We start from the raw sequence: 66,542 nt of genomic DNA on the forward strand, positions 1-66,542 counted from the left end.
AAGAAGAATGACAAATGAAGGGTTTGTGCAGACTTTACCAGTCTCAACAAAGCTTGCCCCAAAGACAGCTTTCCTCTGCCCAAAATCGACCAACTGGTCGACGCCACTTCAGGACATGAAAGGATGAGTTTTTTGGATGCATACAGAGGGTACCACCAGATTGCCATGTACCCTCCAGACGAGGAGAAAACCGCGTTCATCACCCCTAAAGGCCTGTACTGTTACAAGGTAATGCCTTTTGGGTTGAAAAACGCAGGAGCAACCTATCAGAGGTTAGTAACAAAGATGTTTAAGCACCTGATTGGCAAAACAGTAGAAGTCTACATCGACGATATGGTCGTAAAGACAAGGGAATCAAAGGGTCATCTTGCCGACCTAAAAGAGGTCTTTCACATACTCAAAAGATATCGGCTCCGACTCAACGCCTCAAAATACACCTTTGGAGTTGGATCAGGTAAATTTTTAGGATATCTGGTAACAAGAAAGGGCATTGAGGCCAGCCCAGACCAAATCAAGGCCATCCTGGACTTACAGAGCCCGACATCGGCAAAGCAAGTTCAAGTGCTTACTGGAAGGGCCGCAGCCCTAAACAGATTCATCAGCAGAAGCTCAGATAAGTGCAGACCCTTCTTCAACCTGGTGAAAAAAGCCACGGACTTCCTATGGACAGAGGAATGTGAAGCCGCTTTAACCGACCTAAAAAAGTACTTGACCACAACTCCGGTTCTTTCCAACCCAGTACCAGGGGAGGAACTGTTTTTGTACTTAGCAGTCTCAGAACACGCAGTCAGTGCAGTGCTAATCCGAGAGGAAAAAGGAGAACAAAAGGCTGTTTATTATGTAAGTAAAACTTTGGCCGACGCAGAAACAAGATACCTACCACTGGAAAAATTAATGCTAGCCTTAGTAATGGCTTCAAAGAAATTGAGCCATTACTTTCAGGCACACAAGATTGTGGTCCTAACAGAGCACCCACTGAAGTCCTTGTTGCAACAAGGAGACTTAACAGGAAGGATAGCAAAATGGGCAGTAACACTGGGCCAGTTTGACCTGGAGTTTAGGCCGAGAACAGCAATAAAGGGCCAAGTTTTGGCCAACTTCGTTGCAGAACTCACACCTGAAGCCATCACACATCGGGCTCCGTCGAGCCAAGATGAACATTGCCCCAACAAGCAAAAAGAATCCCAGCCAAAAACAAAAAAGCAAGAGAAAGAGAAGCTCAGACCCTGCAGCATCTACATCGGCGATTCATCCAGACTATTCGTCGATGGAAGTTCAAACCGCCAGGGAGCAGGGGCAGGAGTACTGCTGATATCTCCAGATGGAGAAATAGTAGAACAGTCCATCCGTCTGGGGTTCAAAGCCTCCAACAATGAAGCAGAATATGAAGCATTAATTGCAGGGCTAAAGCTAGCAGCAGCAGCAGAGGCAGACGAGGTAATTGTTTTTTGTGATTCACAACTCATTGTTAACCAGTCAACAGGAGAATTTGCAGCCAGAGACGAAAGAATGTCGGCATATGCAAAGGAAGTCATCCGACTGGCAGCCCTATTTCAGAACTGCAGATTACTCCAAGTTAGCCGAGATGACAACACCCACGCCGACGCGTTGGCTAACCTGGCCAGTTCAATTCAAACTGGAAGAACAAGGACAATTATGATCGATTACATGTTGGCCCCGAGCATAGATAAGCAGAGCACCGAACAAGAAGCAATGTGCGTAGACTTAGGACCAAGCTGGATGGATACAATCATTGCATTCCTAAAAGAGGGGAAGCTGCCAGAAAACCATAAGGAAGCACATAAAATCAGACTGAAGTCGGCCAGATTCAGCCTAACAGCAGAAGGCCATCTCTACAGAAGGTCCTTCACTGGACCGCTTTTAAGGTGCGTACACCCTTTGCAGGTTGAAGATTTTCTTTACGAAATCCATGAAGGAATTTGTGGAAGCCATGCTGGGGGTAGATCATTAGCCCACAGGGCCATTACCCAGGGGTATTGGTGGCCCTACATGCAAAAGGATGCCGAAGCCTATGTACAGAAGTGCGAACAATGTCAAAGGTTTGCACCTTTGATACATCAGCCAGCTGCTGACCTAAACCCAGTATCCAGCCCTTGGCCGTTTGCCCAATGGGGCATGGATCTGGTTGGACAACTGCCCCAGGCAACTGGACAGAGAAAATACTTGCTGGTAGCAACAGACTACTTTACAAAATGGATAGAGGCAGAACCTCTTGCCAAAATCCGAGATGTGGACGTCAAGAATTTTATATGGAAAAACATTATCACCAGATTTGGGATTCCAAGAGCAATAGTTGCCGACAACGGAACACAGTTTGACAGCAAACTCATCAAGAACTTTTGTGCAAAATTCAAGATCAAGAATTATTTCTCAACACCAAGTTTTTCCCAAAGCAATGGGCAAGCAGAGGCATCCAACAAAGTAATTCTGGATGGAATAAAGAAAAGGCTGCAGGCAGCAAAAGGAAAATGGGTAGAAGAATTGCCCAATGTACTTTGGGCATATCGGACTACGCCGAGAAGATCAACAGGAGAATCCCCCTTTACCATGGCTTATGGCATAGAAGCAGTCATCCCATTGGAGATCGGCATCCCAGGGATCAGAACCCAGGGAGTAGAGAATGGCACCAATGACGTACTCTTAGCCCGAGATCTGGATTTATTGGAAGAACGAAGAGAGAAAGCTTTCATTCAGCTTGCAGTATACCAGCAACAGCTTGCCAGAGCCTACAACAAGAAGGTCAATCCAAGAGATTTTCAAGTCGGCGACCTAGTCCTGAGAAAAGTCGTCGGAAACAAGAAGGACCCCAGGGAAGGCAAGCTTGGCCCAAACTGGGAAGGACCCTACAGAATTACTTCAATATTAGGCAATGGAGCATATCGGCTTGAGGACAATGAGGGCAAAGCACTGCCCAGACCTTGGAATACTTGTAATTTGAAATTTTTCTATCATTAGATGTACATCATATTTTGGCCGATATCATCAATAAAGTCCTTTCAGAATTCTTTCAACACACATGATTAAGAAAGTTATGCATTGATATTTATTGAAGACATAATTAATGTGAACCCAAGTCAAACTCAGGTTCACATTGGGGGCAAAGAAAAAGCCGAGATTATTCCTTAATTCACTTGTTGAAATTTGTAGCAATTTACAAGTTGGAATTAAGCTGATTCCTTATCTTCGTTTGTTGAAATTTGTAGCAATTTACAAGTTGAAGTTAAGCCGAGATTATTCCTTAATTCACTTGTTGAAATTTGTAACAATTTACAAGTTGGAATTAAGCTGATTCCTTATCTTTACTTATTGAAATTTGTAGCAATTTACAAGTTGAAGTTAAGCCGAGGTTATTCCTTAATTCACTTGTTGAAATTTGTAGCAATTTACAAGTTGGAATTAAGCTGATTCCTTATCTTCGCTTGTTGAAATTTGTAGCAATTTACAAGTTGAAGTTAAGCCGAGGTTATTCCTTAATTCACTTGTTGAAATTTGTAGCAATTTACAAGTTGGAATTAAGTTGATTCCTTATCTTCATTTGTTGAAATTTGTAGCAATTTACAAGTTGAAGTTAAGCCGAGGTTATTCCTTAATTCACTTGTTGAAATTTGTAGCAATTTACAAATTGGAATTAAGCTAATTCCTTATCTTCACTTGTTGAAATTTGTAACAATTTACAAGTTGAAGTTAAGCCGCGGTTATTGCTTAAGTTCTCATAGCAATATGTGGGTTGTTTAAACCCTAAGGAAGATGCTTAACACTTGTTGAAATTTTAGCAATTTACAAGTTTATGTTAAGCCGACATATGGTCACCAGCCGAGGTATACAGAAACTTACAAGTTGAAGTAAATGCTAAGTATATTGTTTAAACACTTGTTGAAATTTATTTAACACTTAGAAAAGTCTACAGTATATGTTAACACTTGTTGAAATTTGTAGCAATTTACAAGATTACAGGTCAGTATTTTGCCGAAGTAAAAGTTTTGTAGTTATACCCGAGGTATGTAACCCCGACAAGATTGCATAAAGGATGCAACATGAAGAAGCATACAAAAATTTCTAAGTATAGAACTATGCAGAAGCAATCAACAGAACATCACAAGATTAAAAAACATCTACAGAAAGAGCAATTGCAGTTACATATTGAAAAGGCTACGTCGGCCATAAGAAGGAGTTTTTCATTGTCTAGAAATTAAAGAAAGTACAAAATACAAAGTGCAGAAAAAGAAGAAAAAAGTACAAAAGACGTTATCAAGACTCTTCAGTGCTAGCAGCTGCAGGGCTTGGGACCTCGGACAACTCTAGAAGAACCTCCTCGGCCACTTTTTCCGCTTGTATCTCGGCATCAATCTCTGCTAATGTTTTCTCAACACTTCTTTCTACCAAAAGAAGATCGGACGATAGCTGCTCAACAACAATTTCATTGGCTGCCTCCTCAACCTCATCACCCTCCTCATCCAAGGTTAAGTCCGTAACTTGCTCGGGTGGAGGAGGGGACTTGGCTTCGACGGCATCCTTAGGTTTTCTAACCAAGGCTTCTTCATTGGTTTCCTTATCTTCATCATCGGCATCAGCCTCAGACTCTGATTCGCCTACAGGTGGAGGTGGGGGAAATGGTAAAGGAATAGCGTCGGCCTGGCGCAATGGCGAATCAGCAGGAAGATCAAGCTTCTTTATCAGGGACATCCAACCAAGGGAAAATCCCCTGTTGCATGCCTACCTAACTTGAAGTTTGTAGTCCTCTGCGACGTCGGCCATGCCCTGGGCATAGGCCTTTTCGTCGGCCTCTTTGACTTCGGCCTCTTTGGTGGGCAGAGCTTGTTGAAGTTCTTTCTTCGCTTGGGCCTTCATAGCCTCAGCATCTCTTTTCTCGGCCTCAGTAACTTTTTTCACGGCCTCAGCGAATTCGGCCTTCTCAAGAGCTAAAGTTTGGGCCTTAGTAGCCGCCTCGGCCTGATCTTCCAATTTTTTCATCCTTGATTCAAGAGATCTGATCTCCTTCTTCATGGAAGATGCTTCCCTCTTCATATCAACCAATCTTTGCCGGTTTTCAAAAGATTGCATTGAAAATGAATGGGCATGCTGAATGGCCTAAGGAAAAACAGAAGTGTTAGAAAATATTCTCAGTAGGAAACAGAAGGAAAAATCGCAAGTGCAAACAGGAACACTTACTTGAACGGAGTGTTGGAGCATGAGAGCGTAATTCTCATACTCGCTAAGCTTAGCATTTCGCTCCAAATCATTTGGAAGGAGAAGAGCAGTGCTGAGGGCGACACCAACGTTAATATCGTCGGCACTTTCACTGGCCATGATAGGCCTATCCTCCAGAGTTAGTTCAGGAGCCCATGGACGATGACCTTGGCCTCTTAGATTGTGTAGACCCTGAGGGTTGGCCCTCAGCAGACCTCTTGGTGGTAGCAGAGGTTGATTTTTTGCTTTCTGCCAGTTTAGAAATAGGCAAAGCATCCTCAGCCTCGGCATCTGTAGCCTTGGCCTTGGCCTGAGCCTTTTTAACCCTCTTTGGCTTTGGTGGGAGCATTGAATGCGTTGGTATAGCTTCGGCGTCAGTTGGAAGGTCGGCAAGAAGATCTTGAACGACAGGCCTTGGACGAACCATCTCGGCAGTCTTTACAAGTCTTCGTCGACGTTTACGTTCTGGAATTGGTATTAAGTAGGGGGCCGAAGTTGATGGAAGATCGGCTGGGTCAGAGGTGGATCCTTGATCTGTTCGGGATGAAGAAGCGGTTACAGTTGTAGCAGTAGGTGGAGAGAGACTATTTTTCTTCTTTTTTGGGATGTCGGGTAAAGTGGATTTATATGTAGGGATGAAGTTTAGTAACAGTGGGGCTTTTCGTTTGTGGACTGGAAGGTCAAGGAGTTTTTTCAGATCTGTTCCTGGGAAGAAGGATTGGCGGAAGTTTTTCGGTGGCTGATGAAGATCTGCAGGAAAAAAAAAAAAAAAAATAGACGTCAGAAACAGAAAGTATTAAAGACTTAAATAAAAACAACTAAGTGTTGGCTCAGGGCTCTTACCCTTGCCCTCTGAAATTGTTCGAGGAAGAGGGTTGAGGTGGACATCTTCGTCTGGGCTAAATTCCCAATTTCCCGACGCAATAACAAAGTCATCTCCAGCCCCCTTGTTGGAGTCTGGAAGGTCGGCTACAATTTTAAACTGGGTGGATCTCGGCTTAAGGTAATAAACGAAGCCCCTATCCTTCAGGTTGAGGGGACACATGGTATAGCAGTACTGAAGGTCGGCTAGGGTGATTCTAAGATTCTCCTGCCTAGCTAAAGCTATAATACCGTTAATCACCCTATATGAGTTGATAGTAAGTTGCATGGGGTTCAACCTGTAGAAATAAAGAACTTCACGAAAAAGGGGGTGAAGTGGAAGCCGAAGTCCACATTCGGTAAAAGCTATTATAGGAAAAGGCATTGTATGATCTGTGGACATGATGGTATCATTATCCCCAGCTAGCTTAAGGTGAACATCGGCTGGGATAGAGAATTCCTGCCTAAAGTATTCAAGTTTTGTTGGGGTATTTACCCTATGCCTCCACATACCCATTATGCCAGCTTAAAATATGTTTCAGAAGATGGGCGTTTTTAAGAAGGGTTACAAGAACCTCGGCAAAGACCTAGGAAAGGGCTGATAAGGCTTGTTTCAGTTTTTCCTAAATTTGAAGGTTCTACGCACAAATCCCAAACCTAAGAACTATAAAGATCAAGATCGAAGGCACAGATCTGGGACAGATACAAAAAGGAGAAAACAAAGACGAAGTTTCAGATTCAAGAACAAAGATGGACTATCAGAAACACGAAGAATACAAAGGGATAAAGGTCAAGAATTATGGCAAGAAAAATATTGAAACAGTACAAATGTTCAAAATATGGGAGAAATCGAGCAACAAAGCAGTAATAATAAAAGCGCATAAAGAGAATTAAGAATGAAAGGAAAGGATCTTACCAGAACAAATGAAGCCGGGGCAATGTTCGCCGAGCTCAGAAATCGGTTGCAACAGCAAAGAAAGCTTCACAAGAATGGGAGATTAAGGACAGTTCCAGAAGAGAGATCGAAGCAATGGCAGATTCGAAGAAGAAAGAGCTTTCAGAGAGAGAAAGAGCAAGAAATCAGAATGAAAAAGTGAAGGAAAAATAGAGGCAAAAAAGAGTTTTGTCAAAAATTTGAAACGGCGGCAAAATTAGGGCAATTATTACGCCTGGAGCAACGCAGGCGTCAGACGGCGCAGACAAATGACAGACAGCTTTCAGGCGCGTCACAGACACGCTCCAATGAAAACAAAACACGTGAAAAGGAACGGTTAGATATGCATGACAGCTCATGCGCGTGGGAAAGTACGTTCGAAACCTTGTTCTCCGAAGAAAACACGTCGGCTGAAAGAGGATTATCTCGGCCAAACAGTTTTTGAGCCATTACTCATAAAAGAAATGTTGAAATGTCGGTATATGTTCCATCACCTCAGAATGCCGAGGTAATAGAACCTAGGGGGCAGTTGTGGGGATATATTTTCTGAATACCAACACGTGGCATGGTGACGCCGACGTGTCAGCCGAGGTGCCATGTGTCGTGGTAGTTAAGCCGAGATGATCTCGAAGTTGCCGAGGTTATCTCCGAAGATATCGGAATCCGAGATAAGCAGATAAGGGACAAGAGTCCTAGGACAAAGAGGGGACTTAACCTAGATAAAATTCTTAAGGGAGTTTATCTTTATCTCTTAAAGAGTCCAGAATAAGCAGTAAATTGGAGTTCATAGAAGTCATACTTCTAGTAGGACTTGGATTGAGTATATTATAAAAGAGAGGCACCCCCGTGGGTCTAAGGTATGCAATTTATGTTTTAAGTGTTAAGTTTTGCACTTGATTATCTTTGAGAAATATACTGACTTGATCGTCGGAGTGCCCCCGGGTGGAAGAACCACCGCCGGAGCCTTTTCTTTCTGTTTCAGGTTGCTAAAGCCATGTATTCTGCCTGTGCTCTCCAGTTGATCACTAAGCAAGCAGTGTGGTCAGATTTTTACCCACACAGTTTCATATTGATGTCAAATGTTAATTCCATCAACTAAAATAATTTAATTTTTAAAATAATAAAATAATAGATTTGACACATCGGATAGAGAGTTTTTATGTCAAATTGATATATGTCAATTTACTACCCAAGCTTTCAAAAAAATTTAGCACACAATTTTAAAAGTTTGGGTAAAGATATTCTTATGCATTAAGGATCATGTTAATTACAGTTTATTGTGTTGTCCATAAAACACATAAAATCAAAATTTAACATAATTTTTATACAATTCTTTTAAACATATTTTATACGTCAGTAATGTTAGGTAGCTCAAAATTTTGTGGTTTAAATGGCTCAAATCACTCAAAACGACGTCGTTTTGACAGATTTTGAGTGTAAAATGACGTCATTTTGACATATTTGAGCCATTTAAACTATAAAATTTTGAGCTACTAAACATTTTCCTTTATACGTTTATCAGCATTAATGACAGTTTAAAAAGGCTGTCATTAGCACCTTTCATATTTAGGCCCCGTTTGGGAACAGGCTAATTTAGTAACTTTTTGGCTATTTGGCTAAAATATGAGCTAAAAAAACTAGTATGTTTGGGATGATCTTTTGACTTTTTACGAAAAGATGTGCAAAAAGTAGAGAGAAAAGAGAATCTTTAACTTTTTGGTATGAGTTGTTGGCTTTTTGACTAATTTAGTAACTTTTTGACTTTTTAGCTAAAATAGAAGGTTCCTAAACGAGTCCTTAATAATGGTTTCTTGTAATTAGTTAAACAGGTATACACCAGTAAATTGGAAGCGTTTAGAAATAAGATGGGCTTGGATTTTGACAAGTCGAAGATTGTGCTTTTTTATTTTTATTTTTTTTATTGAAAAGCTTACATGGAGCACCATGAAATCTTATTTAAATATATATATATATATATATATTTTCTAAAGGTGGGAGGAATCGAGCCAATAACTTTTTACTAAGATACACAATACATTTTTTTCTACTTATGAGTAAATTCATGTACTGTAACAAAAAATGGCTTAAAGAAAGTTTGAATACTAAAATTAGTTTTAAATTTTGATGGTGTATTGTTGTGACTTTATGAAATGAGGAAGACCAAAGTTCAAAATGTGATATGTGTGTCGTTACTTTTTATATTTTATTTGAATTTTAAATTTATATTTATAGAGAAAATAGAAAAATAAAAGAAAAAATTGAAGTATAAATTAATTAATTATTTATTCTTTCAAAAATCAGTCTGCAAAAGTGAAGTTAATTTTTTTCCCTTGTTCTTCACAAATTCAACATTTAAACACAAACATCAAATTTATTTAATAATTAAAAAATAAAAAATTAACAAGGGTTATTTTTTGATAAATTCTCTTTCTAAATGTTCTATTCCATCTAACCCATATTGTTTTTAAGTATTCCATTAAGTTATGTTTAATATAATATGACCAAATCATCATTTCTAATTTTTGATACATGTTTCTATTTGGAAACTAATACATAGCAATAATATCTCATTCTATGGAGAAAATCCCTCTCTCATTCTAAAGAGAAAATTTCTCCCACATTCCATAGAGAAAATCTCAAATTATAAATTTTGAACATTTTTATAATTTGAAAATTTTAAAAAGGGCGAATTACACTACCAGTCCCTATAGTTTGGGACTCATGTCACTTTGATCCCTGACTTTTGAATTGTGATACATTTGATCCTACATTTTGAATCTTGTTTCGAATAAGGATAATTGTAGATACTATTACTTAATTTCAAGGGTAAAATCATCAATTTGATAAAATATAAACTAATTTGACAAAAATAAATGTTAAAAAAATATTTTTAAACTTTTAAAAATTATTTCTACTTACCAAAGATAAAATTATATAAAATTGAGAAATCTTTTAGACATTTATTTATTTATTTATTTTACCAAATTAATTTTTATTGTGTGTTTGGATGATGATTATGTAATGCGTGATTGCTAAGATTTTAATGTGTAATCGATATATTTAATGTGTGAAATGTTTTTAGTTTTGGATTTTTTGATTTAACAGATTGGTTTAATAATGATTTCAAAATTATCGCCATATTTGATTTTTGAAAAAATAGAAACTAATTTAATGAGAATAAAAACAACCATCTATTACATGATCACCATTCAAACACATAATAAAAATTAATTTTGTAAAAAAATAAAAATAAATAAATGTCTAAAAGATTTATCAATTTTAGATAATTTTATCTTTAGTAGGTAGAAATAATTTTTAAAAATTTAAAAATATTTTTTTGACACTTATTTTTGTCAAATTAGTTTATATTTTTATCAAATTAGGTAATGGTGTCTTTAAGTGTCCTTATTTGGAATAAGATTCAAAATTTCGGGTCAAATGTGTTACAATTGAAAAGTCAGAGACCAAAGCGACACAAGTCCCGAATTATAAGGACTGTTAGTATAATTTGCTCTTTTAAAAATAATGCATCAAAGCATCTTAATAAAAATCAAAATACAATGTGAATATTCACAGTAAACAACAAATATATAACTAATTTTTGAAAAAACAAAACACATATTAAAGTACAATGTAAATGTTCACAACAAATAACAAACATATAATTAACTTTCAAAAAAATAAAATTCATACCAAAATACAATGTGAATGTTTATAATTTATAATTAACATACAACTATTCTTAAAAAAAAAATTCATATCAATGTAAACATTTACACTACAACGTGAAAATATAAAACAAAATTGAAAAAAATAAAAATTGACTATTTCAATTGTTCAATGGTAACAAAAATAATTATTCAACTAACAAATATAGTAATAAAAACAACAAACATACAATTAAATTTTGAAAAAATAAAACTTATACAAAAATATAATGTGAATGCTCACAATTTACAATTAGTATACATCTATTTTTTTTTATATAAATAAACTCATATCAATGTGAACATTCACGCTGCAATGTGAAAATATAAAATAAAATTGAAAAAATAAAAATTGACTATTTCGATTGTTCAAATGATAACAAAAATGATTGTTCAACTAACACACATAGTTAAAAAAAAAAATACAATTAACTTTCGAAAAAACTTCAAAAAAAAAAAAAAACTCATATCAAAATACAATGTGAATATTCACAATTTACAATTAACATACAACTAACCATAGAAAAACTAAATTCATACAAATGTGAACATTCACATTACAACATGAAATATAATTGAAAGAAAACAAAATTATTTCAATTGTTTAGTGGTAACGAAAAATGATTGTTAAAAAACAAGTATAATAACAAATAACCAATAATCGACTTTCACAAACAACTATATGTGAACATTCACATCTTGCAAGATATATATTTCACAAACAAGTACACTGTGAACATTCACATATACTTGTTCACAAACAAGTATATGTGAACATTCACATCTTGCAAAATATATAATTACGTTCACATCTTGTAAAATATATAATTATATTCATATCTATATTTCAACACTTATTTCTCAGACTTTCAGACAATGTGAAATGTGAATAGTTACATTGATTGACAAAAAATAGAAACAATAAGAACAATATAATTAGAAATCCAAAAAAAAAAAAAAAAAACTCAATCACTCAAAAAAAAAATATCACCCACATTTTCATCTTCATCATCATCTTTATCATTATCACTATCATTAATAATCTATGCAATTTCACTATTCCACCAATCCAAATCAAACCAAACCCACATTTGAAGAATATATTTGTAACAAAATTAACTGGACATAAACAGAGTTTCGACTTATAACAATGAAGAAACATAGAGTTTTGAACACAAAGCAACAATGAACAAACACAGAATTTCAAATACAAAGTGACAATGGAGGAACACAAAATTTCACCGTAATAATGGAGGAACATAATATTATTTCATCACCATGTGTAAACTTGAGTTTTTAAACCCTAGCATAATGAAACAATACCACAAATGTGAATGAAACTGATTAAAAATAAAAACATGAATAATAGTAATTACCAAAATAAAGGTAGTAACAAAAAAGAAATGTGTATATTCTTTTTTATGTAATACATATCAATAATAGATATAACAGTATAATAGTCCAACAAACAATAGAAATTAGGAAAAAAGACCTCATAGAATAAAAATATAAATACATGAGACTAATTAGTTTATAATTTTTATTAGTGGACTTATTGAGTTAGAATACTTCTAAATGAAATTTATCAATAAAAAATCCAAAACTAATTATGCCAGTTGATTATGCCGTGGTTTAAGGTAACATAAATGCTACTTGTTTTGAATTATTTTATATAGCTTGAAGATTGTACTTATTTTCTTGCTGATGGCTCATATAGTAAGTCTTATGAACATAAATGTAAACAAATATTTTTGGTGTTGATAAATGAATTCAAATTTCAAATTAAATGAATATGTTCATGATCTAATATAACTATGACAATAAGTACAGTACATTACATGCACGAATACACCAAAGGATCCGAAGGTTGGCCAGTTTTTTTTTTCCTTAAAAGCATTCAAAATTTAATGATGTAGGACTGTGTAGGGGCCATAGATGGAACACATATTGCTGCTGTGGCACAAGAAGCTGACCAAATGCCAGATCGAGGTAGAAAAGTGAATACTACTCAAAATGTGATGGCTGCATGCTCATTTAACATGAAATTTACATTCGTATACATTGGTTGGGAAGGTAGTGCACATGATTTGGGATTTTTTTTAGAAACACTTACCACAACTACCACTGACTTTTCACATCTGACACCTAGTAAGTGTAGTTTTTTTTTTTTTTTTTTTTTTGCGAACACCAAATATGCCATGATTTGTTCTTATTGAAAGTGCTTTACTATAGATAAGTATTATCTTATTGACGCCGGATATATAAATAGGACTGGGTACGTAGCCCCATATCATGCGCAAAAATATCATTTGTAGGAGTTTAATAGGCAGCGTCGCTATCATGGTCTAAAGGAGTTGTTTAACCATAGACATTGTTCTTTGAGGAATGTAATAGAAAGAACTTTTGGAGTGTTGAAGTAACGGTTTCCATTATTGAAACACATGCCACGGTATGATATGGTACGGCAAGGGCCAATTGTTATGGCATGTTGTGTTCTCCACAACTGGATCCGTACGATGCAAGAGCATGATGAATTTTTAGATGCAGAAGAATCAAGTGAAGAAAATGAGGATGAAGACGAAGGTGAAGGTGAAGGTGAAGGTGAAGGTGAAGGGGAAGGTGAAGGTGCAGGTGAAGTTTAGGGTGAAGGTGAACTTGAAAATGTACATGGAAATGAAGATGGAGTACCAGCTATGTAACAACACAACCACGTCAATATGTCACATGAACAACTACTGCTGATAAGACAATGGCGAGATGAGCTTGCAATATCTATGTGGGAAGCATACAATAATAGGTAGATTACAACCGGGTAAATGCTTTTTGGTAATTGAAAAAAATGGACTACATAAGCAAAGTAAGTTAATCAATGTGGTTGTACAGTAAATACTTTTTATGTATTTAAACTTCACATTATAAATTGTTTCATTTTAGATACTTGAAAATGGGATTGCTCATTTGACTAATATGAAGATGAAGGTGACACTAAATTATTCATGTGCCGCTGGTTTAATGTTGGTGATTATGGCTCGCACTGAAGCAAACAATGGTTGTTACTTTTTCCATTGTCCTAATTGGGATAATCGTAGGCACTCTTTCTTCTGGGTAGCATCTCTGACCTGCTCAAGTGCCTCGTACTGGCAGGAAGTGGTTGTTTTGGGCTTGTTGTGGATGCAATGCTTTTCTTTATTTTACTATTATGATCCTTTTCACTACTACAAAAACATATAAAGATCACACTTTTTTTTGTGTGATGTATGCTGTTTAATTACACTTTTTAAGTTTTATTAAAGTGTGATCTTTGGGAGTGTGATTAAAAGGGGTCATTTTTAATCACACCTTTTAAGTGTGATTAATAACATTTAGATCACACATTTTAAGTGTAATTAAAAATATTTAGATCACACTTTTTAAGTGTAATTAATAATATTTAGATCACACATTTTAAGTGTAATTAAAAATATTTAGATCACACTTTTTAAGTGTGATTAATAACATTTAGATTACACATTTTAAGTGTGATTAAAAATATTTAGATCACACATTTTAAGTGTGATTAATAACATTTAGATGTGGGAAAAAAAAATATTACACTCACTAGCTTCTTATTTGCTCTTGTGGAGATTCAAACCATCAACCCTCTCACACCATAAACCTTATACAACAAATTCTATAATACCATATGATTATATATGCAACATATATTATTTATATAGTACATAGACCCGTATTAATATAAAAGTATATATATAAAGATAATTATTTTTTATTAAACATAATTTATGTAAAAATAAATTATTTACTAGAAAAAAAAAGAGACCACTTTTGGCGACTAAACATAATTTTTGTCGCCAATTCTATACTTTTGGCTACTAATTATTTTTTAGTCGTTAAAAAATTTAATTCCCGAGCTAAAATGACTACTTTTGGCAACTAAACTTCTTTTTAGTCGCCAAAAAGCCTCACTTTTGGCTACTAAACATCTTTTTAGTCTCCTAATGCCTCAGTTTTGGCTACTAAAATTTTTTTAGTTGGTAAAAGCCTCACTTTTGGCGACCAAACATCTTTTTAGTCACCTAATACCTCACTTTTGGCTACTAATTTTTTTTTAGTCACCAAAAAGCCTTATTTTTGGCTACTAAATTTTTTTTAATCGGTAAAAGCCATATATGGCAACCAAATAGATTTTTAGTCGCCAAAACCTATACTTTTGGCTACTAATTTTTTTTGCCACACTTTTGGCTACTAATGCTTTTTTAGTCGCCAAAACCTATACTTTCAGTGATCAAATGTGCTTTTTTAGTCGCCAAAGATGCTTTTTCTTGTAGTGGAGTGTGATTAAATATATATATATATATATAATTACACTTATTTAAAAAGTATGATTAAAAAGTAGTAATGTATATACAATCACACCTTAATTAGAAGGTGTGATTAAAAAAATATATAAATAATCACACTTTAATTAGAATGTGTGATTAAAAAATATATATATAATCACACTTATTTAAAAAGTGTGATTAAAAAGTAGTAGTGTATATATAATCACACTTTAATTAGAATGTATGATTAAAAAATATATATCTAATCATACTTATTTAAAAAAGTGTGATTAAAAAATAGTAGTGTATATATAATCACACTTTAATTAGAATGTGTGATTAAAAAAAATATATATAATCACACTTTATTGAAAAGTGACATAAAAAATAAATATTATCACACTCAATCAAATTAAGTGTGATTAAAATATCAATCTAATTTTTTTTATCACACTTCAATAAAAGTGAGATATTTTTTTTTGTCAAAGTGTGATCTTTAACTATTTTTGTAGTAGTGTTTGTTAGTACTTTTCATTGTCGTTGTACTTAAGTAAAATGTCAGTAACTGTGACAACCCCCACCACTGCTTACTGATAACACTACTGATTAGTGTTAATCTATGATTAAACATGTTAATTGACTGACTGACTGAATTATTAAACTGATTAATTGATTGTGCTAGTTTGAATGCAATTCTATCTGTTGACTGTTAAACTATCTGTTCATGTTTTATGCTTTAAATTGCAAATTGAAGGCCTTATCGGTGGCCGAATCTGAAATTGATTGATATTTTGTGCTAATTAAGATTTACATGATTTTATGATATATTTAATTGAAACGTGATTTGGTGATTAAATTAGATTAAATATTGATAAATTACAAGAGTTGGCCTTATTTACAACCTTGCCACTTCGTGGCCTACTCCATATCATATTTTGAGGCTTAGAATCAACACTTCTTCAGCCATTTGCTTGCACCAAACCGACTAGAGAGAGAGAGAGCTAGGAGAAAAACTTGGTTTCATCTTGATTTGCTTGGAGGCTTAGGGATTTTGGAAGATAATTGGCAAATTGAGCTTCTAGACTTGTAATTGAGAACCCAATGTAGGATTTTCAACCTCTCATTAATGTATTCAAGTTAGTTCTTGCATGGTTCTTGATTTATGGAAGAATTGAGTCTTGATTTAGTCTAATAATGTTGAATTGGAGCTTAATCCATGCATGCATGTGCATGGTCTTGCATTTTGAGGTTGTTCTTCATGAAATTCCACATGCATGTTCATATCTTGAGCTTAGTCCATGAATTCATCTTGTTTTTGAGGCAATTGAGCTCATTTGAGCTAGTAATTGAAGCTTTGAATTTGATTGAACACATGCATGTTACATTTGACGTATGTTCTTGAAGTTTGGTTTGAAATTGGGTTTAATTAACTCACCTTTGGGTCTTGATTTTACAAATTGAGCTTTGAATCATGTTATACTATGAGTTTTAAAGTGTTTTCCAGAAAATTAGCCCAAAAGGATCGAATTTGGTATATTGAAACTTGATTTTGAGCTTAAGGTTCAAATCTGGAAATTCCAGATTTTGGACTCTCGCTCGAGCGGGAAATTCGCGTATCCAGCACTTTTGTTGTGTTTACAGTTCACTCGAGCGGGGTTTTGAACGCTCAAGCGAGGACTTGTGTCACACGCTCGAGCGGGTGTCGAGCGCCCATCGAGCGTGATTTTCACACATCCAGTACTTTTGCGGTCCGCTTGAGTGAGAAAGTTTATGTGACAACTCAGATTTTTAATTATTCTGTAGAATTTATACTAATATTATTTAATCTCAGTTCGGAAAATATATAATTTATTATATATTATTATGTGTAATTTTATAAAATAGTATAATTATTAAAAGTTTATGAGTCAAAATATAAATAATAATAATAATAATGGACATAATAATAAAATAAATAATTAATTTTCTGTTAGTATGTGATAATGTGTAATTTAATTAAGAATTAATTAATTTATATAATTATATTAAAATATTAAGTCAAAAAGTAATTATCTTAAATATTTATTTAGGATAAGATTAAACCTATATATATTTATGACAAATCTGGAGGGAGAGAGATGCTCGGCCACGTATTGGCGAAGGAGTGGCGTCACCTCCCTATAAATAGGGAGAGTGATCAACCTGGAAGAGAGAAAGAAAAGAAAAGGGAAGAAAAGAAATAAGGAAATAAAGAAAAGAAAGAGGAAAGGAAGGAAAAAATAATAGAAGCTAAAAGGGTCTTTGATAGTGGAAAAAAAGAATAAGGTATTAAAGTTAAGGTGAGTTATATTATACCTTGAGTCACCAAAATGTATTTTACGTATGTTTTAACTTACCAAAATCTGTTTTATACAAATTATGTTTTTAATGAAAGTTATGTTTTATAAAAATTTCAGTTGTGTGGTTTATCTTCTGAATCCTATTTCCTTAAAAGGAAACCCATGGATATATCTGTTTATATTTTAAAGAATATTTGGCTATGACCTTATATAAAATTATGTTTTGTAAGTACCACCACGGGAGTCCCATTTCTTGGGGGACTTAAATAACCACTGGCCTCTGTTTGGTTACTTTGTGGCCCTCTAATCCATTGACCTCTGTTCTGTGCGAACCAAAGTGCTGTGCGGAGCTAAGTGCTACACTATTGTGGGAGCCACCTCTAGAATCCACACGAGCCACCTCTTGAATCCGTACCACTGTCCCGTGCGGACCAAAGTGCTGTGCGGAGCTAAGTGCTACACTATTGTGGGAGCCACCTCTAAAATCCGTACGAGCCACCTCTTGAATCCGTACCTCTGTTCTGACTGTCACTTTTGTAACCTCTGCTCTGTTTTGTACCGTGGTTATGGTTATATATTTATATAATATCTGTATTTCAGTTTCTGCTACTTAAATAATTTGTTTATGTAAATGTTTTGGCCTAACTAACGATCCATGGTTATTTCGTGTCCCTTATACTCTTGGTATAATATTTCTCACTCTGCCATGTGCTTATAGTTGTTTACCAATTTTCAGGAAACAATACAATTCAGAAATAGTTTATGGAAAGTCTTAGACGCGAGACTGCGGAATAGACACACACACAGCACCTTTATGATATTTTTATATGTAAATATTAGCCTTTTTGGTCAATAAATTTTGTAATAAAAATCGAAGCTCTGACGATTATTTTCGTACCCTTATTTAAATATTATTTCCGCTTGCGTTTATTGCTTTGTTTAAGAATTGGCCGTAGGTAACTTCAGTTACTGGCCATCACGATGCTTAATCCTTGGGTACGGGGAGCGGGTCGTGACAGTTTAAGCTCGAGCGGAGCCTTTTGTTTGCATGTCTGCTCGAGCGGGGACACTCACGCTCAAGCGAGACCTCTGTTTTCTGAAAATTCTGAAAATATTTTTTTTAAAGTGCATTTTTGCATCCTCATTTCATTATAGGCATTCTTAGGCCTAGTTTAAGGCATCTTAATGAGGATATTGATGTAGAACCACACCGAGTCAAGATATGGATTAAGTTATTATTTCCCAACTGTGTAGCTTAGTATGTGTTCACTCTGTAACGATGTAGGGTTGGCATCCGAGGACGTGTACTAGCTTATCTGTAGCCTAGAACTCTGTGAGTAACAATGTTGTAAAGATATGTCCAATTGAGATTATTTTCTGAACAAATGACTGTATTGCTTTATGAAATGACACTGTTTACTGAATGAATGTTTGTCCTATTTGTGAACTGTGTTCATGGCATCCATAGCAATATACTGTTACTGAACTGTTACTGCTACTGTTACAGAGATCTCTGTCGATTCCCATGTTTGGAACCACTACTGTTTACTGATATGATGGCCATCATTAACTGTTCGGTCTGTTAAGACCTACTGTACTGTTTTGCTATTGGGTGTACCATATATGACTATTATAGTTTCTGAATGACTGTTATGACATGAATTATGAGGCACAAACTGAATGACTGATATACTGACAAATGACTGTTTTCAATACTGAAGGGACATTCATTCTTAATCTCTTTACGCATATGTTATTCACTGGGTTTTAGCTCACTGGTTATATATATATGTAGGTGTTCAGGCACCGGACCGTTGCTAAAGCGTCAGGCTGAGTCCTTGTTTTGTTAAGCCAACCTTTGTGTCTCACTTCGAGGTTCCAGATCTGTTCAAGCTAGGACTTTTTGGGGTGTTTTAGCTTTCCCCCTTTGTATCTGGTTTTGTAACACTGTACAGATTGTTACTGTACTGTTATGGTAGGGACTCAGTCCCTAATCTGAATGCCTGTAAATAATGTATGTATGTACTGCTTTTGTATCCCATGTGAATATGTTATGAAAAGTCTTTTGCATACAGATTGTCACAGCTCATTGAACATCTTTTAATTACTGTTTTGGCTTCCGTCAGCCCTTGTACTCTGTATTTTTGTTTGACTGTTAAGCAGGCCTTCGGTAATCTCGGATTACTGGCCGATTACGGTGCTAAACCCATAGGGGCGGGTTTGGGTCGTGACAGTAACCGTGGTTGCACACAATGGTTGTACTTGAATTTTTATTTTGCTAGTTTATGTATCGGTACTAATTATGTTGTAATTTTTGTTTTGAATTTTTTTTTTTAAAACCATGTGGTAGTTTTTTTGATGTTTGTTAGTCAATGTATGTTTTTTTAATGTATGGTTCATGTATCAGTACTAGATTTTTTTTTAATGTTTGTTAGTTCATGTATGGTTTTTTTTAAACCATGTGGTAGTTTTTTTAAATCCTGATATGTTAATTACATATAAAATATGCTTATGACAAATATGAATATGACAATTATGTTTAAAAAAAAAAAAGCAATTACGTATAGAAATGGCAACAAATGTTGAGTACATATAAAATATGAAAATGGAAATATGAAAAAAATGAAAATAGAAATATAAAATTGGAATCTATTGTATACATTTTTCTTTGCATTTTTGCAGTTTTTTTTTATTTGCAAAATTTAATTATGTTAAAATCCTAGTATGTGTAAAAATGGAAATATTCAAGTATGTATAAAAATGGAAAATTCAAGTATTTTTTTTGCAGAATTTGTTTTTTGCATTTTTGCAACTTTTTTTTTTTGTTTGCATTTTTACAAAATTTAATTACGAAAAAAATCTGAGTACATATAAAAATGGAAATTTCAAATTATGTATGAAATTGAAATTTATTTTATGTCATTTTTTACATTCTTGCAGATTTTTTTTTAATTGAGGGTGTTTGTATTTTTTTTTCTCAAAAAAACCAACCAAACAGAATTCTAAGAATTTTTTTTGAAAATGTGTTTGGAAACATGTTTCAAAAGTGATCCTAGAAAAAGTTAACCAAACACATTTTTGAGAATTTTTTTAGAAAAATCTATTTGATTATTCCCAAAAATATATTTGTAAAGCATATTTCAATTTTTTTTTTTTTTTTTTCTCAAACACAAACAGACAAGGCTAAAATCTGATGATTGCAAGTAGGGTTGCAAACGAACCGAGCCGAGTTTTGCTAAGCTCGAACTCGGCTTGTTTACTTATCGAGCTCGTTTATTGAGTTCGAGCTCGGCTCGACTCGTTAATATTAATAAAACTTAAGCTCGGCTCAGCTCGATAAATTTTTTTAATATTATTTATATCATTTAAATATAAATATTTAAATAAAAAATATTATTTATATTATTTAATATATAACAAATGTATTTATATTATTATTGACATATTATTTAATATATAAATAATATATTTATTATATAATTTAAATAAAGATAAACGAGTCAAGCTTGACCAATCGAGTTTATACGAGCTCGAGTTCGACTCATTTATTAAACGAGCTTAGTATTTAAGCTCGAGCTCGACTTATTTACAAAACGAACTGAGCCCTTAACGAGTTGAGCCGATGTTATTTATGAACAGCTCAATCCATTTGCAATTCTATTTGCAATTCTAATTGCAAGCTAGCTGGAACATATGGCGAAAAATAGAAAAAAAAAAAAGAAAAAAAAGAACTTCTGGATATGTTTGGAAATAACTTCCAAATTAGGAATTGTTTTGTAATGTTATAAATCCATCCCAACAAACAAACGACGCCGTTGCAAAAAATAACAACCAATACATAGAGAGGCAAATGGATAACAGAGATTAATATCCTGAAAGTGGAAGGTGTCATGATCTCATTGGCCAAGTAGAGTTCTTTTGTAAGCAATCACTCCGTAACATCTCAGCAAAGCAATCAGCCAGTAAAAATTCTCTCATCCCGAGAAAGTCGTCAACAATCACTTTCTCTCTCCATCTTTCTATGGGCACCCCAATAGAATTGGGTCACGACTGTACTTTTGACATAATAATAATTGTTGTGTTTTATTTTAAAATATATTATGTATTTATTTTTATGATTTGAACCGTTGATTTTATAAGATTTATTAAGTATTTTACACCTGTCAAAATTTATATTAATCAGATATCAATAACTATATGATCGAATTGCATATTTTTATACTATTTTTCAAAAGAAAAACTTCTTGTTTCTTTTTTTGATTATCAATCATATAGTTATTGATATCTGATTAATATGATTTTTGATAGGCATGAAGTACTGAACAAACCCTACAATATGAATGGTTACAATATGAACGGTTCAGATTATAAAAATAAATTTATAATGCATTATAAAATGAAGCACAACAGCAGACTCTCCTGTTACCACTCCAACAACTATTTTTCTCTCTTCATTGCCTCACACTGGCGGTGGCTCGAAACGCTCAATTTCAATTCTCTCTCTCCTCAGAAACCCCAATTTCAAGACCAAGAGCACTTCATCATCATCATCATCGCCGCTCATGGCCACACCACTACAAGTCTACGCGTCCTCTACCATCGGTCTCTTTCTCTCTCTTCATACACATTGCATATGTATTGTTTCGATTCATGTAATTGTGAATGCATATACTTCTTGCTTGCATTGTGCGATTCTCAACTGAATTATTGATCTGTGTTTGTTTCTCGTGAAAATTTGAGTAATGATACGTTTTGTTTTGATTTGGATATTTGGATGATGAAGATGCACCAAACGATGCAATGGATGCTTCGTCCCCTGGTTTGGTCGGAGCCAATGATTTGCTGATAGTGGGGCCGGGTGTTCTCGGCCGGTTAGTTGCTCAAAAATGGCGGGAGGTATGACTCAACCCATTATACTGTATGAATTCTTTGTTTATTTAAAAATTAAAAAAAAAATTATCTATTTGTCTGAGTACGATATGATCATGAATTGAAGGGTTGGCCCAACCGTAAAGATTTGAGGATTAGATCGTATGGAAAGTTTGTTCGGTTGTTAATTTCAATGTATTGAGATTAGTTGAGGTGCTCAGAAATTGGCCGGACACCCATTTATCAAAAAAATTATATCACACATTGGGGAGACAGCTAGAATTATAACATGTCAGGACCCAAACTCGGTGTCCAGAGATTCGGCATCGCAACAAAATAATAACTGAAATCCTAACAATTAATAGTGCAGCGGAGCTGAATAAAATAAAAGGGTATATAAATCTTAATTATAACATATACATTGTCGCTTCTATTTATTTACATTGTCAGAGGTGAACTATAATTATAAAGTGCCTTATGCCTATGCTATGCATTGGTCTTAACATGTCTTCTGAAAGTGGTTAACAACTATAAGTTATAGCGATCCCGGTTTTTCCTTCCTTTGTATACTGTATTCTAGACTTGGTTTCGTGGATTTGTTTTGTATCATTATCACTTCTAGCCTTTACTCTTTGTATTTGAGTCTTGGGTTGTGATGGGCAAGTTTAAAACAGGTTGGTTACACTTTGAAACCAAAAGGTGATGCCCAGGTTTTTGCCTTCACGCTCTAGCGGAAGTTTTAACGCTCGAGCGGGCTTTTCGTTGTTGCTTCTCCGCTTGAGCGGGAGTTTTTACGCTCGAGCGTGGTTCTCCATCTCCTAGTACTTTACTCTGCAGTTCGTCCGCTCGAGCGATATTTTTTTTACGCTCGAGCATGATCTCTTGATTTTGTCCCTCCGCTCGAGCGGAGAGTTTTACGCTCGAGCGGATACCATCGCCTGCAAAACTTCTGGAAGGGTGCAATCGACGCTCGAGCGGCTCTTTTCATGCTCGAGCGTGAGTCTGTGTCTTACGCTCGAGCGGGGTTTTTCACGCTCGAGCGGGGTTTTTCACGCTCGAGCGTAGAGTCGACTACATCAGTCCGTGATTTCACTTTTTGGATCACTTTTTGACCTACTTTTTCTTTCTTAACTTTTAAAAACCGCCATTTAAGAGTTTCTCTCTCTACTCTCACCTTCTCTCTAAGATTTGATCTATTCCTTGGGGTCTTCTACCCTAGTTCCTTTGAAAGAAAGGTAGAGTTTCGCGAGAGCTTTCTTTTAATCTGAAAAAGAGAGGATTTGGAGCACTTTGGAATTTGAGTCTTCATCTCCGTCTTCTCCATTCGGGTTATTTTCTTCAAGGTAGGGATTTCCTACTCCATCTTATAAGTTTTGTTCTAAGTTTTGGTATTTTGATATGTTGGGAATACTTTGGTAATTTTGGGGAAAAACCCTAGTTGTAATAATGAATTAATTTGTATAATTAATTTCAGGAAATTGGGGAATTTGGTTAAATTCATGAAATTGAGAAATTCATTGATTAAATGGTGTAGTTGTATAATTTAAATCACTCATCTATTGAATTGTTGATGTATTTATTTCCAGTCTAGAAATAACTGTTTGGGCTATCGGTGGAGGATAGTCGTGTTTGTTGTAGACATTATATGTGGATTAGGAAAAATTGAAACTAATCAAATTGTTTAAGTCATAAATTTAGACTATTGAATTAATACAGAATATACATGTATTGATTGAGCATTGCATATGCATATTGTTTGGGAGGAGATATGGGATGTACTCCACGGTTTAGGGGAAGATAGGGGATGGACCTCTAAACCGGAATTTTGTTTGGGAGGAGATAGGGGATGGACTCCATTAGCATCACTATTATGTGTGCTTATTATATTGAAGTGTTTTACATGTTATTGATACAGCACTAAAATGTGTATCAAACGGGAAGTATGAAGTGTTTTAATATGAGCCTGATTCTCATTAATGTTGTTGATATTGGAAGTAATGTGAAGGTGATATATAGTTCATTGTTGTAAGTTTGGCCAGGTTCTGAGCCATATTGATAATAAAGGGGAATTGAAAAATGTCATAGACATTAGTGTCTTGAGACGATATTAAGTCACAATTGATTATCTTGGTTAACCATCTATTGAATGCTATAGCTTTATTCAATGCTTATTTTTGGTTTAGTATTTTTCTACTGGGCTGTGGCTCACCCTTATGGGAACATCATTTTCAGGTTCAGGTGATAAGCTACCTCCAAGGACTTAGCTTGGAAGGAATTGGAGTTGAAGACTCTGTTTAGTTTAGTTGTTATTTATTTATTTGATATTACATGTAAACATTCAAGCCTAGGGCTTTATTTGTATTTGAGTTAGAACTCATATTTTGTGTCCAAGTGTTGGCTTGGAAAGATGTTAGCCCGTAAGGCAATTAATTTGATGTTACATGTAATGTTTTACAATAAGAATACTCTGATGAATAGAATAACGGTTGGTTTTCTTTTATTAATGCATGTCAATGTTATGTATATTATGGGTTTATTTTGGGGGCGTTACAACTTGGTATCAGAGCGTACCGGGTTTGAATACTTTGGGTACATGGGAAGTGATTAGTATGACAATGGGTTCGTCTCGTTTGACAGAGACTTAGTGTAATGTTATATGCTTACATGATAACATGTTTATGTGGCTATGTGGGTATGGAATGTAGTTCCTTGGATGTTGATTGGACCCTTGAGTTTCTAGTAGTCTTGTTGGAAAGGCACTTGATCAATGCTGCTTCCAACCGGAACTATAGTAACGCTTCGGGACTATCATCACCCAGGAATGAAATTCGTAGGTGCTTATGTGATTATGTGCTTACATGGAATGAATTATTGTTGTCCAATGCATTAGAACGCGAGTGTTTAGCCTCGGCACATTTATTAATGTGCTAACATTTTTGTTTCCTTTATTAGGATGTCAGGACGAGGACGAGGACGTGGTAGGCGTGGTAGGCCGGGTAGGCAGGAGGTGCCTGTGCCAGAGGAGATTCCGGCAGTTCAGGAGGGAATTGGCCAGGCCAATGTGGCCGAGCCAGTAGGCCAGCAAGCTATGGGCGCTCTGGCTCGAGAGATAGCAGGGGCATTCAGGGAGTCAGTAGGCATTCTCAGAGCTGAGAATCAAGCTCGGGTTGTTGTTGCGGATGCAGGACCTTCCTTTCTGAAGAGGGAGTTCTTTCGGTCTAACCCGGATGAATTTGTGGGTGATCCTAAAGAGCCGCTTAAGGCAGATGAATGGCTCGAGAAGACAACGAAGACGTTTGAGATGCTTGGCATCGAAGACGAGGGGTTGAAAGTGACCTTGGCATCTTTCCAGCTGAAGGGGGATGCAGGTCAGTGGTGGAAGTTCACTAAGGGTCGGATAGGAGGTACATGGGAGGCTTTTGTGAATGCTTTCCAGGAGAGGTTCTTATCTCCAGCAGTTAGGGAGAGGCTGAGAGACCAGTTCTGCCAGCTTAAGCAGTCGAGTTCTTCAGTGGCCGAGTTTGAGGCTGCATTTACTAGCTTGTCCAGGTTTGCACCTGAGTTGGTGGCGTCAGAAGAACGCCGTTGTATCGAATTTGAGAAGAAGTTGAGGCGTGGTCTCAAGCTGCGAGTTGGGGGAACTATGATTCGGGATTATGGGCGTCTGGTTGATGCTGCAGCCCACATGGAAATCATGATGCAGGAGGAGGAGGAAGGACAGAAGGGCTCCAAGATGAGTCAGGATGGTCAGAGTGATGGTAAGAGACAGAAGGGTTTTAATCCCCAGCAGTCTCAGAGTAGCTTTTTTAGATCGACTTTTCCTGTGCCGAGTGCTAGTTCGGGGAAAGGCAGTCAGGGAGACATTACCTGTTTCAAGTGTGGCCAGCTGGGTCACAAGTCTCCAGTTTGTCCTCAGAGGGGAGGAGTGCAGAGAGCAGCATCATCTTCGGCTCGATCTCAGAGCCAGAGTCAGGGTAGAGGCCAGCCACTCTCGTGTTATCAGTGTGGTCAGCCAGGGCATATGAAGAGGTATTGCCCTCAGTTGGGTGGCACACCTGGTGCATCTGGTTTGAGACAGATTCAGGGTCAGCAGCCAGCTCAGTCAGTTCAGGCCTCAAGGGCCAATCAGGGGGCTTCATCGTCCCAGTCAGTGCAGCAGTCTTATGCTCCTAGGGGTGAGCAGGTTGATTAGAGGTCGTCTGGGCGCGTGTATGCTGTCACCGCGCAGGATCTTGTATCGGCTCCATCAGTTGTGAGAGGTACTTTCTTGTTTTGCAACTCGGTTGCTAATGTTTTGATTGATACGGGTGCATCTCATTCCTTTGTGTCTGCTGCATTTGCATCTGTTTTGGAGTTGGAGTTAGCACAGTTAGCATCTCCTATTTGTGTAGTGTCACCTCTTGGGGGTGAATTGATTTTGAAACAAGGTGTTAGGGGTTGTGATATAGAGGTTGATTATCATAGAATCCCATTTTCCTTTGTAGTTATGCCTATGAGGGGCTTCGATGTTATTTTGGGTATGGACTGGTTATCGTCATACTGGGCCGTTATTGATTGCTACCGCCAGAGGGTCACTTGTTGTACCGTGAGCGGAGAGTGTTTTCATTTTCTGGGGGACCGGGTTGGTAGTGTGTTGCCACCGGGGTATGTTCCGCGAGGACGGAGTGAGCTTAGTAGTCTACTTGCTAACCTTTCGATTAGTGAGGATGATGAGACTCAGATTGTGTTGCCAAGGGTGGTTTGTAAGTACTCGGACGTCTTTCCTGAGGATCTTGTTGGTTTGCCACCGCATCGGGAGATTGAATTCTCTATTGACCTAGTGCCCGGCACAGCGCCGATTTCTATGGCACCTTATCGTTTCGCCCCAGCCGAGTTAGTTGAGTTGAAGATCCAACTCCAGGAGTTGCTAGATAAGGGCTATATACGTCCTAGTGTGTCGCCATGGGGAGCACCGGCCCTCTTTGTTAAAAAGAAAGGTGGTGCTTTGAGACTTTGTATAGATTATCGGAAATTGAATCGGGCTACGGTTAAAAATAAGTATCCTATGCCTCGTATAGATGATCTGTTCGATCAGTTAAAGGGTTCCCGTTGTTTCTCGAAGATAGACTTGAGATCGGGTTATCATCAGTTAAGAGTTAGGGAGGAGGATATTCCGAAGACGGCATTCCGTACGCGGTATGGCCACTATGAGTTTCTGGTGATGCCATTTGGGCTCACCAATGCACCAGTAGTGTTTATGGATTTGATGAACCGAATTTTCCGAGAATTCTTAGATCGTTTTGTAGTCGTCTTCGTGGACGACATCCTTATCTATTCACCTTCTGAGGAGAAGCACAAGGAACATTTGAGAGTGGTGCTTGAGTTACTTAGAGCCCATAAGCTTTATGTGAAGTTTGGAAAGTGTGAGTTCTGGCTAGAAGAGGTCAAGTTCTTAGGCCATGTAGTTTCTGGGGAAGGGGTGTCTGTTGATACATCCAAGACTGAGGCAGTGCAAGATTGGGCACAGTCTAAGAGTGTGTTTGAGATCCGCAGTTTTCTGGGGTTAGCTGGGTATTATCGTCGGTTTGTGAAGGATTTCTCCTGGTTAGCTTCACCTTTGACTAGATTGACTCGGAAGGGAGTCAAATTTGTATGGAGTGAGATTTGTGAAAAGTCGTTCCAGGAGTTGAAAGTTAGACTGACCACTGCCCCGGTCTTGATTATTCCGGAGAGAGGGTTAGGTTATGCAGTCTATTGCGACGCCTCACGAGAGGGTCTGGGTTGTGTGTTAATGCAAGAAGGGAAAGTAGTTGCCTATGGCTCACGACAGTTGAAAATTCACGAGCAGAATTACCCTACGCATGATCTAGAGTTAGCAGCTGTGATATTTGCCTTGAAGATTTGGAGGCATTACCTTTATGGTAAGAGATTTGAGGTATTCTCGGATCATAAGAGTCTGAAATATTTGTTTACACAGAAAGACTTGAACTTGAAGCAGAGGAAGTGGATGGAATTCATTGAGGATTATGACTTTGAGTTACATTATCATCCGGGAAAGGCCAATGTAGTGGCCGACGCCCTTAGCAGGAAACCTGTTGTTGACATAGCTAGTATAGCCATCCGAGAATGGGAGATGTTGGGTGCACTTGGGGAGTTTGATTTACTTCTGGGCGAATCCGTTGAGGCTACGGCCTTGTTTTCTGTTGTTGTACAGCCTACACTCGTGACTCGAGTGTTAGAGGCTCAGAGGGGTGACCTTGAGGTAGAAACCCTCCGTGAGAAAATTTCCGGTGGGAAGGTTGAGAAGGGTTTGACGGTGTATTCCGACCTGAGTGTGAGATACCGAGACCGTCTGTTTGTGCCGGAGTCTTGCCAAGAGGAGGTACTCCGAGAGTTTCATCATTCGCGCTTTGCAGTGCATCCGGGAGGCACTAAGATGTATCGGGATTTGGGTCGCCAGTTTTGGTGGCGGGGTATGAAGAGAGATGTGGCAACTTTCGTGTCTAAGTGCCTTACTTGTCAGCAAGTGAAGGCCGAGCATCAGAGGCCAGCGGGTTTGCTGCAACCCTTGCCTATTGTCGAGTGGAAATGGGAGCATGTCACTATGGACTTTGTTGTAGGTCTTCCGAGGACTCAGCGGGGTAGTGACGCTATTTGGGTGGTTGTAGACCGGTTGACTAAGTCGGCGCACTTCATTCCTATACGTGTTAGAGATTTAGTCGATCATCTGGCCGATTTATATATTCGGGACATAGTGAGGTTGCACGGGGTCCCGGTGACGATTGTCTCAGATAGAGATCCTCGTTTTACTGCCAGGTTGTGGCAGAGTTTGCAGAATGCCTTAGGCACTAAGTTGACCTTTAGCACGGCTTATCATCCTCAGACTGACGGGCCGTCCGAGCGTACTATTTAGATCCTTGAGGATATGCTCCGGGGTTGTGTTCTAGACTTTAGTGGGTCGTGGGAGAGGCACTTGCCGTTGGTGGAATTTGCCTACAACAACAGTTTCCAGTCTAGTATCGGTATGGCACCGTTTGAGGCCTTGTACGGCCGACCGTGTAGATCTCCTGTTTGTTGGGCCGAGGTGGGTGATGCACCTCTGTTGGGTCCGGAGTTGGTTAGGGAAACGACGGAGAAGGTTGAGCTTATCCGTAAGAGGCTTGTTACAGCACAGAGTCGTCAGAAATCTTATGCAGACCGTAGGAGGAGACCTTTGATGTTTGAGGTGGGTGATCATGTCTTTCTGAAGATATCACCTAGGCGGGGTTTGATGAGGTTTGGGAAGAGCGGGAAGTTGTCCCCTCGGTTCATTGGCCCTTTTGAGATCCTTGAGAGGATTGGCGAGGCTGCTTATCGTTTAGCTTTGCCGCCGCAGTTATCTGGAGTACATAACGTGTTTCACGTGAGTATACTCCGGAAGTATGAGCCGGATCCATCGCATGTATTGGATTGGACCGACTTAGAGGTAGATGAGGATGTCTCGTATGAGGAGAGACCGGCTCGGGTCTTGGATAGACGGGATCAAGTTTTGCGAGGTAAGACCATCCCTTTGGTAAAGGTTTTGTGGAAACATCACGGGGTGGAGGAAGCCACTTGGGAACGCGAGTTGGAGGTCCGAGAGAAATATCCGGATCTATTCGTAGATGCTTGAGCATATGTTGCTTATTTTATTGTAATATTGCACCTTAAGTGTATTGAATATTACTTAAGTTGTGAAACATAGTGTATGTTTTGATTAATGAATGTATTTTGAAACTCGCCTCATAATGGAAGTTAGTGTAACACTGCATATGTTGAATGTGTTGTAGAATTGGAGTTATATCATGAGATTGAATATGATATGGAAATGGAAATTATAGATATTGAAAACTGTGGAATTTGAAAGGAAAATGCATGTTGATAATGCAAATTGTTATATATAATGTGAAATGCCTCTTGAAAAGAGATGGGATTGATTGGTAATGGTCAAGTTGTTAATAGAATGTTGGCATATTGTGAGAAGTAGAGAAAACTCTTTAAAAAAAAAAAAAAAAAAAAATTTCTGGTACCTAATTTCGGGGACGAAATTCTTTAGGGGGGGGAGGTTATAGCGATCCCGGTTTTTCCTTCCTTTGTATACTGTATTCTAGGCTTGGTTTTGTGGATTTGTTTTGTATCATTATCACTTCTAGCCTTTACTCTTTGTATTTGAGTCTTGGGTTGTGATGGGCAAGTTTAAAACAGGTTGGTTGCACTTTGAAACCAAAAGGTGATGCCCAGGTTTTTGCCTTCACGCTCGAGCGGAAGTTTTAACGCTCGAGCGGGCTTTTCGTTGTTGCTTCTCCGCTCGAGCGGGAGTTTTTACGCTCGAGCGTGGTTCTCCATCTCCCAGTACTTTACTCTGCAGTTCGTCCGCTCGAGCGATATTTTTTTTACGCTCGAGCGTGATCTCTTGATTTTGTCCCTCCGCTCGAGCGGAGAGTTTTACGCTCGAGCGGATACCATCGCCTGCAAAACTTCTGGAAGGGTGCAATCGACGCTCGAGCGGCTCTTTTCACGCTCGAGCGTGAGTTTGTGTCTTACGCTCGAGCGGGGTTTTTCACGCTCGAGCGTAGAGTCGACTACATCAGTCCGTGATTTCACTTTTTGGATCACTTTTTGACCTACTTTTTCTTTCTTAACTTTTAAAAACCGCCATTTGAGAGTTTCTCTCTCTACTCTCACCTTCTCTCTAAGATTTGATCTATTCCTTGGGGTCTTCTACACTAGTTCCTTTGAAAGAAAGGTAGAGCTTCGCGAGAGCTTTCTTTTAATCTGAAAAAAAGAGGATTTGGAGCACTTTGGAATTTGAGTCTTCATCTCCGTCTTCTCCATTCGGGTTATTTTCTTCAAGGTAGGGATTTCCTACTCCATCTTATAAGTTTTGTTCTAAGTTTTGGTATTTTGATATGTTGGGAATACTTTGGTAATTTTGGAGAAAAACCCTAGTTGTAATAATGAATTAATTTGTATAATTAATTTCAGGAAATTGGGGAATTTGGTTAAATTCATGAAATTGAGAAATTCATTGATTAAATGGTGTAGTTGTATAATTTAAATCACTCACCTATTGAATTGTTGATGTATTTATTTCCAGTCTAGAAATAACTGTTTGGGCTATCGGTGGAGGATAGTCGTGTTTGTTGTAGACATTGTATGTGGATTAGGGAAAATTGAAACTAATCAAATTGTTTAAGTCATAAATTTAGACTATTGAATTAATACAGAATATACATGTATTGATTGAGCATTGCATATGCATATTGTTTGGGAGGAGATATGGGATGTACTCCACGGTTTAGGGGAAGATAGGGGGTGGACCTCTAAACCGGAATTTTGTTTGGGAGGAGATAGGGGATGGACTCCATTAGCATCACTATTATGTGTGCTTATTATATTGAAGTGTTTTACATGTTATTGATACAGCACTAAAATGTGTATCAAACGGGAAGTATGAAGTGTTTTAATATGAGCCTGATTCTCATTAATGTTGTTGATATTGGAAGTAATGTGAAGGTGATATATAGTTCATTGTTGTAAGTTTGGCCAGGTTCTGAGCCATATTGATAATAAAGGGGAATTGAAAAATGTCATAGACATTAGTGTCTTGAGACGATATTAAGTCACAATTGATTATCTTGGTTAACCATCTATTGAATGCTATAGCTTTATTCAATGCTTATTTTTGGTTTAGTATTTTTCTACTGGGCTGTGGCTCACCCTTATGGGAACATCATTTTCAGGTTCAGGTGATAAGCTACCTCCAAGGACTTAGCTTGGAAGGAATTGGAGTTGAAGACTCTGTTTAGTTTAGTTGTTATTTATTTATTTGATATTACATGTAAACATTCAAACCTAGGGCTTTATTTGTATTTGAGTTAGAACTCATATTTTGTGTCCAAGTGTTGGCTTGGAAAGATGTTAGCCCGTAAGACATTTAATTTGATGTTACATGTAATGTTTTACAATAAGAATACTCTGATGAATAGAATAACGGTTGGTTTTCTTTTATTAATGCATGTCAATGTTATGTATATTATGGGTTTATTTTGGGGGCGTTACAAAGCATATGATAGAGTGAGAAATATTATATTGAGAACATAAGGACATAAAATTCATCATGGATAATTATTTGGTTAAACAGAGATTTGTTTGGTAACAAAAATACATAAATCATTTTAAATAACAGAAGCATAACGTAGAAATCATGTAAGCAAATAATCATAATCACGGTACAGAACATAACAGATTATATGTATGGATTCAAGAGGTGGCTTGTACGAATTTTAAAAGTGACTTTCAGAATAGTGTAGCACTTAGCTCCGCACAACACTTTGCCCTACACTAGAAATCAGAGGGTAAATGGATCTATGACAGCAGAGAGTCACATAAAGTGACAATTCAGAGAGCCAATGGTTATTTAAGTCCCCAAGCATGGGACCTCCATGGATAATTATTTGGTTAAACAGAGATTTGTTTGGAAATAGAAATACATAAATCATTTTAAATAACAGAAGCATAACGTAAAAATCATATAAGCAAATAATCATAACTACGGTACAAAACAGAGTAGATCATATGTATGGATTCAAGAGGTGACTCGTACGAATTCTAGAAGTGGCTTCCACAATAATGTAGCACTTAGCTCCGTACAACATTTTGCTCTACACTAGAAATCAAAGGGTTGATGAACCCATGACAGCAGATGGCTACATAAAGTGACATCAAAACATAGGGTCACATAAAGTGACAATTTAGAGAGCCAATCATTATTTAAGTCCCCAAGCATGAGACTTCCGTAATGGTATTTACAAAATAATTGTCAAAAACACATTTAATAAACAGTTATATCCATTTGTTTCGTTTTTTAAGCAAATAGGGTTCAGTTAACAAATAATATACTTTAAAAAACTAAAATGATTGGCAAAACAGATTTTACATAAAACAACTTGTGGAAACTCAAAATATAATATAATTCACCTTAAACTTGATCATTTACTCTCACTTCTGACTCACCTCTCATATACCCCTCGTTTGTTATTCTTGTGATTTCATTACCATGCAACTCACCTAATTATAGGTAAGAAGACCCTTACTATGTAGCACACCATGTGATACCACATGACACCACGCTTCTCAAGAGGTTTCTTGAAATCTATGCACAAGTTCCCTATATTCTTCTATGGCCCATAAAATGTTATAATTACATTTTTTTTTTCAAAAATTAAGTACATATATTTTGGGGGTGTCACATAACACATATACACAAAAACTACATGTTTCAATGTCTTTGCGTTGTAGACTAAAATTGTGTGCTTGCTATAGTAATTCTCTGCCCTTTTTGCTCAATGTGCAAAATGAATTTCTCACAACGATGTAAACAGTGAAAGAGTGAATTGTTTGTGTGGAATGCTGGGTTTTGTGGGCATACAGATTGAATGTAGTGTGAGAAAATCATATAGAGAGAGTTGTTTGCATAGTTGTCAAATCGGGATTCGTATCGTGAATCGAAATGGCCTTGTATCGAATCGCGAATCGAATCGAATTGTGAATCGTAAAGATTCGGTCACTTTTTTAAATTACTTAAAAACATATATCTACACATTTAGATGATAAATATATTTTATGAATATGAAATAATTAGACTTAAATCAATGAAAATGTTATTTTGAATGATAATCGCGTAGTTTAATAGGTAAGAAGTTAACAAAAGTTCCTATATAAAATCACTATCTTACCTTTTTTCTTTTTTAGATATTTCTTATCAACCATTCTTAATAAAGATAATAACCAAATTGACAAATTATCAATTTTCAAGGTAACAATAATTAACAATGATATTGATATTTGGATAATAAGTATACATACTTTTCTAAGTAATAGCAAGCAAATAATAAGAAAGAATTATTTAAAATCTTTTATCTTAAAGCCTAAAACATTTTAAAAGGTATAATTGACCTCACACATTCAATATTCAATTTAATAAATAGAAATGGATAATTCATAGTGTAATTTTAATCTTAAATATCTTTAGAAGATATATTACGTTTTTTAGGGGGGAAAAAATGAGAAGAAAGGTTATAAATATGTTAGATTTGACTGAATCTAATTGGATTCTATTAAAAATTCCATAATCATTAAAATAATAATAAATCATGTATATGTGTTGGTTATCTTGCTATTAAATGCTATTAGAAGTTATATTATGTCATTTTCACTAAAAAGATGGAGAAAAAGTCAAAAATATGTCGGACACAATAATTTAAAAAATTGCATGAATCGTAAATGGTGAATCGAATCGTGAATCGATTGTGAATCGTGCGATTCACTAGAGATTCATCTCCAAAATAGATTCACCTATAAATTCGTATCGATTTTGCAAAAATTACGAATCGAATCGTGAATCGAATCGCGAATAGTAAGATTCTGATAACAGAGGTTGTTTGTATGAAAATTAGAGAGAAGGATAGTGAGGTATTTAAAAGGGGAAGGGAAGCTTCTGCCTTTTCAATAAGTGGGGGGCTGGGGTTGCCAGTATGTTGAATTGAATAGGCTAGTTATATATGTGACACTAAATATGCAGGGGTAAGTCAAAAGTTAGGGGGTGCCATGGCACCCCACCATTCAACATAGTTCTGCCCTGGATATGAGCCTAGCGTAATTTTTTTTGTATGTCTGGCCTTTTGCATGTCCTACGGCCAGATTACATGATCCATCTATGACATCCATGCTTACCAAAATTTAGGTTAATTCGAGATCAGACCTATCCCATTCATATAGCCCCAAATTTAAAGGTATACTATATTTCAAAATGCAAGTACCTGGATGACATAGTTATCAATCTCTAATTAACCTGAAATTTGGCAAGCATAAAAGGGATAAGATGAGCATGTCATACAAATGTGGGTTTTGTGAAAGGTGAGATGCAATAAAGGTTATGAATTTTAGCACGTGTCTCTCCCCGTATTGTTTCTAAACAAGTTGTACTGGGTGTGTTAAGGTATGCATATTTTGCGAGAAAAATACTGGAATTTGTAGGTTATTTAACTTATTCTTGTGAGCAGGAGCACCCAGGGTGTCAAATTTTTGGGCAGACAGTGACTACAGATCACCATGATGAGTTGATTAAAATTGGGATCAATCCTTCGTTGAAGGAAACAAAGGCAACTCATAAGTTTCCGTATGTGGTTTTTTGTGCTCCTCCATCCCGAACTCCAGATTATCCTGGTGATGTTAGGTATGCATGAGGATTATGAACTTCCAAATCACAATTGAACATAGTTATGTGTTAATGCACTATTATGATAATTTGGGCTTACTAGGCATTTGTGCAGTATATTTGACCATCCTTGCTGGCAGAATTGTGCAGGAAGGTGGTTGTACGTGGGATTTTTTTTGAATCGTAATTGATATGCATGTTTGCATCCATTTATGAGATTACTCTGGTTTTGATCTGTTGTAAAATTTTCTAGATGATCATGAAATGATTTCTATAATCATGTATGGTGCCTATACATTGAAAATTTCCTGTTATTAGATGTGTCATGTCTTCAATTCATTGTGATCAATTGAAAATGAATGAGAATGTTGGGAATTCAGGAATTGGATCAATTAGGGTATAGATGCAGTATGAATTGCTAAGTAATAATAGGTCATGGAAAGCTAAGATTGAATTTGTTTTAGATGGTTAGGCTGACAATATTTTAACAATCAGGAAAAAAGTATAGGGTGTCAATGTGTCCTATTTTATCTTGCATTTTTTATGTTCATTTGCAGTAACTTGTTTTCAAATTCAGTTTTTGTTTCAATTTTTGAAGGCAGATGATTTCTGCACTTACATTATTGGTTTGTAATGACTAGGGAAGCTGTGTCAAGCTGGAGTGGGGAAGGTTCTTTTCTATTACTTCAAGCTCTGCACCCTATGATTGCAATGACAATGGATCATGTGATGAGGTGTTACATCTAACATGTTATTCTGCTTGGAACAGTTTTGTGTTCTTAGATCATAAAAGTCTTTCCCTGCATAGTTCGAGATACAGGCACATCATCTGAATTTATTCTGACAATTTGCTTGAATTAGATTCCAAATGCATTTAATTTGTTGCTTGTTATATGTTGTGAGCTTTTGTAATTCTCTTGTTTTGGAAAGGATGGTGAATCCTGGTTAAAAAGTGCGAGGAACAAAAATTTCCCTATATGCTTTTTTTAGTAAAATTTCCCTCTGTGATTTGGTTGGTGTAGAATCAATTTCACCAGAAAGAGGGGCAATTCATTCAAATTCACTATAAGCATCCGCTTATTTAAGAGTTTATCTGACATCAGCTATATATTGGGAAACAATATTAAAAATGCTCTGTTATATAGTTTTTGCTTGTTAATTCGGAAAAAAAGGACCTATAATTTGCTGGACATTTTGAACTGCTGAATTTACTGTTTTTTGTCAGGTCACTAAATTTTGACTTACATTCTTTTGCATGGCTATACAGGACAGTCCAGTAGTTCCAATTGGGAGGAGCCCTAGGACAGATGTCCTTTTAAAGGCAGAAAAAGCAGTCTTGGAGTCTGGCGGTAGTGTTGTAAGATTAGCAGGACTTTACATATCCTTTATGAAAATGCAAGTTATGAGATTTACATATGTCTACTGGTGCAACTTTTGGGATTTATGGTATGAATCAGTTTGTTATATACATGCATACCAACATATGTGAGCACGCACACCCCACCTTAACTCTCAATACAAAGCAGATAAAGGTGCACATGTTTATTGGTTGGAGAAAGGTACTGTTGACACTCGTCCAGATCACATCCTCAATCTTATACACTACGAGGTGAGTGTTTATCTTTGTGTGTTTTTTTATTTTCTTCTATGAATTAGTGTCCTTGCGATTCTATCTGAGTTACCTTCCCCCTCTTTCTCATTAAATTATAAATATAATTACACAATACCTTTTCTTGCTCCATGAGAATACAGGGGGAGAGAAAAAGAACAAAAAACAGTGATGGGTTTATTCTATTTAATCTCGTTACTTGAGCAGTCACTTTGATATGCTTTTCTTTTTTTTCTTCTCTCTCTCTCTCTCCCTCTTTTTGTGGGTCAATTTTTTATGCTTTTTAATTACAAGGTAAATTACAAATACACCCTTGAGGTTTGCTTAAAATATGAATTGCTTCCTGTGGTTTGAAAAATTACAAATGCTTCTCTGTCAGAATTTTTTATTTAACAGAATTAATTAAAAAAGTAAAATTTCTAATTGTTCACCTATACAATAATAAAATTATTTGAATTAATAATTGAAATAAAATTTTAACATTATTAAAAACTGTTAATTAACTTAATGATTTATTAATAAAAGAACCTATTTGTTATGAAATTAGAAATCTTAGGAGACATAATGTAATTTCTAGAACTATAGGGGATAATTTGTAATTTAAGTAAACTTCAAGGGTGTGCTTGTAATTTACCCTTAATTATATTTAGATACAATTGGAATCTGAGCTCATATTATGCTTTAGGTCAGATCTTATTTCATCATCTTCAGTCTTTCATATATTTCCTGAATTCCTAAACTGAATCTATGTGTAACCATTTGTGTTTGCGATGTCGACAACATTTAATTTGGTGTGCCTTGCATATTTCCACAAAAGGATGCAGCTTCCCTCTCAATAGCAATCTTGAAGATTAAACTTCGGGGCCGAATTTTTCTAGGCTGTGATAATCATCCTTTATCCAGGTTTTTTTTCTTTTAATTTCTGATTTGAATGTTGGGACTTTAATGACTCCTCTCTACCAAAGCTTTCCATGCAAACAAGTACAACTACCTGCAACTGCAATTTACATTATTTTTCAACAGACTGATGAAGTTTTCTTACCTTGTAAATTTGCTTTGCAGGCAGCAAATAATGGACCTGGTCAATAAAAGTGGGAAATTTAGCAAGAAGTTTGAGAGTTTTACAGGTTAGATCCTTACAACGTATAGAAACAAATATATGAGTGTTGTTGGACCAGAATTGGACTTGACCAGCTGCTCAGATTGGTGAACTGGAACCAGTGGCTTAATGCACCCGTATGAATTGACTTTGGCTCAGTTCTTCTGATAACTACTCATGGGACACCTATAGGCTATATGTAGAGACTAATGTTGTGTTAAATATATAACCGATCCCACTGATCATGCTCAATGTAATAGAAATCTGCGTCAGTATAACCACTTATTTATTTTGCAGGCACTAGTGATCCTCTTGGGAAGAAACTAAACAACATGAAAACTCGCGAGGAATTAAGATGGGAGCCAAAATACCCGAGCTTTGCTCAGTTCCTTGGAGTATCATTATAATTGCCGATTCGGTTTAGTGGAATTTAATTGCATTCAGGTGGAAGGGTAAAGATTTACAGACAGATGAAGTTGGTCACTGTAGATTTGTCTCTTTGTTGATTTTTTGATGGGCATTTGGTGCAGTACAAAATCTCAGCACTTACACAAGTGAATTGATCATAAGTAGATAATAACAAAAATAATACCTTGGTGCACATTTGATTCATTTTAAATTATGTTTACTGATTGGAACATGTAAACAGCGTGTTGGACATTTGATTCATTTTAAATTATGTTTACTGATTGGAACATGTAAACAGTGTGTTGGACGGGATAAGATGGAGGGGACGATTCTAGTAATCAACTGGGGCACAGCCTGTTTGGACTTGGGAGATGCAAAATTGTTTGTAATAAATTATGGTCTTATGCACTGTGGTTGTATATCTTGACTTTGGAGATGAAAAATGATGGAAATTGCTTTTGTTTAAGTGGGTTGTAGGAGATGATGCAAGTCTAGTTTTAGCTTTTGTTTGGTTTATGGTGGGGAATAAACCCTGTGGAATGCAAATTATAGCTCCAATGTAGTATCAAATCTATTAGACCCAAAAATGGATGGATCTGTGATATGCATTACTGGTTTCTATCACCAGACCAGATTCTTTGTCATCATCTTTCTTATCTCAATATCTTAAATTACCTGTCTACCATATGACCAAATCTAGAGAGACGCATTTCATAGTAGAGGTGCTTTTTTTGTTATCCCAAAGTATCTCTTTATCATACGGTCATTGCTAGACAGACTCGATGTGTAGCATACAATAGGGTTAGAGAAACTTATTTTATAGCTGGTGTGTGTAGTATAGAGGTTCTTGGGTCGTTGGCTCAAATTACCTCTTTATCATATGGTAAGAGCTAGAGAGGGTCATTGGGTAGAATAGAGGTTGGCTTAAGACAAGGGAATAAGAATCCTATGTGCTCTACAACCCCTAAAATTTATCAATATTAGAATTGAAATCAACTTGTTAGACCATTTCAAAGTTTTGCGCATGCACCTAGATGAGGAAGTCACCTACCCACATCTTACACAGAGAAAGCCTATATAATTTTGTGCAATACGAAGCTTTACTTAAATTTACTAGTTCATAACCAGTGAAGGGAAACCTTATGATGTTAGGGTTTGACTTTTTATTCATTTATTTAGTTTACCTTCTGCATTGTTACTATCAATAGCATCACCCACTGTTTCCATCATGCCATCATCATAAGTGACATAAATCAAATATTCAAAGAAACTAAATGCAAATCCAATGTACGCTCCCAACTCAGGCACTAAATAATTAACAAGTCAACTTGGTAGTCAACCACAACTTCACATTTTATTTTGGGTAGAGTACAAGAACAAGCAAAAGCATCAAATCTAGAAAGAATACAAAAATAGAATAAAAATATACTTCAAATCCAAATTCAATGAATAAAAAAAATAATAAAAAAAATTATACTCAATTCTCTTAATTATCAGATCCACACTATCCCCAACTACCTCCTAAACTTCCTTTATATGTCATTCTGTTACTCACAGTTTACAGAGAAACAAACAGAAGAAGAAGAAAGCTTGAGCAAGAAGTGTTGATCATGGCAGACGGTGAAGACGAAGCTTCAGATATCAAGTCAACTCTCATGTTGATTGTACTCATACTCATCCTGGTGATTATGTGCATGCCACCTCCAAGGCAACGAGCTGTGTTCGTATACCGTTGCTGTTGAGAGATTTATCTCTGCAACTCATGTTTTTCATTTTCTCTCTCTTTAGTTTACTATGGTATGTTCACATAGCTTGTTATGCAATAACATGTCATAGAATAACGCTTTGTTGGTTTTGGCGAAAAACATTTTCTGTATGAAACAGTTTTCTATATTTGGTTTCCCGTATTGCGTTGCAAACAGCCAAAGAAGCAAAGAATGAATGAATCACAGTAATGAAAGTCATTTTAGAAGTCAAAAAAAAGAAAAAAAAAACCCAGTAACGAAAGTCATTTTCTTCTCTTATTGGAAACTCTGTAATTGGAGTGCTAGATAAGTGCTTTCAATTTCACGTCCGTGCCTTGACTGATCTACAATTGTTGAAGCAACTACCTAGGTAAGAGCTAGCCCATAAATGCACGAAGCTGGAGCGAGACTGGGGTGAAGAGCGAGGCATCTATAAGAGTTTCTGCTACTAAGAGCTAGCCTAATTACCCAAAAATGTGGACAAGTATATCCTTACGAGAAAACTATCTTTAATCCTAATGGCATGGCATTCCAATGGTAATGATGATTAGGAAGAAGATGAAACATTTTGGTCCATTAAGAGGATAAATAACCTGAAACTATAAACTGGATAAAAATAAAATTAAAAAAAAAAAAAAAAAACTAATTTTGAAATGCTAATCCTCAGCATGCTCTCTCTTCCTTTTCTTGTTTTCTTCTACTTTCAGTTCAACATTCTGATCCCAACTTTCCATACTGGCATTATAAGTTTAGCTTCCCTGTCCTACGTGTGAAAGCTATCGATTTCACTATTGTTGATATCTCATTTTTCTAAAATATTGAGGGTCTAAATCCCAGCTTGACGACTATCAATAGGAAGCATTTGGATCCAAAGAGATGATTGTTTAGATACAAGGTCGGGAAAACCTAGGAACGTCAAGCTACAGACACCCAAGCAGGTACATGGAATTGGTGGTTCCTTCTGTTTGGCCTAACAATTTGTAGCTAAAACAACTATGGCATCAAAATCCTTAAAAGCCATAGGGGTTGTAGAGGTGGTTGAGCATTTGTAGATCTTGCTCTTCAAGACTGACCAAGGTACAAGTCCAAGGGACGATGAGATGGGTACTTTGATAAAACTCCAGCTACTAAGCTATATGACCTCAAGGATCTGGCATCAGGGTCACAAGGTAGAGCTCAGATGCCTTGTAACCATGACACCAACCTAAGGTGGACGCTCGATCCTTCTCTCGACCTAGGCTGGCTTAGGAGCATCAAGGTGCAAAGGGCAAACAAGGCATAAGAGAGGGTCAGCCAAACCTAGGAACCCCCAAGCATACTTTATCACAGGTGGAAGTGAACATGCATGATTGAGTGGATTGTTTGCTCGACTAAAGAAGAGAGGTTGAACACGCCCAAAGACATTCCTTAGAGACTACAATCCGAATGCTTTGATTTGAGGCCAAAACACCACATATGTATGGCATAGCATGATTCTATGATCCAGTAGCAAGTGGCAAACCTCATTGGTCTAGGTGTCACTTCACAATGCTTACATGTGGACGCAAGTCACATGGAAGTGATATGACTGAACCCCATAGCAATTGGACCCATGTATACACGTAGAGGAATAGGGTTTCATTGACAAACTAATTAATGTAAAGCACTCATCTAGGAGGAACTGGAATTTTGCTAGCCACCATTAAGCCTTCAACACATAATACCAAAAGAACCAAGGCTTCCACCAATAAATAGAACATCAATCAAAGTGAGTGAGAATCTACAAATGGACTATGTACACATACATATAGGCATCAATACACACAAGCCTAGAGGGGTTAAGGTTCAATTCTCACTTTGAAAACCAATTCCCTCTTCAAATATATATATACACAAACATTGTTAAACTATAACTTGGGTGAAATATGTGCAGCATTGCACAGTGGAAACTTTCCCTAATTTTGAGTCGGTGAGGATTGGAAAGACCAAGAAGTACATATAGGTTTAGCAACAGAAATCTGCACACGAAGCACCTCATGAATGGCACCTCGGTGAAGCACTCCAAGAACTTCATCCTCTTTGGCCATGGCAAGACTGCCCAAGGAGAACGTGCGAGAATGGGACTCGTCCTGCAGGGGGAAACCGTAGAACCACCTGCCAAGCTTCCACCACCGAACGCACACTTCCCTTTCTGAAATTTTGCATTTATTAAGTACTTCCACAATATACTCAGCCTGCAAGCAATGACATTAAAACATTTAAAATAAATAAATAAATAAATAAACATATGAAATTCTCAAACAGCCCACAAGAAGTCAGGATTTTAACATGGTATTAGAGCGAGAGTGTGTTGAGGATCACAATGACAAGCCTAGCCACACGTGCGGAGTCATGTTGGGGATGTAAATTTACTTACATTTTTCTCTAACAGCTTAAGATATTAGATGTGATTTGGTTATTAACGGAACATGTAGCTCATCCAAAACCAATACAATCTAGCTTCTTTTTTTTTTTGAACGGCGAAAGTTTGTAGTTAGTTGTTAGATTTGCACATTGGGGAGTTGAAACTTACACCCATATACCTTGCAAGAAAATCTTGGCCTCCCATTTTACTCTTAAGAGTGGAACACAAGACATCCCCCTTAGGAGAAACTTGGTGGCCAAAGGGTTAACCAACTAGGCTAGAGCCCCTTGGTTAATACAATCTAGCTTCTCATATCTGGCCACGCATTGATCATGTTAATTGAGCAAATTAGTTTGTTTCAGAGCATGATTGTCAATATCAAAAGTCCACTAATTTAAATCATTGAACTCCATACCCCAAATTTAGATGCAAAATACCACCCAGTTAAAGCTGCATTTTTCAAGCCTCCTCATGAAAGAGAGAAGATGTTGTAAAACCCCACCAAAAAAGAGTTTATATATTTGCAAGTTGCAACAACAATATAACATCCCAAGTCTGGCACATAAAAACTACTTTTTCCCCTTGTTTTGTCTATCGAAAGTAGGGGGATACAAGCAAACCCAGTAAAGAAGAGCTGACGGCTGCAAGGGTTTTAAATATCGGTAAAACGCACATACCACATACCACAGATATGAAGCTTCAATCCCAATAATTATATCTATGGCCTACTGCAACACACTCGTTCTTCAACTAAAAGAAACTCAAGTACCTATTAATCTTTGCTTTAGTTTAACAAAACATTGTCGGTCACAGTCTATGGAACTAAAGACTAAGAGAACTAAGTAAAATCAAGGGTAGGGAAATGCACATTCAGGAAAATGTGCATATTGTATCCTGATAGTGAACAGAACAAAGAGTATTGAACAAGGAAATTCGCTTGGCAACAGAAGTAACTACCGGAATGCCAAGACAACTAATGCAGTAGTGCAGTCCAACCAAATTAAGCAGCACATTGAGCTTTGGTTTGAAAAAGAACATCTGCACATCTTTAAATCCACACTGCATTGAGCACAGCTCATCAATTGCTGCCAGGTAGTGCCCAACCTCAATGGATTCAGTGGACGAATATTGTTTTAAAAAATCCACCACAACAGTTGCTCTGCTAGCCATCTCATTGTGCTTGTTAATGTAAAAGCCCCTCCATCCCTATAGTTTTTACACACAAAACTCAAACCATTGTAACAAGAAAGTAAAAAAAACATGAGATCAGCAAGTTGGGACATAAAAGGGAATATAACATTTAAAGTCCAATTACCATAACTGGAATTTGACAGGTTTTTAAAGTTAAGGGCATGTTTACTTGTTCGAATTACTTCAAAAAAATTATTTTGTTTTTTTAAAAGTCAAAATTGGCTTAAAAATAAGTCAAATCAAGCTTCTTATAGGCATTCAAATAATAATAATAATAATAATAATAATAATAATAATAATAATAATAAATGAATCTCTCAATTTCAGAGTACACAATCCTATATTTTAGAAGATTAATTTTCATGGAAAATTTTAAATTTTGTACATCTTTTAGTTGTTTCGCTTAGCAACCAAATGCATTATGCATCCATTTATTAAATTTGTGATCGAGCTGATTCTAAAATTTCCCACTTCATATTTTGAATAACAAGTATCTAATTATTTCATTTGATTGCAAAGGTATAATCCTCATAAAGACTTCAAAGTTCAAACCCGGCTAAAAAACAATAAACAGAGTAATAAACCAAAATAAATTAAATTATGTTGCACTATTGATAACCACTTCATTCAAGCACATAACACAAAATTCCCAAAATCAAATAATTGAAACAAGAAACTGAACCCAAAAAAAAGAAAAAAAGAAAAAAAAGAGCAAACAAGATAATGAACTGAACATGAGAGAGAGAGAACCATGGAGGAGGACTGATTTGCGGGTCAAGCTGATGGGTTTTGATCTGTGGAGCAGAAGAAGAGTCTCTGCCCAAATCAAGGGCTGGCCATCTGTCTCTGTACAGAGACTCCCACACACAATCCGACCAAAACCACGAGCAACTACCCAACGAACACACATCCGATAGCTTCAAATTCAAAAAGAAAAAAGAAACAAAAAAAAAAAAACAAAATCATCACATTCAAATAACAATAAAAAAAAAATACAAAAAAAAACAATTTGCAGGGAAGAAACCTGAAGGGAAGAGGCGATTTTGAGGGCAATATCGTCTGGGAGAGAGTTTTGCATACCCTCGGACTGCTTCATACTTTGGGAACAGTTCGGGGGGAGTGGCGTGTCTTGGGCTCTGTATTTTCTCGCTAAAGAAAATTGCAGGGAAAGTGAGGGAAAATAAAGTATGTTCACGTCATTCCGTGCTGGATTGTGATTTACCTCCTTTTTTGTTGTGTTACGCAACAGTGTGCAAGCACGTGTCAAAGCTAAAATGAGTGAAGGATAAAGAATCAACTGACCGTCATTTAAGAAAGATGATAAGTAAATCACAGCCATGGATTTGTAGACTTGGAAAAGCGGCCACGGCCATTTTATACAACTTAGGCCTCGTTTGAAATAATTTTTTGATACATTATAAATACACATTTTAAATTTGCTTTTATAATTTTAAAAATTATATATTATCTTTTGAAATTTTTAACTAATGGACATTTTTATCAATAAATTCTAAAGTTAATTAATATTTTTTAAAAATGTTAGAAATAATTTTAATTAACAATTCAGATAATTTTATTGTTATATATAAAATTAGTTAGAATTTTTTTTCTATTAATTTTTTAAATAAAAAATTCTGATAAAGGGTTATTTATAATTTTTAAAATTACAAAGCACAATTCATATTTTAAGCAAATTTTAAAAAATATATTTATAATTTGCATTTTTTTTTCTAGATATATTACATGTCCTTAAATTTTAGGATTTTATGAATTTAGTTATCAAAATTTTAGATAGCGTTTGGTTGAGTTTTAGAATTATGATTTGAGAATAGAGTTGTATTTTGATTTTATGAGTTTTTGAATTACGATTTAAATGTGAAAAATTTGTTTGGTTATGAGTTTTGAAAAGAATTTTGAATTGAGTTTGAAATTTTTGATGTACCATATCATATTTGATTAAAAAACTTATAACTCATAACCAAATACATAATTCAAAATTTTATTCAAAGCTTTTAAAAAAGATTTTAAAAAAATTAAAAATATTTTTTATTTAAAATATAAAAATAACAGGTGCCAAAAAAAAAAGCACGAACACTGTTTCGATCAACTGGCCGAACGCCTGGAAGGATGACCGAATAGACGTGTTTTCAACAGTTGATGTAGAATCAATTTTTGAAAACTTTAACCAAACACCACACTCAAACTAATGGGTGAAATTGAGTTTTGAAAGCCTTACCAAATACAATTTTTTTCTCTCACAAAAATAAAAAAAGTCAAAACAAATCAAACCAAATAAACTTTTAATCCCAAGTTAAAAAAACTAACTAAAAAAGTCAATTGTCAAACGAAAACTCATTACAAAAACAAATTAACACTTATAATATCACATTATTATAAACCAAATTTAGGAATTTTTATTTTTATTTTTATTGAACGTCTTAAGTATTAAACATCAATAATATTAGAAATCTCAAAAATTTTATTAATTCTTTTTACCAAATGCCTCAGGATCCAAATTTTTTTTTATCAAATACATATTTGAGACATCTACTAAAAAAATTGATAAAAGTTTTAAAATCCCTAATATTTTTCGTTAAGACTTTTGTTAACATATTTCCTGTGCTAAGAAAGCATTAAATGTAAATAATTACACCTACCTATATAGAAAGAATACAAAGCTGTCTCAACTCAATAAATGTTTTTTTAATAAGACCAAAATGTCATTTTTATTTTCTTTTCATTTTACCTCTTGACATCACAATTCTTATTTTTTTGTATTTTTTGTTTCCTTTACACTCACTCATCCACGTGAAAGTAGAGAACTATTTTTTATTCATGATGGTGTTAGGTTTTTTTTTTTTTTTTTTTTGGGTGAAATTTGATTTGGGTTTGTTAAAATTCATTATTAATTTAGTTGAATTTTTTGAATTTATTTTTTTAAAAAATATAAAAAGTCAGTTTGATAAAAAAATAAATAAACAATCATTATTTTTATATAATTTTCTCTTTTTGATAAACAAGTAATTTGGAATTTTTAAAAATATCCTTTTTGTATTTATTTTTTATCAAACTAAATTTTAATTTTTTAAAAATCAACCAAATAAAAATATTTTGCAGCTTGAAAGTTTTGTTTTACAATATAAATATTTTGAGTGGCTCACTATGTTAGTACAGTTTAAAGAAAAACACTACCTTATAGTATTTTTTTATTTATTCTAACATCATAATATTACACATAAATGAAATTATTTTTGTCCATGTAAAGAAAAAAATTAATTTCTTAAAAATATTAAATGTATTTTCACTTTTACTTCACTTTCTCCATATAAATAAAAATTATTAAAATTATTTACTACTTTCTTAACATAGTAGATCCTCTTATTAGATCATTTCCAACGGTTCACCAAACTTGACATTAAATTTGAATTTTGGTGAAAAAGTCACTATTTAGTGCTCCAATGATTGCACCAAATCGGTATCAAATTGAGAATTCACCAAAAAATTCATCAAAGTGAGAACATGCAGCAGCTTTTACCATTTCACTGTGCGTGACCGTTGGGGAGACCAACTGGTCGACCAGCCGGTTGACCAACTGGTCCAACGGTTTCCTTACAAAAATTTTGGTTCAAATAGGTCAAAAGGTTTTAAAAAGTAAAAAAAAAAAAAAAAAAAATGTCTTACCAGTCGACCGGCCAATCAACCAATCCACCCTTATTTTGATACCCAACATTGAAACAGTCTGTATCAAAATAAAAAAATAAGTCTTTTTAACTGAAATTTGGTAAAAAATTTAGCACGATTGGAGATGCTCTAAAACATTACTTTTGAGCCACCCTTGCACGAGGGCACAACCATACATGTATAAACACGTACGATGTTTAGATTTTGTAGACATCCTCTTCACTATAATGTCCACCAATCGTTTGGATTCCACTTTGATAGTGCATGTTTCTCAACGGCCATGAAACACCACCACCACCCTCTTCCACCAACAACCACCTCAAGCACTTTGGTTAATTCTTTACTTTCTTTTCCATGAAATCTTCATCTTCCTAGTCAGACCCACAACCTCATTTGCCCAAACTTCAATCTTCTTCATCTCAAGATGTCCATTTGTGCACCCTTCCATGGATTCACACTCTACTCACCAAAGGGCCAAAGCTTCAAGAGACTCTTTTCTTCTCATTTCATCAATCATGCTCAGGTAATCCCATTCCCATGTTCTCTACCTTTATCTCCTCTGAATTTATCAGAACCCTTTAGGTTTAGCAGAGAAAAAGCACTCAAACCCATCAGAGCTTCAATTACGCCAACTGTTGAAACCCCCAAAACTTCATTCAGAGACAAAACCCCAAAAGAAATCAATGTTTTGGTAGTGGGTTCAACTGGGTATATTGGGAAATTTGTTGCTAAAGAGTTAATTAAGAGAGGGTTTAATGTTATTGCAATTGCTAGGGAGAGTAGTGGCATTAAGGGCAGAAATAGCAAAGAAGAAACCCTAGAACAGTTGAATGGGGCAAATGTTTGCTTTTCGGATGTGACCCATTTGGATTCTTTGGAGAAAAGTTTGGGGAATTCAGGGGTTTCAATTGATGTTGTTGTGTCATGCCTTGCTAGCCGAAGTGGTGGTGTCAAGGACTCATGGAAGATTGATTATGAGGCAACAAAGAATAGTCTTGTTGCCGGTAGGAATCGTGGGGCTTCACATTTTGTTTTGTTGTCTGCAATTTGTGTGCAAAAGCCCCTTCTTGAATTTCAGCGTGCAAAGTTGAAATTCGAGGCTGAATTGATCAAACAAGCCGAAGAGGATGATGGATTTACTTATAGTATTGTGAGGCCAACGGCATTTTTCAAGAGTTTGGGTGGACAGGTTGAATTGGTGAAAGATGGGAAGCCTTATGTGATGTTTGGGGATGGGAAGTTGTGTGCTTGCAAACCTATTAGCGAGTCGGATTTGGCTTCATTTATCGCAGACTGTGTGTTGAGTCAGGATAAGTTTAATCGGGTTTTGCCCATTGGTGGACCGGGGAAGGCATTGACACCATTGGAGCAAGGGGAGATTCTGTTTAGAATTTTAGGGAGAGAACCAAAATTCTTCAAAGTGCCAATTGAAATAATGGATTTTGCTATTGGGGTTCTTGATTTTCTTGTTAAGATTTTCCCTGCTATGGAAGATGCTGCTGAGTTTGGTAAAATCGGAAGGTATTATGCTGCGGAGAGTATGCTGATTTTGGATCCTGAGACTGGAGAGTACAGCGCTGAGAAAACGCCAAGTTATGGGAAGGACACATTGGAAGAGTTCTTTGAGAGGGTACTCAGGGAAGGAATGGCTGGTCAGGAATTAGGGGAGCAAACAATCTTCTAATGTTCCCATTGTGGGAAAAGCTTGTAAATTTGAATACTTCATTGATTGAATGTACCAATTTTGCCTCAACCGAGTAATTTAAGGTATGCAGTTCTTATCTCTTGTAACGGCCTAATGGGTCTTTTTACCAGGTGCAAATGATGTGATTTTTTAGAAATGCTTGCAACATTCAAAATTAAAATTTTGTAATGAATGCCTTATTATTTGTTGATACATGCTCATATGTTTGTTCCCTTTTTGGTGAAATTGTGCAGTAGATTGAATTATGTTTACATCATTATCATTGTCTAGTTTATGATGTCTTGACAGACTCTGATCTCTGAGTGAGTCCAGCCCTAAATTAAATTATTTTCACTAGTATACTGAAGGTTCGTTTGGAAAGTGGCTTTTTTAGTGTTTTTTTTTTTGTGGCTAAAATCTGAAGTGAAAAAAACTGAAGTGGTTGGGAATGACTTTTTGAATTTTTAGGAAAAAATGTGCAAAAAAACGTAGAGATAATGGGAAGGAATCTTTGACTTTTTTGTTTGGCTTTTTGGTATTTGGTTTATTGACTAGTAGAATATTATTGATTGATCACTTCTTCAACTATCCTTTCCTGCATCCTTCCACTTTTTGTCAGTGAGATTACCTCTCTTTTTAAAAAGGCAATTTTGAACTCGACTCCCCATTGAATAGCTATGACTTGATGAGAGATAACAATCTTACATACTCCCGTTGAATCTGGTGATGATACCTCATTTTGTCCATTTAATTTTTGTTAAACCCTCCGAGTCCCTTTAATCTTATCCACGTGATTGATAAGAGTCATTTTTACTTCATTTTGCCTCCAAATGTAATGACTTCACGGGTAGTGAGTGATTGTGCTGGAGGCTTTGACCCTTGGGCAGCTTTCACTCTGGCTTCAACTAGCCATTTTCCTCTTTTGTACGACTCTCACTCTGTTGGCCCTCTCTTGCATATCCTTATTGGTAACTACGATTTTCACTCTAATCGCTTTCCATTGGCAGCAGTTGGTCCTTTTCCTCTTTGGACAACTTTTCTCACTCCAAGTAACCCATTCTTAGGTAACCTTTTTACAACAATTCTCACTGTAGTTCCTTTACACCCCCTGAGACATTTCTGCCTCACCTAAAAGTCAAAAAGCTGCTTTTAACCATCTTCTCAAAACACCTAGCTCTTTTCTCTACTTGAGATGGCTCTCTCTCTACTCTAGGTAGTTATCTCTTAGGTAGCCCTTTCTGTGGTTCAAACCCTAAATGTGGCATTAGCTTTTAAGCCAAATGTTTTGTACCTAAGCAAAGGTTTGATGGAGGGAGTGAGATTAAACCCTATAATCCTTTTGGATCATAAGTGCTACATATTCCCTTCTATATAACCGGATCTCCTTTTTTTGATAATATGGAACCGGGTCAAGTTAGTTGGTTTCATTTTTTCAAAACCAAATGTCAAGTCCTTGTCTCCCTACCTGGGTTCAGGAAAACTTGATCAATCAATCATCATCGGTTATTACAGAGACAACCACTTTATTTATATTTTACATCAAATCAATATTATAAATTATCAGATGCTACAAAAAGTAAATAGTTCCGACCTAAATGCAGCTCCATTTATTAGGCAACTAGGCAGGGTGGAGCCCTTGAAAGATCTAATACATAGCAAGGCCTAGCTAGGATATAACATCTCATCAGCATAATGTTCAACTAGCCTTTGGTTGCCCAATAAATGTTTAGTTCATTACACTCAGTTGGAGTAGCCAAGTTAGGTGCTGTTAATTGCCATCTCACCGTTAAGGTCTTTCTCATTTCTTGGATTTTTCATCATCTTTGATCTCTAGGATTGAATTAGGCAGAATAATCTATTGCAATAAAATATTTAAAAAAAAAATATTTTAATCATTTTACAATGAAAGTCTTATTTAAGGATAAGTTAAGTTGTCTCACTTACACTGTGACAAAATAATCCTGTAAAACGGCCATTAGGATAATCCTCGGGTCACAAAATTTGAATCAAAATTGAGATAATTCTATTCCAAAATAAAATAAAACGTAGCCTAAAGGTGCTAGTCTTATTCTAATCACTTGCTTCATTATTGGTATGTAGAGTGGTCCTGATTGATAGTTTGCTAGATTGATAGATATGAAAACTACCAGTTTGTGATGTCATGCTATGCACTCAGACAAGCCTTATCCCTCCAACTTCAATTTCAACCTTCTGTTTTCATTTCTCTGCCTATCCCACTACTGAAAGTGACATATTTCACTCAAGACCACTTTAGTTTTAACAAGTGATGTCACATTTAGCCAACAATTGCACATGTGGATGTCATTGTCATCCATAATGTTTTGTACTCAACAAAGCCACACACTAATACTGTGTTTGGTTTGGGGATTTGAGTAGGGATTTAGAAAGGAAAATGAAAAAAGTAGGTAAAATGTGAATAAAATATACTTATATTTCACCTAATTTCACACATTTTTTCTCATTCCTTTTCTAAATCCCTCTCCAAATCTCCCAACCAAACACAGCATAATTGTATTTGGACCCAACAAATGTCATCAAATAAATCATTCTTCGTTAGGAGATTACAAGTTCAACTTTCCTTCTTTCAATATCCCCCAAAAAAGCAAAAAACAAAAGTCGAGGGAAGGGCTGGGATAAACGGGAGAGGGAGGAGGGAGTAAATGGTGGGTTCTCAATGTGAACAAGTTCATTGATGTGTTTATGATAAGTGGTTATGATTTGGTGGATATTTGATGAATGGTGGTAGTGATCTGGTGTGGTAAGTTCAAAGTAAGGATTAATATTAAGTTGATAGAGTGAGTACTAGAGTGACACGTGTACTATAAAACTAATTGTTCCATTAGATAAGCTAACAGAGATGAATGGATTGTTGTGATTGACATCTATTTAGAAGATTATATGAAAAAATTAAAATTAAAGATTCATTTGTTACAAGGGTCAAACCAAATTTTAAAGAAATACAAAAACAAAGCAAAACAGTAGTTCAACTGCATTACAGATAATTGAATATTCACATAAATACACAGACAAATTTGGGTCCGCCACTGCACAATCAAACAACATATCTACATGGCACAAATGAAACAGCACTAGTTCCACTTGACACTTGCTTAGCAAAGGCTGCCTGCCTTTAGCTAGGATTCAAACTTGGGAAAACATACAAACACAGAAAATGTGCAGAGAAAAGTGCACAGAAAATAAAATATGGGGCTCATATTGATTTTAGTTGTGGTCCACATCACATCGGATTTGAATCTCTTCATTTTCCTTGCACTTTTCGCTGCACAAATTCTGTGTTTGTAACACTGCTGTTTTCAAATTCATTTTTTGATGTCGGAATCCCTACGCGGGGGGATCTTCTTGGAAAGGGAGAAAGCGGAGAGTATGATGAGCAATACCAGCACAATGGCGGCAACGAGAGAGACTGCAACAGAGGCTGCGAGGTGTTGACAGAATTTGTGATAGTTGTTGCATATCTTGGCCCAGCCGAAATGAGAGTTCCCTTTTAATCCGATGTAAGCCACTGCCCCTGCAGCTCCAGTCGCTGCAGCTACAATTCCCAAAATGAGCTGCACCATAGGCATTATTATAGGCAAATTGAGACAGTTGTTTCACAAAATGCAGTGTTGGCAACATTAAATTCACCCTAGGATTACGATTGTTTACTTGAAAGAGAGGTTTGCTCACTCCTAATATTACTACTAGTCTACTAATAATCACTACAGTAATACTATGAATACATAAATTTTTTTAATAAAAAGTGCACAAAATACAGTGTCGGCAACATATGTGTTCAGGGAAGAAATAGCTTACAACATCGAAGATCACAAAATGGGGCAACAACTTTGTGGAGCAACCTGGCTTAAAAAGTGCTAAGATGGATATCACTGTAGTAACAATACTGTGTAGGCCAGCCACTGAGAGTGCAGCTACAAAGTATCTGCATGCATGAATTCATAGTTGATTTTTTAGACTATGATTTATTTTATTTTGATAGTTAACCTAACCTAACCAAACCAAACAAAGTAACAATATATATTTTTTTATTATTATTTTTTTATTTTTATAGTTAAATCAACATTTTTAAATACTAAACAAAGTGACAATAAGAAGGGGCAGAGCTTGTTTGGTGTGCTCATTGAGCATGAGCAAGATGAAAAAAGAAAAAGAAAATCCAAGATTGTGCCTGATTGGCTGTCTTATATATATATATTACTTTGAAGCAGTTATATATGAAAAAGTGTTTTTGGTAATAAGATTTAGGCAGTAGTTACATGAGATAATTTTGAAAAGAAAAATGATTATGATCAAGTTTCATATTCTTGATTGTGTGTTTCATATACTAGTATATATAGCCCATCGAGTATAAGGATATGATGCGTGCCTATATATGTTGTTGGATTAATTTATTAGATGTGTTTAACCCAAAATTAGTTGACTCGAATTCGAATAGTTAAAAGAGACGATATGAGACAAGTCTAACACTTTCAAATATATATAATTCAGTCATATGTGAAAATGACAAAGAAATAAATGAGATGAGAAATATATATTCAAGTTAAAACTAACTATAGGTAAATGAAACTTTAAACTACATGAACCAGACTTTAGTATATGTATATACAGAGATATGTTCTTTTCATGCATAATGGAATGCATCTAAACCCCCATGGGTTGGCTTAGAGGTAGAGGCTTGGGACTTAGGAGTTTACTCCTCTCTAGTTCTTAGGTTCAAAATCTCTTAGGTATTATCAAGTCTTGTGTTGGGCCAGTCCATACAGAGCTTTGCTTTAACTTTAAATGGGCCCCCGCTAATGGACGGTGGGATTGGTCCCCCAGGAATTAGTCGAAGTGCACACAAACTGATCCAGACACCCTAAGTTATCAAAAAAAAAAAAAAAAAAAAGAGAAAAGAAAAGAAAAGAAAAGAAGAAGGAATGCATCTATCTTTTCTTCATACCCCACAAGGTGGGAAAATGGGACAATCCAAATCAGCAATCCATTAATGAAGCATCAAAATTAAATTGAAAACTTAATCGATCATATCTGCTTCTCTCTCTTTCTATCTCTCATTAATTTATTTTTGGGTGTGGGGCCATCTTTCTCTCAATTATCAACAACTTGCAGTCTGTCCCTGCTTTGGGCATCAAAAACCCACTTCATAAAAAAACAATCCTAGTGAAGTATACTACTATTATGATGGCTCAACAGCTTTGTGACATATACATGCTAAGAAAAGCTAGTTCTAGCTCTATTTTAGGTGCTTCATTTTCCACTAGCAAATCTTGTGGTGGTGGCCCTGTGGAATCTATCTGGTTGGAGATTCAGAGAGAGAGAATCTGTTCAGAGTAACTGGCTGTGCGGTACTCTAGAAGGAGGGCTAGATCAAGTTATGACTCGAACTCGTTTTGACAGTATATGTGGATTTTTTTGTTGCAATATTTTGTATCGTTGGGTCATTTAAGTCTCTCTTATCTAGTTCGGGTTTATATAATTGTGTTTAGAGAGAGTTGTCATGTGTCGGCTTTGCCACTTTATTTACTTTTACCGAGCAAAAAAAATAAAAATAAAATAAAATTAGTGATTACTGTAATATTAGAATTTCTTTATAAAATTTTCATAACACTTTTTTCATTTCAAACCAAAACATTTATCATTGTGACTCATGATTTTAAAAATATGTCACTGCCATTTGGGATGAGTTTTCAGTGTAAAAAAATTATTTGTGAATAATTTTTGTGTATTTTATAAATTTAGTATGCCCCCAAAACCTGGCATGGTTTCACAGTTCACACCCAAAATGTTAAATCGCGAATTTAAAGTGAATTTGGAAAGCAAAACTACATGTATCCACTGCTAATTTCTCAAGTACAAATTTTGAATAATTTCAATTGCTAAGGGTTCGTTTGGGAGGTGGGTTGGCTTTTTGACTTTTTTGGTTATTTTAGCCTAGGGCTAAAAAGTCTCGTTTGGGAAAGACTTTGATTTTTTTGGCTTTTTTAGATTTTTTGTAAAAGAAATAATGTAATGATTATGGGTTGGATGTGATATTTTGTCTTATGAGGCTAAAAAGCCTATTTTGTTTTTTGTGACTATTTTAGCCAAAAAAGCCTGGCTTTTTTCTTCCCAAACTCGGACCTAATTTTAGAGAATTCCATCAACAATTTTCAGATTTTGAAAAGAAAAAAAAAAGATTTTTATGAATAGAAATTCAAATTTTTTTGAATCTGTTCGCTTTATGATCCAATCCAACTCTAAAACTCACAAAGTTCTATGAATAGAAAAATGGTTGCTTAGAACAACACCTAATAACTACCAAAGTATTTATTACATATGTAGTCACCTGCAAGTTGGCACAAGGTGCTGCTGGCTCTCCAGTGACCAGTGAAAAGTTAGGTGCTAAAAACTAAAGCAGAGCTTCCATGGCAAACATATTCATTTTGATAGTGACAAAAAAACATTAAGAAAGATAAAATTAAAACCCAAAAATTGAAAAAAAAAAAAAAAAAAATCATATTTTCGTTGTCTTTTTTCATTTTTTTTGAAAAATACTAATCCCTTTTTTTTTTTTTTCCTGAAAAAAGATTTCTAAAAAAATTCTAAAAACAACCCACTTCTTAAGAAACACCAAAATTTATTTTTTGAAAACTATGGGTGTTCTTGAATTTTTCCATCCTTTGTTTCCGAAGCAGAAAAAACACAAACACAAACACAACAAAACAAACCTTTAATTTTTTTTTATATGAACCAGCTATAACATTAAGCCACTTGGCCTGTGGCCTAAGAAAGAGACTTTTTCCGCAAAGAAAATTATGAATATTTTCAAACTTTTTATTATTTTGTTTTTAAAAACACAAAAAATGAAAAAATAAGTACATGCATGCATGCAACTTACATGAAGGCCGGTGAATAATTGAATTTCTCTGGAACTGGAACGGCCACCCGAGTGAATGGGCCATGCTTCTTCTGATCACCAGTGACCATCACCACCACGGCCGTCACGGCCGCTGCAAACAATACCACCCTTAGAACCACGTCCGCCACCACAAAGCAGTCCGGGGCTTTAGACTCCGGTGGTGGCTCAGCCTTCTCGGGCACGGGTGCTGGGGCTTCCGGTGGCGGCGCAGCCTTTTGGGGCTCTGGTGCAGGCTTATCTGTGGATTCCATGGACTGTTGTGTGTAGGTGGCTAAAATTTTGTCTGAATGGTAAGTTGGTGTAGTAAGGTGGATATGAAAACTAATATATACACATGAAAATTATACAACATGATAGGATAATAATATTTTTATAATTTTAAATAATGATAACAATGTCAATTGTTATATAAAACTCCGGTTGGTATAACATTACTCGTTTATAAATGAGTAAATTATTTTAAAAAGTTACAATAAACTTCATGAGGTTCATATAATTACACTCACTATTTTTAATAAGATTAAAATAATTAAAACTAATAAACGTGACTTGTAGATGTATGGATAAATAAAAGTAAAATTTACATTCTAATATAAAAGAAATTACTATTTTTTATCTATATGATGAATAAATTATTAATGAAAAGAAATTGATTATCATATAACTAAAATTGAAAAAAAAAACTCAATATAATTACATCAAATTTGTAAACTTAATAATATAATTTTTTCAAATTTAATTTAATTTTAAAAAAATTAGTGAAACATTCATCTCTAACTTTGTGTAGTAAAAAAGGTTTAAAATATATTTTTTTTATTAGCTAAGATCACTCAATATTTTTACAGAGAAAATTCAATTCAAAAAAATTTCAATCCCGACTCAAAGAAATTTCGAAATTATCTGTGAAATCAGAGAAATTTTGATGTGAAATTTGAAATTTATTTGAGTCAGACAAAATTTCTCTAAATCGAATTTTTTCTATAGAAATATTAAGAAATCTTAATTATTATCAAAAAATAATTTTTTTTTTACCTTATAAAACCTTTAATATCAAAAGTCTTAAAAAAAATCTATTTTAATTTACCTATAGAGAGATTTTGGAGTGAGAAAAGTTGGAGTTCCCCACACGCCAAAGCGCAATGATTATTGATAATTTTATATTTTATTATTATTATTATTATAAAAAAAATTTAGGCATTTATCTTATAGTTTGAAGGCTACTTTTTGTTTCGACGAATAGAATCTCTCCAGTTTAATATAAAATTGGATCATTAGGTTTTACGATGGGTTGATTTTAAAGATTCGATTCGTTAATTATTAGAGGGGAATTTGGCTATGAACTCTCCACTGTCTAATTTATTTTTTAAAAAGATAAGAATTATATAAGTATTTTTAAAATTTTTTAATATTTTAAAATTTATTTATTTTATTATATTGTCCATATATCTATTAGCTCTCCTATTAAGTCATCTTCATAGTATATTTCAGAGTAAAATTTTATTTTAAATCATAGTAAATTTTATTTTTACTCTGAATCAGAGTAAAATTTACTGTGATTCAAAGTAAAATTTTATATTTTTAACCAAATTAACATATTTTTAACCAGAGTAAAATTTTATTCTGAATCAGAGTAAAATTTACTATGATTCAAAGTAAAATTTTATATCGTTAAGTAAATCAATATGTTTTTAACCAGAGTATAATTTCAGAGTAAAATTTTACTTTGAAAGTATAATTTTACTCTGAATCAGAATAAAATTTACTATGATTCAAAGTAAAATTTTATATTGTTAAGTAAATTAACATGTTTTTAAACCAGAGTAAAATTTTACTGTTATAAAAAATAAAATACATACTACATGAATGAATCAGAGTCAAATTTTATTGTAAGATCTATTAACAAATTAAAAAAAAAAAATCCGATTGAAAACAAAGAATCAAAGATGACATTTAGATCCACAATACAATTTGCAACAAATGCCCTACCACGTCCTCCAGTTCTTCCGTGCAAATAAAGATCACGACTCAATCAGGACGCAACAATCCACAATCGACAAACAATTGTGCATGTGATTTGCGAAATTAGACCCGTTCAATAAGGAAGACAATTTCCAGGAAAGTAAAACAAATCTCAAAGAGTCGCAACATTCCATGAAAAGACAATAAATCACAAAAATCAACTTCCAATTTTCAAACTGTGATCAAATTGTGTTGTTCAAATTATGAAATTAAATAAATAGATTTATGAAGAAATCAAATTATATACCAAGAACATATGCTGATAATTACAATTAAATTTCAACAGAAATACACAAAACAATAAAAGGGTAAAGAGACGAAACCGAAGCCTGCACGGAAGCAGTTTCCTTAAAACAGATTTCGCTGCCTCACGGGTCGAGTGCTTGAAGAAACTCGGCGTCTGTCTCCCAGGATACGATGGTCAAAACCAGCTACAGCAAAAGCACTATCTGTCTAGCTTAGCGAACAAAACAATGGCAACACTCTCTTACAATAGGAACTATCAAGCAAACTGACTTGTAAAATGGAAGCAAAAATTTCTATATTGAAACTTGACAGGAGGGTCTCAATTTATACATGTATAGGGGAGAGAGGAAAAGCCTCCAGCCTTTAAGGCTAGTCATTAAAACACCAAGCATCCATAGCCCCTTTCCACAAAATAAAAAGTATGGATGCCGAAAAGATTCACACCCTTTAGCCAAGAAAAAAGATTTAAATACTCTTTAAAATCCTATTCATGAATCTAACATCATGAAGCAATTTCTTGGCAATTTCTTATTCAAAACCCAATGGTTTTTGGCTTACTTGGACCCAACACAAAAAATGGTTAGGACCCACTTTAATATTTAATTAAAGTCACCACATTTTAATATTAAATTAAAGTCCCCAAAAATCATTTTTTCCAACAAATTGCAGAAACAAATCCTGGTTGCAAATCGGAATATCAAAAGCAGATGTCAATTTCCAAAATCGAAGCACAACTTCAGATCTATGTCGAAGATCAAATAGCGACATTGAACCAAAGGTGAGAGGGTCAAGCCATCAATTCAGATCTTAGACAAAATTTTGAGCTACAAGGTCGACTCCAAATCAAAACTCAAAATCGAGTTCGTAATAGTGAAATCACACCAAATTCGAAATGTCACAAACCAGATCTGTAATGTTATTAGTCGAATTCAGATCTGAGAGTATATTTATTTTTAAATAAATAAATAAAAATATATTAAAATTTTAAGTGATAAAATCATGTAATTATAAGTATATTATTGATATGATTTTTTTTACAAATAATTTATACACAGCAATCTAAATGATGAGCCTATCATATTAATGAAATAAGACCCACTATGGGCCTACAAGGAGTGAAGCGGACAATTTAATTTTGACAAATTGGAGATAATTCTGGCCCTACGTTGTAAAAAAAAAATTGTAGCAAGTTAAAAAGTGATAATCTAAATACAAAAGTTAAAAATATTTATTTTCCAATTTTTTAATAATTAATTTTTAAAATTTATTAGTGCAGGTCATGGCAAGGTAAAAAAAAATGATAGCCTAAATTCTGAAGTTAAAAACATTTCTTTCCTTAATTTTTTAATAATTAATTTTTTCATTTCATCAAGCCATATTTTGACACAAATTTTAAAATAAATTTAAAAAGTATAAACACCTCATAAAATACATCAAATTGAACAGTTATTTATCGTTTTGGTGCTTAATTAATTGTTGAATTTGGGGTTTATGTGTTGTTTAATTAATATTGAGATAGAGATTGGAAGTTTGGTGTAGTGAAAAAATATTGATTGATCACTTCAGAGTTGTTGTCACAATTATTATGGTCCCATTTTTTTAGTGTTTTAGGTGGAAGAAAGGTATCAAATGAAAACCCACTGGAATTGTGGGCCGTCACAATATGACCTAAGCAATTTGTTTACCCAATCAAATATGTTCATTATTTTTTAATTTTAAGTTAAAAAAAAAAGTTTATTTCAAGATAGAGAGGCAGGCTATGGTGGAGCTTGAAAATTATTTTTATATTGTTGTGGTTACGATTATTGAATTAATTTAATATTTTATGTAAGTGATGTATATATAAGGACTTAAAAGATGAATGGAATTGATCATTAAAGTTTGTAAAAATTTAATGAGCTAAACTAGATCATTCAGTAGTATCTTGTAAAGTCTGATTTAATTTTTGAAATCAGACCATAAAAAGTAACGTATCATGAATTTTTTAATCCAACCTGAATGACCTAGTCTTAATTAAATTGGAAAAAAAAATTAAATTGTGCTCCGACAGCCTTGACGGCTGAACCCAAAAAAATTGTATATAGTCAGTGTGCGTTTACATTACTGTCCCTTAAATCACACGTATTTTTCTTGGGTGTCATGCACTTATTTGTCATTTGATAACTATTGGGGGGGGGGGGGGGGGGGTGTTAGAAGAAAGTGGGAGAATATATATGTGAGAAAATGAATGATTGGATCGCAAGAAAGAAAAGACTGGGAAATTTAATGAAATCTTCACTTAGTGGGGTTTGCCAACTACCCAATCTCTATCTTTTGATCTTCTAAATATAATATTCATTAAGTTTTTAATACTTTAGGGGTCACAATAATTTATAATTGAATAATATGATACATTTTGTGTTGTAAAAATGTTTGGATGAAAAAATTATTAATAAACTTGAATCTTAATGTGAATATGCGGATATAATTTGGTTTATTAATAGGATCCTTGATTTTTCCAAAACAAAAAGAGAACATAGTCCAAAATGTTGAGACCATGAGGGACAAGAGGTTTAGCATGTGTACCATTCTTGGTGTATATTTATTTAAAAATTAGGAAAATATTTCTCTCTAATTTTAGGTAGTAGGAGAGATGGGTTATTTGGGATGTTTTAAATAAATATACTTTTTGTCTTTTTAGATTAAAAAGTTAAGGAAAAAAAGATAGATGTTTGGATTAACTTTTTGACTTTTTACAAAAAAATGTTGAGAGGGTAATTTTTGGGAAAAAATGGGTCGAGCTGTGAGTTGGGCTTTGTGGTCCAAAGTGCGAAGGACTGAGTAAAAAGGCCGTAATGATTACTCCGGCCCAATAGAAATAGTTACTCCGGCCCATGAATTATGAAGTTACTTCGGTTCAAGAATAGTAAAGCTACTTTAGTCCGGGCAGGTTTGAGCTAGGCTGGTCTCGGAGTTAGTCCGGTTGAGATATATCTTGAATAGGTCGGTCTAGCAGTATCTTTGAGTTAGACCGACCTAGGAGTTATACCGGTCGCGATTTGTTAAGATTGGTTCAGCCGTGCTATGGGTTGAGCAGAGGAGAATCGAGATGAGTAAAAACAGAACCGAACTAAGAGTAGTTCGGCCTACTCAGCGGATCTACATGATTAGGCTTATCTCGGTCAAATGACAGTTCGGCCGTGATGAAAACCATCCCACTTGGTTTAAGCAGTGGGGGGTGTAAAAGGATAAGCATTATCCTTAGGAGTATGAATCCTAGGAGGACTCTGCATGGAGGAATAAAAGTCCTACTAGGATTGCGCCACACGAAACTTATAAAAAGCTCACAAACATCACCTTGGAGGAGGTAACAGAACACAACACAATTTTGCTTTCTGAGAACATAGAGCTTTGTCTATTTGTCAAGTTTTCTGACTTAGGCATCGGAGAGGTTTCCGGCACACACCCGCCGGCTAGCTCACGTTTGTGTTTTCAAGTGATAAAGCGACGTCGTACGGAGGAGCGTGGACTTAGTCAACAGGATTATACGAGGAGAATTATTTTTTTCTCGTACAAATGTGTATTAAAAAATTATATAAATAAGTGTATAGGAGAAGTGATTGACTAGCCCGTACAGTAGTTAGGCAATGTAGTTGGCTGTTGGGAGATAGAAAATGGTTACTTCCTTTTCGAGCTTGAATTGAACAGTGTTGTTCGTCCCGTGTGGGCCCACCATGGGTCCCGTTTTGCTAATCAGAATTGTTCAATATGTAGAACTCGTCGAGTACTCTATGCTTTTAAAAAATCACGTTGATCGGATATCAATAGTTATCTGATTGTGTTAGTTTTTTTGTCAACCGTTAACTATAACACCATATATTGTTTATACAAAACTGATTTAATTATATAGCTATCCATATTCGATTATCGTGATTTTTTACAAGCATATAGTATTCGACGAGTTCTATACATTGAACAGTTTGAATTATCAAAACGGGATCCGTGGTGAGCCCCCACTGGCCCAACATTACCCTCTAATTTAATAAATATATATACCTAATTTTTTTTTCCTTTGACCGCCTTTCTATCAATTCTTAGTACCAGTCACTTCTTTGTATTAAAATATGTAATAAATTAATTTTTTTATATTTTTAATTTGTGAACAGTGAAAACTTTTTAACTTTTTTAGTAACTTTTTGACTTTTTAAATTTTTTTAAAGATGCCAAACTAGGCCTTAATATTTTTTTATTAGTTAACATCTCTTAGTAATATTATCAAAAAAAATTCAATTCGTCACAAAGAAATTTTTGAAATTTTGTTGCGAAACAAATCACAACAAAATTTCTAAAAAACATGATGTTATATTTTTAGGGTCCAGCTTGTCTCAAGTTGAGATTAAGACTGGACTCGTCCAATTCGATCTATGGGGCTCATTTTTGGGGCCTATTTTGATAATCCGAATCGTCAATGTGTAGAAATCGTTGAGTACTACATGACTGTAAAAAATTACGTTGATCGGATATCAATAACTATGTAATCAAATCAGTTTTGTATAAAAAAAATAGACGGTGAAACAATTAACGGTTGATAAAAAACTGTTTTGTTCACATAGCTATCGATATCCGATCAACGTGATTTTTTATAAACCTATAGTATTCGACGAATTGTACACATTGAACGGTTCAGATTATCAAACGAGACCCGTGGTGGGCTCCCACGGACCCAACAGCACGGTCCAGTCCGATCTTGAACTGGACCAAAGCCACTGCTTATTTTTAAAGTTATACTTACTGCCTATTTTTTAAGATAAATTTGATGAAATTATGCAAGTACAATTTTTAAATTAATATGATTTTTTTTCAATAAATAATCTACGTGAACTATAAATTAAACAAGAAAAATGAGTGAGAGCACTAATTAGTACTATCACTAATGATGTGGCAGTGGGTCTTACCAGGAATGATTTGATGTTTTGACCTTGGTGTTGTATTTTTTTTCTTTTTTTATTGAATGCCATGTCATTAGTGGTCTTTTTAGAATTCCAAAATTAATTATCTCTATCATTATTGATTAAATCATCCACAATATAAATGGCACCGATTAAATCTACTAAGGGGATTCGAGACAAACTACTCCTATTGGTTAATGATCTTATTAGGTGCCAATACGTTTGAGCAAAATTATCGTGGATGGCATTGTAACAAATGCATCTTAGCCACACAAATGAGTAGTTAAAATGCATTTGTAGAGTAGCCACATCTAGAGGTGAGCAGCGGATATATTGATCCGTTAAAATTGACCAAATCGAGATGATCCGTCGCATTTTGGACGGATGTGTGATAACGAGCAGATGGTTGCGGATTGATTTTCTCCAATCCGCCAATTTAGCGGACAAATGGCGGATTTGGGATTTCTTTGGCCGCAACCGAACCGCCAAACCGCGAACACCTCTAATAATTTATAAGACTTTGCGTTTTCAGTTTGTTTAAATATTCTGTTTGTGTTTTCAATTAAAAAAGAGTTTAAATATTTTATTAAAAAAAACTTGAATATCTTTTTTGAATTGAAAAAAATAAACGTATTATTTATCTATATTTTTTTATTTTTAAATCTATCTCTAAAAATAATAAATAGAAAATATGATATATGCTGGTTGGTTTTTATTTTCAAAAACAGATATAGATGTAACAATACAAAGACATACAATCTCTACTACTACTTTATTCATGGTTTTGGTGGTTTGAATTGTTTTTATATTTTAAGAACCATAGACTATAATACTTTATGTGGATAAGGTATGCAGTGATTGTAATATTTTTTTAAGTCATTAACTGTAATATTTTCTTCTTCTTTTTTTTTTTTTTTTTAATAGGAAATACACAAGTTGAATTATGTTAAGAATTTATAAAATTTTAAACCGCCAAACCAATTCGTATCTATCCGCCAAACCGCCAATCCGCTCAATCCACATCCGTCGGATTGGCAGACGGATGTAGATTGATTTTCTCCAATCCGCCAATCTGGCGGACGGATGGCGGATTGGAGATTTCGTGACCGCAACCGACCCTCGCCCACCCCTAACCACATCAATGTCTTTTAAGGCATTGTAGTTTCTTATTGAAATATACAAAAATGCTTCTCACCCCCAGTTTTCCTGACCCCCAGTGACCCCCAGTGAGGTGGCACTCACGTGATTGTCACGTGACTGAAAAATCTATGTATCTGTTAATAGACCCAAACATAGAGGTTCACATTTCATTTTGAAATTTTCCCCCCTCCTCCCTCAAACACGTATATGTCTTCGCTCCAACGGTAACAGCTACTGACCTCCCACTCCGATGCTTGACTCCCACTCCGACGTCGACGACCACTCCTTCCCTTCACTCCGACACTGACAGCTCGTTTCTTAATCTGTCTGTCTCTCTTTCCCTCTCATCCGACGAGAAGAAGGACGAGATTAAGAGGTAAATTTAAACAAAACTGAATGTTATAATTTATCTACGTATATATAACAGGTATATCTGCGTAAATTTCACTCTCTCTTTCCCTCTCTGTAAATATATCTATTTGTGAAGCCCCAACTGTCTGTATGTATATCTGCGTATATATATATATATATCTATCTATCTATCTATCTATTTCCTGTTCGATGAAAACCTTGATTTGAAATTCCTTTTTATAAATTTTCTTTTCATTTGGGAATTGTGGCATTTTCATTTACGAATTGCAGCCTTTTCATTTGATTTTTTACCTCATAAACCAGATTGATGGACAGAGACAGAGCAGAGCAAAACCAAACAGAGCAAAATTACAGAAATTCTGAGGATAGATGAGAGCGAGTAATCTGATATTGCTCAAAACAATGGCCGTTGTCCAGAATACACTCTTGCAGAAATTCCCGGCGAGCTATGGTGGAGGAGGAGGATGGCGGTGAGAGGTGAGTATAAGCGAGGGAAGACAGACGAGGATAGATGAGGATGGCGGCGAGAGTTGAGGACAGATGAGGGAAGACAGAAATTCCTGCTTTTTTCATTTTTTTTTTTGTTTTTTTTTTTTTTCAGCTGTGTTTACACATCAACTGCCACCTCATCACCATGTCACTGGGGTCACCATGTCACTAGGGGTCTGTAGCGGGATTGTTGAAATATGCTATTTATTTATGAATTTTGACACGTAATTTTTTATTCTAAAATCTCTTTATTTACGGTGGACAGAGAAATTTGAGAACACAAAATTTATAACCATTAACCGTCTTAATTTTGTAGGAAAAATGATTTTAATGAAGATGTCTGTAACAAGGTTGTTTTGTTATTAAATGTATATATGGCCAACGCAAAATTAACATATACCTGTTTGATAATAAATTATTTTAGTTAATTTTTTTAATTATTTTAGTATAATTAAAAAAATTATATTTGAGATGGTAATTATTTTTTTTATAATTAATTTAATATTTATGATATTTTATTTTATTAATTATTTCATCTTATTTTATTTTTAATTAATTATTCTGGTCTAAACCTAACCTCCCAAACACCTCTCATGGGCCATGAAAGTGACTGGAGAGCATCATGAGAGCTGGGCATCTTCCTAAAGGACCAGTCTTTATTGTTTGGGTAAATTAGACTGGCACTCTTGGATTTGGTTTAATTATATTTTATTTTTTTGATGTTTTAAAAATTATATTTTCGCTGCTGTGATTAATTATTTCATTTCAAAAACCTCATTACTTATATAAAAGATAACAATTTTTAGTAGAAAAATAGATGAAATTACAATAAAAAAAAAATAAAGTAAAAGAAAGGAAAAAAACAACATAAGAAGTAAAGTAAAGTAAAAAAAGAGAAATTAATATTTTCATTCCCTCTAAATAATTACAATGATAAAGAGGTTAATGTAATTTCCCAAACATCAGAGATGATATATATTAAACCTAAACTTTAGGGGGTGTAAATGTAATTTACCCTTATTGTTTATTGTTGGTTGTTTTTGGTCCTATTTGGCAAGTGAGTTTTTGTCTTTTTTTTTTTTGGTTAAAATTTATACAAAGATAAAATAAGTTAAAATAATTAATAAAATAACACCTCACATCAAATTCATAATCATTTCACTTTTTCTTTCATAA

General features: G+C 35.1%; 3 protein-coding genes and 1 non-coding gene across 4 annotated transcripts; 2 read left to right on the top strand and 2 right to left on the bottom strand.

The window, feature by feature from the left end:
• The first annotated feature begins 21,769 nt into the window (after positions 1-21,769).
• On the top strand, positions 21,770-40,454 carry LOC114306058 (uncharacterized). Its single transcript, XR_014333716.1, has 9 exons — positions 21,770-21,952; positions 22,134-22,246; positions 35,281-35,453; positions 36,077-36,169; positions 36,703-36,813; positions 36,955-37,044; positions 37,862-37,947; positions 38,107-38,171; positions 38,441-40,454. It is a non-coding gene; the product is annotated as an uncharacterized LOC114306058 (transcript).
• Positions 40,455-41,993: 1,539 nt separating this feature from the next.
• Positions 41,994-45,093, bottom strand: LOC114306083 (F-box-like protein). The gene is made up of 3 exons (XM_028251250.2): positions 44,895-45,093; positions 43,637-43,885; positions 41,994-42,509 (listed from the first exon to the last, which is right to left on the bottom strand). Exons 1-3 carry the CDS (start codon positions 44,964-44,966, stop codon positions 42,231-42,233), a joined length of 600 nt encoding a protein of 199 aa, XP_028107051.2. The 5' UTR covers positions 44,967-45,093; the 3' UTR covers positions 41,994-42,230.
• Positions 45,094-47,670: 2,577 nt separating this feature from the next.
• LOC114306084 (divinyl chlorophyllide a 8-vinyl-reductase, chloroplastic) lies at positions 47,671-49,448 on the top strand. Its single transcript, XM_028251252.2, has one exon. It carries the CDS (start codon positions 47,976-47,978, stop codon positions 49,233-49,235), a length of 1,260 nt encoding a protein of 419 aa, XP_028107053.2. The 5' UTR covers positions 47,671-47,975; the 3' UTR covers positions 49,236-49,448.
• A 2,776-nt stretch (positions 49,449-52,224) lies between these two features.
• On the bottom strand, positions 52,225-56,709 carry LOC114306085 (CASP-like protein 1). The gene is made up of 3 exons (XM_028251253.2): positions 56,152-56,709; positions 53,070-53,196; positions 52,225-52,825 (listed from the first exon to the last, which is right to left on the bottom strand). Exons 1-3 carry the CDS (start codon positions 56,421-56,423, stop codon positions 52,577-52,579), a joined length of 648 nt encoding a protein of 215 aa, XP_028107054.2. The 5' UTR covers positions 56,424-56,709; the 3' UTR covers positions 52,225-52,576.
• Between the last annotated feature and the right edge of the window lie 9,833 nt (positions 56,710-66,542).

The sequence above is a fragment of the Camellia sinensis genome, chromosome 6, assembly GCF_055761805.1.
Source record: "Camellia sinensis isolate YWXY chromosome 6, ASM5576180v1, whole genome shotgun sequence".
Lineage (NCBI taxonomy): Eukaryota > Viridiplantae > Streptophyta > Magnoliopsida > Ericales > Theaceae > Camellia > Camellia sinensis.

Bases quoted from the DNA above. Each gene is read 5' to 3' on its own strand.
- LOC114306084 (XM_028251252.2), top strand. From the start codon at position 47,976: ATGTCCATTTGTGCACCCTTCCATGGATTCACACTCTACTCACCAAAG.
- LOC114306083 (XM_028251250.2), bottom strand. From the start codon at position 44,966: ATGAAGCAGTCCGAGGGTATGCAAAACTCTCTCCCAGACGATATTGCC. The intron at 43,886-44,894 runs GTTTCTTCCCTG...TAAAAACTATAG, and splicing joins AAATCGCCTCTTCCCTTCAG to GGATGGAGGGGCTTTTACAT. The intron at 42,510-43,636 runs GTAGTTACTTCT...CATTGCTTGCAG, and splicing joins TTAGTTGTCTTGGCATTCCG to GCTGAGTATATTGTGGAAGT.
- LOC114306085 (XM_028251253.2), bottom strand. From the start codon at position 56,423: ATGGAATCCACAGATAAGCCTGCACCAGAGCCCCAAAAGGCTGCGCCG. The intron at 53,197-56,151 runs GTAAGTTGCATG...TCATGCATGCAG, and splicing joins AATTATTCACCGGCCTTCAT to ATACTTTGTAGCTGCACTCT. The intron at 52,826-53,069 runs GTAAGCTATTTC...CCTATGGTGCAG, and splicing joins ATTTTGTGATCTTCGATGTT to CTCATTTTGGGAATTGTAGC.